The sequence below is a fragment of the Pteronotus mesoamericanus genome, unplaced genomic scaffold (genome assembly GCF_021234165.1).
Source record: "Pteronotus mesoamericanus isolate MK-2021 breed Mesoamerican mustached bat unplaced genomic scaffold, CSHL_Meso_final contig_74, whole genome shotgun sequence".
Lineage (NCBI taxonomy): Eukaryota > Metazoa > Chordata > Mammalia > Chiroptera > Mormoopidae > Pteronotus > Pteronotus mesoamericanus.
This window is the reverse complement of record NW_026555247.1, coordinates 28,047,964-28,120,052: the sequence shown is the minus strand read 5'-3', so window position 1 is coordinate 28,120,052 and position 72,089 is coordinate 28,047,964. Positions and strand designations below refer to the sequence as shown.

The window sequence follows — 72,089 nt, the reverse complement described above, 5'->3', positions numbered from 1 at the left end:
GGGGCCTCCGACCCTCCTGGGGACAAACCCAGCTCAGGCCACCAGCCAGCTAAATGCCCCGGACGCGCCCCATCTCTTTGACTCCAGTCTCCCTGCAGGACACCTGTCCCCTGGCTCCCTGTAGGTGTCCCAGTAAACACCAGTCTTTCCAGCCCCCTCGCACCGGCTCCTGTTGGCGGTTCTGCGGGAATTCAGAGCTGGTGCCGAAGATGAGCCTCCCCAGGGGACCGAGATATCCTCTGCCCCATGCTGTCACCTGGCAAAGGGTTTGCTTTCCCAGGGCCTGAAATCCAGTTGCCAGTGCCCCAGACATGCCGGAGATTGGGCGGGCAGGGGGCGGGGCGCGGGGAGGGGGAGACGTTCATGAATGAGGAAAGGAGGTCATCAGCGCCCAAATGAGGGCGAAAGACAGGCCCCTCCCCAGAGCACAATAATGGCCAGGCCCGTGCATTTCAAAGGGAAGGGACATCCTCTAAACATTGGTCTTCCGGTAAGAGTCCAATGATGATGATGATGGCAATGCTGGTGATAGTTAAGCTTTATTAACCCCTTCTGATACACGAGGCACATTACATTGTTAAGTGCTTCCATACATTTTTCTCAATTTATCCTTGCATGAAACCTAAGATGTGTGCCTTTTGGTGTTCTCCAGAGAAAGGAACTGAAGCTTAAAGGAGCTCTAGAAGTTGTCAAAGATGCAACAAACAAGAAACTTCAAGTCTGACAATGCCAAGACTCTGGAGCCCTGACCTGCAGGCCTCCAGGTGCTGCCAGCTTCTGACTCAGGTAACAGATTACCGCACAGATGACTCGTGTTTTCACCCTCGGTGGAAGATTTCAGGTTACCCGCTTCCTGTCTGAGGAGTCCCATTTGTTGCTCCTCAACGTACTGAGGAAGGGTGCGTCCTGGAGCCCAGGAGGCGACCGGCAAATCCTCCTGCCCCAGCTCTGCCTGTCCTGGGAGATTTCACACACTCACTCTCACCTCACCGTCTTTCCAGACTGAGGCTCCAGTTCTCAAAGGGCTGGCTGCTGCAAGAATACCAAGACCTGCCCAAATACCAGCTTCTTAGAGAACCCAGCCTGCCAGGGCCCGAAGCCACCCCCTCCCACCCCTCAAGTGCTGCCACCACCTCAGCCTGCGGAGGTGCCCCCCAACCTGCAAAGCTCAGCACAGTGCAAACACGTTTAAACAGTGAATGAAGGAACGAACAAATAAATGTGCTAATTTCCCAGAGCTGCCATAGTAAACCACAACAAACACCGTGCCTGAAAAGAGCAGAAACATCCTCTCCCACAGTTCTGGAGGCCAGAGGTCCAAAATCAAGGTGTCAGAGGGCCAAGCTCCCCCTGAAACCTGCAGGGGTGGACCTTCCCTTGCCCCTTCCCGTTTTTTTGCTGGTAGGTGGCCGTCGTGGCGTGCCTCGGCTTGTAGGAGCATCACTGCAGCCTCCGCCTCAGTCTTCATAGGACCCTCTCCCTGTGTGTCAACCTGTGTCTCCTCCACTCTTCTTATAAGGACACCGTCATATTGCATTAAGTCCACCCTAGTGACCTCATCTTAACTTGATTACATCTGCAGAGACCCTATTTCTGAGTAAGGTCACATTCACAGGTAGCAGGGGTTCGGATTTCGAGAGATCTTGTTTGGAAGACACATTTCAACCCGTAACAATTGTCAAGGGCAATTTTCTGGTGGTTTTATTTCCAGTTACAACTAAGGCTCTCAGGGCTTGGTTTGTCACTACAAGCAAAAGGTCGGCAGCGTTTAGGAGACGGAGTTGCCTTGCATGCCGCAAGGATGTACTGGCTTCACCCTTGATTCCTCTCCCTTTTAATTAGCCCATCAGGGCTGGTTTGTGGTCGTGGTAATGACTGTGTTTACTCCACAAGTAAGTGCCTGTGTTTCTCTCTCTCTCTCTTTCACCTTAGGTGTTAAAATGGAACATTGACTTGGAATATAGTCTCTCCCTTCTGGGCAATGACGAGAAATATTCTAACATCAAAGTAAGTCAAACTGACCTCACAGTGTTACTGAAGTCCAAAGTCCTCTGTGTGGTCCTGAAGCCTCATGACAGCCCAGCCCCAGCTCTCCTTTCCTGTTGCTGCCCCTTCATTCACATACTCTTGGGGTTCTGAGGCTACAGCTGCCTGCCTTTCCCAGAAATGCCCCACGGACATCCACATCCATGCCTTTGCTTTGTCATTCCTGGAACTCCCTTCCTGTAGTCGGCTCTTCCTGTTGAAATTCTCCCCAATCTTCAAGGCCAAGTCCAAAGGCCACCCCCTCCAGGAAGTCTTCCATCTTCCTCCTCAGAAGTCTAACGGCCCTGATTGGCCTTCACTTAAGGCCCTGACCACATGCTCCTTTGATCTGAAGTAAATTTATGCCTTTCCTTTACTTCTGCTAAGCAGTAATAGAGCAAAGTCTAAAGGCTATTTTCATGTAAGAAACAGTGGAGGTTGCTGGGGATGTTAACTTGGAAAAGAGAAGACTTCTGGAGAGTCATGTGTCCCATGTTTCTTTCAACTAGTAAGGTCCTACCAGACCACAAGCTTCTTGTGGAAACCATACCTGGGCTTCTCTGAGGTCCCTTATACACACCCCGGCCCCACCTGTGCCCAGCGCACAGCAGTGCTCAAATATACCATCCTATCCCATGTAAAAGGTCTCATTTTGCATCTCTTTCAGGTGGTGTGGTAATGGAATTCTAAAATGCCCTCAAGACTTCATGCATCCCGCATGTCATTGCCCTGCATATTCCCCGGGACTGTGAAGATGATGGTTTCCTTCCTGTGATTAGTTATGTGATGTGTTAGGACATAAATAACAAAAACAATAAATGAACATTTGATAAATTTAACTTAATCAAAAAATTTAAACTGCTCTTCGAAAGACACTATTAAAAACATGAGAAGGCAAGCCACAGATTGGGAGAAAATATTCGCACTATATATATCTGATACGGATCTTTGTATAGAATATAGGCAAATAATTCAATTGTTAAATGGCAAAAGACTTAGACTCACAAACAAAAGGTATATAAATGTCCAATAGGCATATGGAAAGATGCTCAAAACATTAGTCATCAAAAAATGAAAACTACATGAAACTAGCCTCTAGACTTTGCTCTATTACTGCTTAGCAGAAGTAGAGGAAAGACATAAATTTACTTCAGATCAAAGGAGCATGTGGTCAGGGCCTTAAGTGAAGGCCAACCAGGGCCGTTAGACTTCTGAGGAGGAAGGTGGAAGACTTCCAGGAGGGGGTGGCCTTTGGACTTGGCCTTGAAGATTGGGGAGAATTTCAACAGGAAGAGCCAACTACGGGAAGGGAGTTCCAGGAATGACAGAGCAAAGGCATGGATGTGGATGTGGATGTGGATGTAGAAGTCTGTGGGGCATTTCCGGGAAAGGCGGGCAGCTGTGGCCTCAGAACCCCAAGAGTATGTGAATGAAGGGGCAACTACAATGAGATACCACTACACACTCACTAGCATGGGTAAAATTAAAAAGACTCACACTACCAAGTGTTGGTTAGGATGCGGAGCAACTGAAATTTTCATTTTTCTGGTAGGAAAGTAAAATGATGCAACCACTTTGGAAAAGAGTTTGGTACTTTCTTAAAATGTACAACATACACTTAGCACACAAGCAATTTCTCTCTTAGATATTTACCCAAGAGAAATGAAAACAGACATCCATCCAAAGACTGTAGTAAATGTTCCTCGCAGCCTTATGGCATACTAGTGAACAACAACCTTGACATTTTACCAAAATATTTGGTTTCTGACATTCTTCAGTGCCTCCAGGTAGGGCGGTTCTATAAATAACAAATTAAGCCGAAAACCAAAAGTAGTGACAGATGCAGGCACCATCTATTATTTTGTGGATCATCCTGGGCAAGATTTTAGTTGAGTCAAGTCTCAGCACAGCCTGGGAAAAAAATCTATTAAGTCCATGTGACAACTCCCATGTGGGCAGACAGAAAACGCAAACTAACTCGCTCGGGTCCTGTCGGGAGTCTGAGCCTCCTGGAGTCCTGAGGAAACCCCGCCTCCCAAGGCAGGGCCCGCCCCCCCCCACGCCCCCCGACCCCGCCCTTCAGAAGCAGATCATGCCCGGTGCTTGCTTCCCCGGCCTCTCCTGCAGGCAGGGTCGTGGCCACATGACCTAGACTTGCCAATCATGTGCCTACTTGATACAGACTTTGTTTTGCAGGCCATTGAAAGAAGGCCTGGGGACAGTGAGGAATCCATCACAACAGTGCCGAATCCGTGGCGGGAATGGCTGTGGCCGGGGCGGTGACCTCCAGGTTCCAGAGGCAGCAGCACTGTCAGGGCCCAGTGTGGCCGGTGGCAACGCTCCCTGCTGGGCCAGGGCCCGGCAGACCAGGTCGGGAATGGGATCCAGGCAGAGCTTGGCTCTGTGGACTCCAAGCCCACAGCTCCAGCTCTAGCTGAGCTTCTAACTACTAAGTCGGGCTCCTTAATAAATCCCTTGGATGCGTGAAATCACCAGAATCGGCTTCTTTCCTTCCTAGATAAACCAGGTCCTTAAGGAATTCACACTCCAGAGCAGAGGCAAACAGAGTCCCTGAAACAGGAGGGAACAAATTAGTACCATTACACAAGTGTTGAACAGCGTGGAATAAACTAAAAGCTCAGAGGCAGGAGGGGTCACTCAGCCGCCTGGGGTTTTCAGAAGACAGGCTCAGCCCGAACAGCCAGCACCGGAGCAGGAGGGGAGTGGGGCCCGGCCCGGGGCCGCGTGCGGAGACTCTCCGCCGCCCTCGGGATGGTTCACGGTCCAGAAGAACAGGAGCCGGACCCCCTGGTAATCGCATCCCGCCGAGGAAAGCAGCCCTGAGAAGCACGTTCTTTCAGGGTCCGTGTCTTGGACAGAAATAGGAAAGCCACAGAGACTGGGAGGGAGGGACACGCCTCATGGCCAGTCCTCCAATCGACGCATGGGATGGAGCCCCTAAAACACACAACCATGGGCTAGAAGTCAGGGGTGGCACCCCGAGTGTGAGGAGCACGCCGTGGCCTCCGGGAACTCGGCGTGATGGGGGGAACCGGTCCCCCGACAGCAGTCCACTGTCGCACCCAGGCGGTGAGGACGGGCGTCCTCAGGGGCCCTGCAGGCCGCTGCACAGCGCCCGTGGGGTTTCTGGGACTCGGTCCTACGGGAACACCGGAGGGGACAGCGGTGGTCACCGGCACCCTAAGCGTGCCTTCGCGCGGGGGGGTCTGTGGGCTGAGCTGCCCTCCTTTCTGCCGAGCGCGGCAGGTGCGGCAGCCCTGCAGGCTCTTCTCCCTGAACGCGCTCCCCCAGACCCCGCAGCCCCGGGCACCCAGACCCACAGGAGATTCGAACCGAGTCGTGCCAGCAGCCAGGCCTGGCCGGATGGATCCTTTTCCTCCTCAAGCCCCCAAGTCCTGGTCCCATTGGCTGGCCGCGTGTGGAGAGGTGCGGCCACCCGACCTCGCTCAAATCCCCCTCTACCCCGCCTGCTAAGTTTCTCCTGGAGGAACGCCTTTGGCGCGGCCCACTTCTCCAGGGCGTCACCGGCAGCTCACTAAGGTGTCATATCCCCCGCCTCGCACCTTCACCTTCTGGCCCCAAGGAAGGCATCCGCCAGAAGCCCACCATCCCCGGCGCAGCGGCGGCCCCGGACGGCCCCCGCGCGGTGAGCCCGGTCCGCGTGGCCGGGGGAAGGCAGGGCCCGCCTCTGGAGAAGCGATTAGAGGGCCGAGCCGCCGGTTACCCGCCGCGGCGGGCCACGGGGAGGGGATTGCAGCGTTCTGTGGCCAGGTGCGGGGCCAAAAAGGGGGCCGCGTAGAAAAACAAGCAAATTAAAATAGTCAGGCAATGAACTTCAGGAAGAAAGCGAGGGACAAGACAAAAAGGCTAAAGAAAATGTGCACCGAGTGGCTCTGCGGTGAAGAGTGACATAATCAAAAGTTAGGACTTAATTCCACTGACGAATGAGAATTAACCGTGGTTGTGAGGATGTGAGGCAGCCAAGTCTTCATTTGTCAAAGTAGGAAGTCAATGACTGTCCAAATTTTTTTTTTTTTTGAATCAAAAAATACCAACGTGATTATGCTATTTAGAAAAACAGAAAACAGAGCTAAGAAACAGGAATGGGAGTGAGGGGGCGGGGAGGTAGGAGACACCATCTTTCATTAGGAGCCTTATAGTAATGACTTTTTAAAAGTGAAGCTTTTTGAGACTATAGAGTCACATGCAGTTAGAAGATACAGAGAAATCCCCAAGAGCAGCATCTTCCTAAGCAGCAGCGCAGTACTGCACCAGGCTATCCACATTCGTACCATCAAGATACACACGTCGCTCCGAGCAAGGGCCTTGGTTTCCCTTTTACATTCGCCCCCACTGACCTCCCACCCTGGCCCCTCCTCAGTCCCCAGCACACACGAATCTGTTCTCCGTTTTCTGTAATTTCATCATTTCAAGAATGTTCTATAATTGAAATAATGTGTCATCTTTCGGAGATGTCTATTTTCACTCAGCAGTGTACTCTGGAGATTTCTCAAGGTGGCTGCACATATAAGTAGTTTGTTCCTTTTTATTGCTGAGTAGTACTCCATGATGTGGATACATCACCATTCAACTGCTAAAAAAACAAAAACAAAAACAAAAAAAACCCCTGTGCTGTTTCCACTTTCTAGCTATTACAAATAAAGCTGCTTCAAATACATTCAAATACCGGTTTTTGTGTGAATGTTAAGTTTTCAGTTCTTTTGGGATAGATGCCCAGGAATGAAATTGGTGAGCTATGTGGTAGTTGCATGTTTTGTTTTGGTTTTTTTTTAAGAAACTGCCAAAGTGTTTTCCAGAGTATTTATACCATTTTCTATCTCTGAGACCCCACTAACAAATGATGTTGTTACTTTTTTATTTTGCCCATTCTAATAGGTGTATAGTGTTATCTCATTGTGGTATTGTGTGTATATGTGTGTGTGTATTTTGTTTTTTGGTTTTTGGAGAGAGGGGAAGGGAGGGAGAAAGACTGGGAAACATTGATATGAGAGAGAAACATTGATTGGCTACCTTCTGTAGACACCCCAGCTGAGGACCAAACCTCAACCCCGGCATGTGTCCTGACTCGGAATCGAACAGGCGACCTTTCGGTTTGTGGGACAATACCCAACCACCTGAGCCACACTGGAGGGGGAGCATTCTGGTTTTAATTTGCATTTTTCTAATGGCTGGTGATGTTGAACATCTTTTCATGTACTTATTTGCCATCTGTGTATCTTCTCCAGTGAAACGTCTCGTCTTCTGTTCTTTTCCTAATTGGATTGTGTTTTTATTATTGAGTTTTGAGAATTCTTTAACTAGTCTAGATACTATTCCTTATTAGCTACATGGCTTGCAAACCCTTTCTCCCACTATGTAACTCATTGTTTCATCCTCTTACCAGGGTCTTTCACAGAGCAAATGTTTTTAGTTTTTATGAAATCCAATTTATCAACTTTTCCATTTACGGATTATGGTGTTTTTGGAGTCACGTCTAAGAACTTCTTGCTTAATTTTGATCCCAAAGAGTTTTTTTCCCTAAAAGTCTTATATTTTAGGTTTTATATGTAAGTCTGTGATTCATTTTTAATTAATTCTTGTATAAGGTGTAAGACTTGGGTCAAGGTTCATTTTTTTGTCTATCGGTGTCCAGTTTCTCTATACTATTTGGTGAAAAAACTCTTTTCTCCTTTGAATTGCTTTTGCACTTTTGTCAAAAGTCAGTTGTACATTTTTCTGTGGGTCTACTTCTGGGTTATCTGTTCTGTGCCCTTGATCTGTGTGTCTATCCTTATAATACCACATTACTGTATTACTGTAGCTATATAGTATCTTGAATTTGGGGAGATTCTTCCTACTTTATTCTCCTTTATCAAAATTGTCTTTGCTATTCTAGCGTAACTTTCCACATAAATTTTAGAATAGTCTTATCTTTATCTACAAGAACATCTTCCTGAGGTTCTGATAGGAATTGCATTAAACTATGTATCCATCAGGAGAACTGACAGCTCTACTCTGTTGAATGTTCCAATCCATGAGCACATGGCATATTTCTCCATTTACTTAGATCTTTATTGCATCAGTATTTGTCGTTTTAAGCATACAAGTCCTATAGTTGTTTTGTTAGATTTACACTTGTCTCTTTTTTAAGTGATTGTAAATAGTACTGTACTTTAATTTCAGTGTCCACATGTTCATTGCTTATAATAAAACTATTGACTTTGTATGTAAATCTTGTATTCACTGATCTCACTGAGCTCACTTAATAGTTCTAGAAGTTTTTAAAAATACATTCTTTGGCACTTTCTATGTGCACAAACATGTCATCTACACATAGACACTCTTTATTTCTTCCTTTCCAATCTGCATGCCTTTTATTTCCTTTTCTTGCGTAGCTACATGGACTAGAATGCGCAGAGCTACTGTGTTGAGCAAGAATAGTGAGAGCAGGCCTGGCTGGTGTGGCTCAGTGGACTGAGTGCCAGCCTGCACACTGAAGGGGTCACCAGTTCAATTCCCAGTCGGGGTAAATGCCTGGGTTGCAGGCCAGGTTCTGAGTTGGCAGCATGTGAGAGGCAACCGACCGATGTCTCTCTCACACATCGATCACTCTCTCCCTCTCATTCTCGGTCCCTTTCCCTCTCTAAAAATAAAATCTTGAAAAAGAATAGTGAGAGCAGACATCCTTGACTTGTTCCCAATCTTAAGTGGAAAGCATTCACTTTCCCACCATTAAGTACAAGGCTAGCCATAGGGTTTTTTCCTATTTTTCTGTTTATCATGAATGGGAGTTGGATTTTGTCACATGCTTTGTCTGTGCCAGTTGTTACGATTAGACACTTCTGTAGTCCGCTAATAGTTAGATTGACTTTCAAATCTTGAACCAGCTTGGCATTCCTAGAATAAACCCTACTTGGTCATGGTGTATGTTTTTATATGTTGCTGAATTGTTTGGTAATATTTTAAGGAATTTTGTGTATATATATTTATGAGAGATACTGGTCTTTCTTCTTTTTTGGTATTGCCTTTGGTTTTGTAACAGGTTGAGTAGCTTTATAAAATAAATTGGGAAGTATTCTATTTTCTGGAGAAGATTGTGGTAGTTGGTATTAATTATTGCTTGATAGAATCTCTGGTGAAACCATCTGTGACTGAATATTTCTTTTGTGGAATTTTAAAATTAAATCAGTTTCCTTAATAGCTATAGTGTTATTCAAAAAACTTACTTCATATTGGACGAATTACGGTATTCTTTCAACAGCTAATCAGTTATCTAATTTGTCAAATTTACATGTGTAAACTTGGTTTGTAGCATTCCCTCATCCTTTTGATGGCTCATATGTAGTGATACCATTGCATTCTCCACACTGGTAATTTGTGTCCTCTTTTTGTTAGAATTTTGTCAATTTTACTCATCTTTCCAAAGAACCAGCTCTTCATTTCATTAATTTTTCTCCTGTTTCAATTTTATTGATTTCTGCTCTATGTCCTCTCCTCCTCTTGCTTTGAGTTTCTCTAGGTGTTTGAAGTGAAAGCTTATCGTATTCGTTTGAGATTTTTCTTTTATTCAAAAGTTTACAATTAATGCTATGAATTTCCTTTTCAACACTGCATTAGCTATGTCCCACATGCTGGTATATTTTACTTTCATTTCTCATTCATTTTAGTGTATCTTTTAAAATCTCCATTGAGACGTCTTCCTTGACTCATGAAATTATTTAGAAATATGTTTAGTTTGTGTTTGGAGATTTTACTGTTACACTACTGATTTCTGGTTTCATTCTATTGTGATTATTCTGTATGATGTCAATTCGTTTAAATTTATTGAGTTTTAGGTCAATTCAGGGTAATGTCTATCTTGAATGTAATGTCGTATTTGAACTTGAAAAGCGTATGTGTTTTGCTGTTGTTGGATGTCTTGTTCTATAAATGTCAGTTACATGTATTGGTTGATGAGAATGTTGAGTTTAAAAAGGTATGAAGTCTCCAACTACAACTGTGATCTCTCTGCTCAGTTCTATCATTTTTGTTCATATTTTGCTGTTGTTTGGTGTATACACATTTAGAATTATACTTTCTTGACACACTGAACTTTTTATCATTCTATTATATCCCTCTGTCTCTAGTAATTTTCTTTGATCTGAAATCTACTTTATCTGATAGTAACATATCCACTCCTGCTTTTACCTGATACATATTTTTCCATTCTTTTTCTTTCAGTTTGCCTATATTGCTTGAAGTGAGTTTCTTGACAATAATATACAGTTGTCATTTTTTAAAAATCCATTCTGCTAGTATCCGTCTTTTAATTGGTATATTCAGGCTATTTACATTTAATGTAATTACTGACATGTTAGAGCTTAAGTCTGCCATTTTATTTCTCTGTTGTTTTTTGCTTGGTTTTTCTCATGCTTATATGTTACTTAAATACTTTTTAGAATTCCATTTTGATTGATCTACAGTATTTGAACTTATTTCTCTGTGTATCTTTTTCCGTAGTTTTAAGTATTTCCTCTGTATATTTAGAATCACCTTAGGCAGTGTTACAGTTTTTGCTTCAACTCTCAAACACAATTTAGAAAACTGAAGATGGGAAGGAAAGTCTATACAGTACATACCCATATTTTGGCTTATGCTTTCAATTTCTTTTGATGGTTCAACTTCTCTTGTTCATTTCCTTTCTATTTAGAGGACTTCCTTTCACCTTTTTTAGCGCAGGTCTGAGGGTGTCAAGTTCTCTGGTTTCCCTGAACCCATCCCATCTGTCTGAAACCAAGTGGTGGCCCAACAATACTACATCCCAATACAGCAGTGGATGCCACCCCCAAAGTGGGGCCAGAACTAAGAAAAATCATTCTTTTACAATCCAGAGGCCTGAGGGTAAAGGGCACTGCAACCTATCACGGTGAGAAGACGGAGTGGGAAGAGTTTGAAGGGGAGCTGGGAAGGTCCAAACTCGAGTTGCCATTTGTGGGAGTTGTGATGAGGCAGGAGATGGGATAAAGAACAAAGAATCAAGGGCCAGAGCAGAGGGCAGAGAGAGGATACCCAGAAGAATACATACAACTGCCCTTTTTGCTGGATCATTCTGCAACGCAATGGCTTTTTCCCAATGGAATGCCAATCTACTACCCTCTTCAAGTTTCGGCCTGAAAATGCTGTTAAATTGAGGTGAGAGCAGGTCTCTCGGCCTCCTAAACTTCTCTGGAAGTCATGCAGGCAAGATCAGAAAGAAAGTATTAATTTGGCCATGTTTTTAGAAGCCATTGCCATAGGTAACCTTACCTGACACACGTCTCTCCACGCTGACCCCCACTTCCTACGGGAGGCAACTAGGGGGAAATAACTTTCCTTAATCCTTAGATGGGCAATGACAGGGTCTCCAATTTCCCATTTCCAGTTTTCATTTAAGCATCTTGGTTCTCATAATCCCCTGGCACACCCATCTCTTCCAGCTGCCATGATTTCACCCCTTCCCCTTCAAAATGAGAAAAGAATAGGGCTGTTCTTCCACGGCCACGTTTTGAAATGCCCCGTCTCCCATTTCAATTGGTCGCAGGGCAATGAAGGAAAATGTTCTTCAAGTCTGAGAATTCTCTAAGTGATTAGGAACTCTTTTCAGATCCCAAACATCCACAAGCTTAAGAAAAAGAATGAGCACATAATGATTTAATTGGCTTTCTCTTTTAATCAAAAACATACTTTGTTACAGAGTTCTCAGGAAAGATTCAATTATTTTTTAGCCACAGACTTCAACCAGGAAAAAGTATACAGAAAGCCACAAAGGAACTACCGGAACTTTAGCTGACCAGTTTCCCCAAAAGCAGAAGCTGAGTGTGGCTGTTCTCTGAGTTTTAGTGTAGCTGCACTCCTCTGAGTTCAGGGGAGCGCACGGAGTTGGGAAATACCACCAGCAAATCTGTCCCCACCCCCAGTTGCTCCCTCCAAATGGTGCTGCAGCCCACCAAATTTTCATCATCAACAAGCATTCACAAGTTTCCCATAAGTCACGTCCAAGGCATTGGCCAGAACCCAATACCTGGAGGAAATTTGCCAACTCCATGTTTAGCCTTTTAACCAATCCAAGCCCACGAGTCCTTCTATCAATGACAAGCAGCCATAGCAACAGCAGCTGGTTACATCCCTTCCTCTCCAGCTACCACAGAGCTGGCCTCTACCAGGACTCCCCAACCCCCCACCCTTGACCCAACCCCAGTGAAGGCTCTCAAGGTCCTTGTAAAAGCCAAGTTCATCCAAAGAGAGGCTGGAAGAGAAGTCTGAAAGAAATGTTCCAGCCAAAAGTCTTCTAATCAAGTGGACTAAAGAGAGCCAAGAACAAAGTGAATGACCATCCACTATATATTTTCTTGAGTTGTACAAACCATTTTCATTGATACAGCTCAAAGGATTTTCCCTGTGTTGAGCAAAGAAGAGTTAAGAAACCAAAGACCCAAAGTAATGACCTCTAATATCATCAGGCATTTACAATAAGTTTTCGGTCCATTTTAGTTGAACAAATAAAATTACCTGCACACGGCACTTAAGGGGAGGGTGTCACATACAGCCAACCCGAAAGTCAGAAGGTCATGACTCAAAAAGGCCTTCGTAAACCTTCACTAGAGATGGTAGGAAAATAAAATGAAGGCTTTTCCCCCTCTCATTTTTTTTAAAAGTATTTATTGCAGCCCCAAGGTGGTGCTAGGCCTTTGGTTGAATTTAAGTCTTAAGAACATATTATGTAACTTCTTGTCCATAGGAGAACAATAATAAAATCTCAAGCCTAGTCTCATTCGAATAATGTGGAAGTAAGTAAAAAAGCCCCCTTAAACAGCAGAGCAAAGATAAGGAAGAAATCAGGACCTGCTGCAAGGTAGGGCAAGGTCACTTAAATTTCAGAGCTGGAGAAACTCATCTAGTCCAACTCCCTCATTTTACAGATGAGGCAACTGAGGCCCAGAGAAGGTAGGCGTTTACAATGACTTGCCCAAGGTCATACATCCAATTAGTGGCAGAGCACAAACTAGAGAGTACAAATGTCTGGTCCCAGACCAAAGCCACTAGTTTCAGGCTGAACAAGAGCACTGGCTCTGAGACCTACTGAGAAAGCATCTTAATAAACTGAAAACTATCCACACATCAATAGAGAGAAATGATTGTCTTCACCAGAGTTTTCTCATCAATCCTTATAGTTAAGAAAAAAAAGAGGTTCATTCAGTCACGCAAGTCTGATGTGAAAATCCCTGAAAACATCAGCAAGTACTTTAGCTACTCCTTGGGGCAAGATAGCAAACCCTCGATTCTCATAAAGGCACCTATAGGTCAAAAATATCTGTAGAGGAGGAAGGCCAGAACATAGGGCTCAAAAGGGGACACCTAAAAGTGGTCCTCTTGCCCTGGCCGGTGGCTCAGTTGGTTAGAGCATCATCCCATACACCAAACATCTGCAGGTCTGATCCCTGGTCAGGGCATATACCTAGGTTGTGGGTTTGATCCCTAGTTGAGGCACATACATGAGGCAACCAAACGATGTTTTACCTCATGCTGATGTTTGTCTCTCCCCCTTCCGCTCTCTCTAAAATCAATACACACATCCTTAGGTGAGGATGAAAAAAAATGATCCTTTTATTTTCCAACGTTTGTTTTTGTTTTTTTGGTTGTTTTGTCTTTTTGCTGGTGTCCTCTAGACAAGGGTATTGCCTCTGGCTATTGATACCTAATTTAATCACCCTCATAACCCCAATTTTTAGGTGAACAGCATTCAAGTGGAAGCAGTAAAACCTTTCAAAATCTTGCAAAGGGGGAAAATATGAATATGAGTCACTTCTCTCTACCCCAACTACCTGAAAATGAGCAAGATTCAGGAAGTACTCTAAGCAGTCAAATGCCAAAGCACTGAAGTCTCTTTCACTACATTACAGGAAAGTTTCCTGGGTCCTGTCCCAGTTTGCCCTTGTATTCAAAGAAAGTATTAACAATTTGGTTATCTGGTTTCCTTGCCCAAGCAGCTGGAAAAAATGAATCAGAAAGGGAAGAAGAACCAACTAACGGGAGGTACACTAACACATAGGAAGTGGTCACTGTCAGAAAGGGAGAAGATGGGGGGCTGGAAGGGAAAAAAAACCTAAACATTCAAAACCGCAGCAGTCTGCAACTACTCAGTAAAGGCAAACAGTCCTACCTGCCCAAGTTGCCCCAAAGTCGAGGAAGGAAGCTAGGCACACACACAGAATAACGTATCAGGTATGTTCTCTAACGCACACATTAAATAACTCCATCAAAGCAATGGCTAAAATAAAAAAGTTTTACTGCTTAAATAAGGCAAGTCTGGATTAGGTGAAAAATCCCAATCCACAGTGATACAAGATAAACCGCCTAGTAGCACTGGAACAAGTGCTAGGGACAAGGCCGGGCCTGAGGATGCTATGAATAAGGCCACTAACTTTTTACACCCTTACTCTCTTTAGAGAACTTATCCAGCTGTCAGGGAAAACGGCGGGGGGCGGGGGGGGTGCGGGGGGGGGGTAGGAGAAAGGCTTGCACAAAAGATTCTCATAGTCTATTTTCTATAACCTTGCAAAGGAGGATTCAGGCGATTATTTACAGATAGCCATCTGCGAGAAGACGGGCTCTGCCTTTCGAAGAAAAAAGATGGACGAGACTTGACTTGGGGTGAACGCACAACACAGTGTACGGATGATGTGTTGTAAAATTGTGCACCTGAAACCTGTATAATTTTGTTAACCAGTTTCACCCCAATACATAAAAAGGGGGGGAGGGGAGAAAATATGCATTTTTTCATTCTATTACCTGCTAATCTTTGCCAAGCCCCATCTATAAGAGTTGTTAACTGACTTTACAGGGAATTGCTTTCCTTTATTTATTTGCCTCAGTGATCTGAATCTACCATTCTTCCAATTTGCTATCATTAAATAAAATGCCAGTGAATGACTTAATGATAAAAGGAGCAAACTATAAAAACTATGAACAAAAAGGATTCTGCCCTACTCAAAATAAAACAGCATCTTCCAAGACTCTCAAAAAGGATCTGAACTAGATTTTGCGTAATAGATAATGAGTAACAACAATTAACCAGTTCCCACCAAACCAGGAACAAATACATTTCACCATATGTTCTTTAACCTCCACAGATAGTGAAGGAGAACCTTGTAAAAATGGAAAACTTCCCTTTTCCAGATGAGCACAATCAAAAAGATAACTGCAATAAATTTTCAAAATATCTATCGTCTGGAAGAGAGGAATTATATTTTGCCTTCAAAATTTCTGTTACAAATACCTCCCTTTATACCACACCCTTCCCCACAAAAATGGATTTTTAACATTGCTAGTATGTGTTCAGTTTACCCAATGTTGCAAGTATGGTTTTCCTTAAGCCAGACCACCCAACCTGTAAACCTACAATGTTTATAGAAGGAATGGGACAGGTGACCTATTTAGTGGTTAAGTCAATACAAATGAGCCATGCTTCTGGAAAAACAAGGTTATATGGCAGTAATTTATTGTCATTATCTTTGTCTACCACATGTAGTATACTTTAAAAAATGAGACAGACTATATCCCACAAAAGAATCTACTTCCTGGAAAATAAAGGCAACACCATTAAGGATTCCCTTTGATTATGCACTGAAAGGCACTGAACAAACGTGGAAGAGGCCTCACATGGATTATAAAGGTACGTACTTGGTTCAACTCTTTCTCAGCTGTCACTGAAATTCAACATTTTGAGTCTCTGAGATATGAACTAGCTGGGAAAACTCACCCAGAACCATATCCTCATAATAATCAGATTCTGAGAACTGCAGAAACCTTTTTACCCTTAAAGTAGCTGTAAAATTTTAAACCTAGTGATTCTTTAGTCTTACTCATTAAAGATGACTACATTTAAGAAATGGAATTACCATTTAACAACTAAGCTCTCAGGAATAACTGATCATAACATACTAGATGTTTTCTCAAAAAGCATGTGACTGCACCTAGGTACAAATATAAAGCAATTAATAACTGGAAGCACTTCTATGTACTTTTATGGCTTTTAGCAGAAAGCAACCAAGACAGGTGGCTTGTCTTCAAAGACAGACTTCTTAGCAAATGTTTTCCACATATCTTCCCCAGATGATTATGCAGATTTCATGTTTCATTAAACACCAAAACCTTCCTTAAAGTAGAAAAGGAGGCAATAGATTATATCATAGCACGCTTATGGATATAATCAAATAATCTGGATTTTAAAAATCTGTAATTAAAAAAAAAAATCTGTAATTCTAAAACTCTCTCCTCTCACTCTTACTCTCCATTCACAGTAAAATGGACCTAAAGTCAGTAATTTCTACAGAATAAAGATATCTTTTTAAGAACCTGCCAATAAAACTTAAATCATCAAACTTACACAGATTGAAATGAGGTCTTTAAACACAAGTATTCGTAAGTACTTAAAAGTACAAGTAAGTTGGGAGAGAAGTTATTTTAAAAACAAAAACCATGTAGCTTGGATCAAGATCTACATTTAAATCACAGCAATAAGCAAACTTAGTGGTTTCTAGGGTGGTTGTAAGAAGACCTTCTGAGCAAGAAGTTGAAGACTTGTTCATCTAGGTCAATATAAGGATGACTATCATGCATAAGTGCTTCTCAAACTTGTAACACACCTTAGAATCTTACTATGGTTAGAAAGGCCCTCCAAGCAAAAAGTAAAAACATCTGAAAGATAATTCGATTTTATTTCACACTATTTATCCTGCAGACAACCTATTTATCTTATAGACAATCAGGCCTGTTTTTCCTACAGTAAAATAAAAGTTCAAAAATTAAGCAACTCTACACCTGCTACAGAACGTACACGGGGAAGTCCCGGTAGAGCGTGAGGGAAAAACCGAAGCTGCAGTCCTGACTGTTGCCTGTCATTTACTAGAAGGTGTCTCACCACGGGTTGGACTTAAAAGTGCAAAAGAAAAAACTTAAAAATCAAACCTAGAATTCAACTTGGTATGTTGAGATTCAGTTTTATTTACGCTACTAGCTAAGTAAAAAGCATACATATTGTGTCTGTGGTACAGTCATTACATTTGCAACTTCTCTACTTAAATTCTCTATACAAAGTCACTGCCAATTGATATGATCATTGATGGGCAAAGGGCTTAGAATAACCAAAAGATATAAAAAGTTTGCAGTCTTGCCCCAAGATACAAAAACTGAATTTTAAACAATATTATAACATACATGATTTAACAGTATATGGGAAAAAAAGTCACACATCAAATCAAGTACAAAAATATCCAAACTACCTATTATGAACTGTAATGTTTTCATTATTCTGCACAGTATTTAACAAAGAATTTAGCAGTTTCCAAAATACTCATCATTTAGTTTAAGTACTGCCACCTCTGCAGACAGTGAGATGTTAGGTGGAGTGATACTGCTTTTAGTGTTTTTAAAAATACAAAACCTCTCCCTATGAATTAATGAAGGGAAGAAATTCCTCTTCTAGGCTTCTTAGGAACCAACCCTGTGCCTAGAAATCTAGAATATATCTACTGTTTAACAGGGCAAAAGTTATACTACTCAATAAATAGTTATCCAACAGGGACAACAAGTATAATTTTAAATGATATTTCTTTGATAATTTTAAGGAATTCTCAGTATACACAGAGATTAGTGTTTTGCCTTCCTGAAAATAAAATTGAAGTCACAAGACAATCTGAATTGAAATCATCTTCACTAGTTTACCTTGCAAAAAATATTTTGGATAAAAGAGTATAATACATTACTATCTTATTTTTAAACACAGAGTAAAGTTGCTCTTGGTAAAATTAACTCACCCACATGGCACAATATTTTGGAGTAAAGGATGCTCAACAATAACAACTCACACACAAAATAACAGGTGAATTAACTTTGAGAACTTCTCTGCCTTTAAAATCAGCAATATCGAATTTATTCTGTAGAATAACACACATACCAATGTTCTGCATATAAAAGGGTCTAAGACATTTTAAAGTTAGGGATAAATTTTCCAGCATTGGAATGATTCCTTCATACATAACTGGTGAAGATATAATAAGAATGTATTTTTCCTGATCTCCAAGCTCTGAGCCATGCCTGAAAAGTTCTAAATAGAAAAAAGAAAAAAAAACTGTTTTAATCCAGTTTCTGTCTGCTAGGAGCAAGGCAGCAAACATATTTTTTTCAACCCTTTATGAAAAGATAAAGCAGAACAAAAGTGAAATATATCTTCAGATTATAAACAGGATTGTACGTTATAGTCCACCATCCTGATCATGAATGTTACAGGCCCCGACGTTAGAAGACCTCAGTCTAACGGTTGTGGGTCAGCAATAGGCATGGTGTGAAGCACTTCATCCAGGAGCTGGAGGGCCCGGTGTAAGTGAATCTCAATCCAGCAAGGCGTTTCTTTGATGCTCTGTCTTGGGTAATCCGGTCCCCAGCCTTTCACAAAACTCATCCTGAGTATGCATAAGCGACGAAGGTCATCAACACCGATTCCAGCGGCAGCTGACAAACCTAACAGAAAAGGTTTGAAAGACATCAGGAGGACAGGCTGATCTCTTCCCATTCTCCCTACACCCTACATCAATAATGTGAACAGCTTTCTTTACCTCACTCTCCCCAGAACAGAATTCTCTGTCAAAGTGCCAAGAAATAAGTATAGATCTAAACTTTATCAACAGGGACTGAAAACTTTTGGTTAAGACAATTTACATTTCACATGGGTTGTCTAGCTTCCACCAACTATAAAGTAAATTACTATACTCTACCAACACCCCACCAATTTTTCTCTTTAGAAGTGGAGGTGAAGGAGTAAGAAACTGTTTTTAAGAGGCAGTCTATGTCCACAGAATGGTTCTTAGCACCTTCCTGTCCATCTAAATAGCCTAGTTCAGAGTAAGACATGACTAACAGTAAGATAGTAACAGTCCTGGTTCCATAAAGACTGCTTGGATTACCCTGACAATGCCTCTCAATTACACAATGCAACAGATAATATGCAACTACTCAATAAGGGCAGGAGATGAGAATGAGAAATTTAGTATCTCTGGATTCTTTAGTAGAAACACATTTATAACATCACAACTAGCAAATTAATGGTTTAGATGCCCGAATTTTTTAAAAAATCAAATTCTCCAAATGAATATGCCTTATCTACCTCTAAAATGTAAACTCCTGAACATCAGTCACAATGGAGACTCTGCATCTAATTTTCCAGTGAAAACATACAGTCATAGCATCAATGTGCATTCATCAATATTACAACGAAACTAATGGGAGGAATTTGCATGTACTGTAGAGAAACCTGCAGGGCCACTGCAGTTTTCTTAGCCAGTGTGATTTGCTTACCACACTGAAGAGGTTAAGAACAGGGGTTGAATGAATCACTAGTTATGCCTTCAGACGTGGAAGATGGGTGCCACGTGTTTCCATCATAAAAGTCTATAGTCAGGAGTTTAACTCTGCAGTAAAAAATTCCCCATCAGTGTGAAACCTGGCATACAGTTCAATTTTACCCTAAAATTAAAAAAAAGTCTACAAGTTACCAAAATACCACCCTCACTTAGTTTCCTCTGCATACTTAGCATACTTAAAGAAACTGGAGGTACCTCATTCTGAAGTTGAGATACGCTTTCCTTGTAGAGGAAAGCCAAGCACATCAGCGATGACAGCCCGCCCAGGCTGGTGAGGCGGGGACTAAAAGCATCAACCAAGAAGGGGAAATGACCGATAACGGAACAATAACCCCTTGTCTTCTTTATCCCAGACTCCCTTTTTGACACAAAAAGAATGAAAACAGGGTCCTAGACAGACGGCAAATATTAACCAAGAATAGGTTTTTACAAATTCAAAAATGTTACCATCCCAGTAAAGAGAACTTTAATTTCTATTATGGCTTAAGGTAGCTAATCAAATGAGTGAATCCAGACAAAACGACAACAGAACCAAAAGCGTACTTACTGATCGCCGGAGCTATCCCACCCACTGATCCTGGGCCGGGGATGTTTCCTGCCACGGCTGCGGCCTGGGCCGCGGCTGCGGCTTGTGCAGTGGCCGCCTGCTGCTGCATCTGCCGATGGCACTGACGCAAATCAAAGACCTTAAAAAGAAGTGTAAGTTTAATGCTGTGAGCCCATCAGGAAAGATTCCATACATCATAATCAATGCACAATTTATTCATAACTTACAGCTTCATTTAGCTCTCGAAGGAAAAAAACTAAAAACCTTAAGTTTTTATGTATACTATAACTGACAGGTAGGAAACGGGGCCAAAAGGCACATTTCACCCTCAGGATGGCCGCAGTGGCCACAGGCTTGTATCCTTTATCTAATTTAGTGTGGGACTGTGTTACTGTCTCTGTGAAAAATGACCCATTTGTGAAAAACAACCAGTGAAGAAATCACTCCCACCCTTTCAAAACGAATCGCTTTGAGTTTTCTTCAGGCTGAATTGATGACCTTGGTCACAAGCCCAGCTTCTTTTCTTTGCCATGTGAGCTACGTGGAGGAGCGCAGTAAACGCCACTGTCACACTGTCACTATTCAAGAAACACCTGTGTTTTTAAGAGATCCGTACTTCACCACATAGGAGCAAAATAGTATGCAATATAGGACTTGATTTAAAATATGTAAGAAACAAAGAAAATGCATTTAAACTCAATTTTAAAAAGAAAAAAACACAAAGAAAAAAGTATACAGATCAAGCAAATGTAAAATCTTAAGTAATGAATCTCAGTGATGGGAAATAGGATTTCATTAAAATAGTTTCTCTTTAGTTTTCTGTATGTTTAAAAATTCTAATCATTGTCAGAAAAGCTTAGCTTTGAATATTATCACTGATATCTGATAATTATATGGGTTCTTTATTAACCTCTCTGGAACCTCAGTTTTCTTATCTATAAAATGGGAATGGGAAAACATACACGATTAGGGTTGTTGTAAGCTGGGCATAGTATGTAACAAATTGTCAATAAAAGTTACTTATTTTGTTTTCGGCCTCCCCTGTAGCCATTTACCTTTCCGGATGAGTTAAGGAGCTCATTAATAATTCCAGTGTTATTGGCCATGCCACGGGCTGGCACAGTAAGGAAGGGGTTGTCACTTATACCTTTAGCCTCACAAAAGTACTGGAACGGTCTTTCCATAAGCAACTGAAATCATGGATGATAAATCACATCATCCCTTTTCTAGGAAAAACCCAACCTCCTAAAATAATGTATTTGCTTATATTTGCATTAAACAAAAAGCACTGGGATATTACACAAGCAGAGTGGTCCTCCATGAGAGTTGTAGGAATGAATGGTAAGGACGGAGTAGAAGGAAGTCTGCTCAAGGAAAACTTTTTATGTCATTTTAATTTCTGAGCCATGTGACCACATTCCTTATTCAAATAGTAAATTAAATTTTTTTAAAAAACCCCTCTACTTAGGATGCAAAAAACCCCAATATGAGCAAGCATACTTACCCTTAACAACAAAGAAATTAAAGAATGAACACTTTACCAGATAAACAACAGGTCTGACATCCAAACCATCGGTTTTCAGATGCCTGAAAAACTTCTGCTTATCTTTAAATATGATATTCACACAAACCATAAGAGCATGCAACAATGAAGAAACCTTCTCCAATTAGCAAATCACATTCCTACTTATTTCTCTACTCAATGTTTATCTTCTAGCATCAATGAAGGACAACATTTAGACTATCACATTCTCTTTAAGATAGAAATATGCCAAATATGTATGCATGTATTACCTGGCCAAATTATTATGCCTAAAAGACTTCAGGACAGAAAACATGACAAAGACAGATCTGGAAACCAGGAATTCCACAATTCCAAAAAGGAAGTAATTCCACAATGTCCAGAACAGAAATCACTATTTTTTCAAGATTCCCCAAGAGTCCATTAAATTCTGAACCTTTCCATCAGGCTACAGCCTCCTGGAAGGCATTATCTGGCGTTAACACAAAGGGAAAGCCGAATAGCTCTACAACCACTTTTTTAAATAAGAAAATTAATAAACTTTACCTTTTTAGAGCAGTTTTAGGTTCACAGTAAAATTGAGCACAAAGTAGAGAACAATCTCCCTACTCAATTACAACAGCCCCCACTACTGATAACCCACACCATGATGGTACATTTGTCACAGTCAAGGAACCTACCCTGACATGTCATTATCATCTGAAATCATAATGGATGTTAGGGTCCGCTCTTGGTTTTGCACATTCTATGAGTCTGGGCAAATGCATGATGACATGCATCCAACCCTGAAGTACCACACAGAGGAGTCTCACTGCCCTGGATTTCCTCTGTGCTCCGCCTACGCACCCTTTCCTCCCCTTATCCCTGGAAATCACTGATCTTTTTATACTATCTCCATAGTTCTGCCTTTTCCAAAATGTTCCAGAGTTGGAATCAGACACTTTGTAATACGAGATAAGGTTCCTCCATGTCTTTCTAGGGCTTCATCGCTCATTTCTTTTTAGCACTGTTAATATTCCATCGTGTCAATATACTATAGTTTTCATTCATTCACCTACTGAAGTATATCTTGGTTGCTTCCAAATGTTAGTAATTATAAATAAAGCTCTATAAACATTCATGTGCAGCAGTGTGTATAGACTTAAGTTTTCAATTCACTTGGGTAAATACCAAGGAGCATGATGGACGGATTATATGGTAAGAGTATGTTTAGCTATGTAAGAAACTACCAAACTGTCCCTCCCAGCTGGCTGTACCATTTTGCCTTCCCAGCAGCAATTACGGGAGTTTCTGTTGCTCCAGATCCTTATCAACATTTAGTTTTGTCAGTGTTCTGGATTTTGGCCATTTTACTAGGTATGTAGTGGTATCTCATTGTTGTTTCAATTTGCAATTCTCTAATGACATATAATGTTGAACATCTTTTCCTATGCTTACTTGCTATCTGTGTATCTTTTCAGTGAAATATCTGCTCAGGATTTTTGCCCATTTTTTAGTCAGTTGTTTTCTTATTGCTGTTTTAAGAGTCTTCTCTATTTCAGATAACAGTCCTTTATCAGATGTCTTTTGTAAATATTTTCTCCCGGTCTGTGCCTTATTTTCCTTCTCTTGACACTATCTTTCATAGAGCAAAGTTTTATATTTTAAGAAAAGATTTTATTTATTCATCTTCAGAGAGAAGGGAAAGGAAGGAGAAAGAGGAGAGAAACATTGATGTGAAAGGGAAACATCAATCAATTGCCTCTTACATGAGTCCCATCCGGGGACTTAACCTGCGACCCAGGCATGCGCCCTGACTGGAGATTGAACTAATGACCCCTTGCCTCACAGGATGACACCCAACCAAGCCACATCGGCCAGGGCAGAAGTTTCACATTTTTAACGAAGTCCTTTCATGGACCATGCCTTTGGTGTTTTACCTAAAAAGTCATCACCATACCCAAGGTAATCTACCCTTTTTCCTACATCATCTTTTAGGATTTGAAGACATACATTCACACAAAAATTGGTGTATTAATGTTCATAGCAGTACTTTTCACAATAAAAAAAGTAGAAATCCGTATGTTCATTACCTGATGAGTAGATAAAATGTGGTATGTGAAATATTACTGAGCCATAAAAAGGAATGAAATACACATATCTGCTACATGGATGAAGCTTGAATACATGCCTAGCAAAAGAAGTCACAGAAGGCCACATTATGATTTTATTTACTGAAATATTCTGAATAGACAAATCTATAGAGAGAGAAAGTATATCAGGGTTGTCCAGGACTGGGGGACGTGGTGGGGGGAGGGGGTGACAGTTAAAGGGTACAGGGTTTCTTTCGGGAGTGATGAAAATGTTCTAAAAGTGATTGTGGTAATGAGTGCACAACTCTGTTTATCATACTGAAAATCACTGAACTGTACACTTTAAGTACGTGAATAATATGGTATATAAGTTTTATCTCAATAAAGCTGTAAAAAACCCCCGAGTGCCCTGTACTAACCAACACTAAACAAAATAGGTCTTATGTACTTTTGAAAGCAAAAGAGCAAGGCCATTAAAAGGGAATTCATATATTTGCTTCATTTAAAGCTTGTAAAATGCCGTTTCATTAAATCAGATTTTCATAAATGACTACTCTGTCATAAGAGAAGCAGGAAAAAAAAAATCAACATCTTAGAAGAAAAAAAACCCCACAATGTAGTTCTAGCTTCTAGGTTTATGAAATGAGAATCCCTTTCCAAACCTATGTTTTCCTCAGTTTAATTAAAAAGAGAAGCCCTGGCTGGTGTGGCTCAGTGGACGGAGGGCTGGCATGCGAACCAAAAGGTCGCTGGGGCGATTCCCAGTCGGGGCACATGCCTGGGTTGCAGGCCGGGTCCCCAGTTGGGGGTGCGTGAGAGGCAACCACACATAGATGTTTCTCTCCCTCTCTTTCTCCCTCCCTTCCCCCTGTCTAAAAATAAATAAATAAAATCTTTAAAAAAAATTAAAAAGGGAAAAATGTATTTGTGTATATGTTAGGGGTTGGGGGGTGTATTTCTAATGTTGTGGGCGTTCCTCCCAGGGGCTCATACTATTTGCATGCAATTCACCTCAGTAATGTCATCTCTGATGAGAAAGTATCTGACAACCTAAACAGACTGTTTAGATACTGCTGCCCCAGGAATCAGCAAATGAAGAAAATTCCAGGGTTAGATTTAGCACATACCTGCATCTCTTTTTTTGTGGCTAATAAGAGTCTTCGGAAGAACAAGAGTATATTTGGCAAACAAATTTTTTTTTTTATTTTAGACAGTTACTATGACAAAAATGAGATTTTTTTTTTTATTCCACTAAAATGTCCCACAAAAGACTTCTTTATTGTTCCTAGCAAAGGCCTAAGATTACCATAAAAATCTATCCATAACGGTAGTTTACCAATAACATGTCTCATACCTTGGGGACTTTTCAAGGGTCATTTGTACCAAAGTAGAGATGTTACACTTAATTTGACAATCCTAGAAATTACTTTAATTATACAGGCTTCCACATTTTTAAAGCTCAAATGTTTTAAATACTGCCCCATATCTGGTAAATTCATAACTGCTTTCTGGCACTCGGTATATATTTAATACTATAGTGCTCTGTTTATTCACTTCAAATTGCACAAGTAAGCCAGAGACTACCACTCAAGATCAATGAGTAGATATGCACAACTACCTTCTCTCTCTGCTTCAAACACATGCAAAAGACAGAAAAACTATTAAAAATGGACAGCCTCCAAGCCAATCACTTAATTCATAGGGAAATACAAGGGGGTGGCAACAGCCAAAACAATCCTGAAAAACAACAAAGCTGGAGAACTCATATTTCCCATCAAAGCTTACCACACAAAGCTACAGTAATAAAGGCATAGTAATACTGCCATAAGGATAGATATACAGATCAATGAAACACAATTCACAGCCCAGAAATAAACCTGTACATTTAAGGTCAACTGAATTTCAACAAGGATGTGAGGATAATTTGATAAAGGAAAGAAGAGTCTTTTCAATGAATGGTTGCTGGAACAACTGAATAGTCTCATGCAAACTGGATCAATCATCTTAAACTATACACATAAATTACTGAGAAAGGTATCATAAATATAAGAACTAAAACTATAAAACCCTTAGGAAAAAACACAGGAGTAGCTCTTCATGACCTTGGATGAGGCAATGGCTTTAGATATGACATCAAAAGTACAAGCATTCAAAGAACAGATAAACTGGACATCAAAATTAACAATTTTTGTACTGCAAATCATATCAAGAAAGTGAAAGACAAGCCAAGGAACATATGAAACTATCTGCAAGTTATGTGTGTGACAAGGCTGATACCCAGAATATATAAAGAACTCTTACAACTCAACAACAAAAAGACAACCCAATTACCCTGGCTGGTGTGGTTCAGTTGGTGGAGCATTGTCTCATGAACTGAAAAATCGTGGGTTTGATTCCCAGTCAGGGCACATGCCTAGGTTGTGCGTTCGGCCCTGGTTGGGTTGTGCACTCAACGTAACTGAACAATGTTTCTCTCCCTCTCTTTCTCCCTCCCTTCCCCTCTAAAAATAAAATAAAATCTTTTAATAAGATCCCTATATCCTTTAACTGACCTGTAGTGACTGAAAATGAAGTATTGTTGTGAAGCAATCAAGTAATTTTTAGTAGACACTGGCTACATTATCTGTATGCTAAGCAATTTCCTGGGAATAAATGATGATGAAATAGTTAATTCCACTAATTTAAAATAGCCAATAATAAAGATGCTTAGGAAGACTGTGAAACCTCTGAAATTAAAAATGTTTAGGCTATCTAATTACAACTACATTTCTCTTTCAAACAGTGTTTGTCATAAAATTGAGTCGAATATGTAATAATTAATACAAAATACCTTGGAATTAATCTGAAAAATGATACAGAAATAGAACTTATTTAATACACAAAATAACTAACCTTAAAAAAACCTTGTGTTGGATTTTTTCATTTCTCGGTTCTTAATTCAAAAAGCTAATTTTAGAACTCCCTTTCATAAAATCCTAAAGATTGACTAAGATGGAATTCCAAAATTTTACATATTTTAATAACAAAGGAATGTTTAGTGGTTTTACTACTTTCTAAAACCTATGCACTACTCTAAAACAGTTAGCAAGTTTGCTAATAAAATAACTGAACATGAATGCAACCACCAAACTAAGTAACTAGTCATGTCAACAAATGCCCCAAGGAAATGTTTTATAAACAATTTCTGAGATTTAATACATAAAAAGACGTTTTACTACTCCACCCACAACCATCTCAATTCTTTAAACAACAAATAGTTTTCCAAGTCTAAAACACTTAGGTAATAAAACTTCCACTGACCTTTATATATGCACTTGGGTAGATCTTATGAACAGCATCTCCAGGTGCACGCCCAGCTTCTCTGTCTAAGTAGTAACTCTGAACAAAGACTGCGTGGTCACTAAGGCACCTGACCCAAACATCACCTTCACCTTTACATTCCAACTGCACACCTTTGCCTATGTGCAACCTTAGGGAAAAAAGGGAAATTACATTTTATTTTGATAATTATTTTTTAAAAAGTATTAGTTCAGGCCACAGGAGGGGAGGACCCCCCAAAACTGGAATTTATTAAAAATTGTTTATTTATTCTTACATGTTTAAACTTCAGTCACCTTCAAAGTAAACTCTCTGTTTCATGTAATACACCTATTGAGATGCTTTTTCCACTGCTCAAAACAGATTTTGAACTTGTCGATTTGGATGCGCTTTTGTGCTTCTGCCGGTTTTTGTTTCCTTTTCCGCATCAGCAAAACGTTTCCCTTTGAGGAATTTTTTTTCCATCAGGGGAAACAAACAAAAAAAAAAGTTTCTTGGGGAGAGATTTGTTGAATAAGGAGGGTGGGACATGGGGGTCATGCCGTTTTCAGTCAAAAACTGCTGAACACTCAGAGTGGTGTGGGCAGGTGCACTTGTAAATCACCCATGATCAAGTGGACAAACGCATTAGAGTCCTCAAAAAAATTTTCACTGAAGCTGAACACAGCCTCTTATAACACCAGCTGGTACACTGACACGGATGGGCTCCTCGAACACTCACCCAGCGGGGGAAGCCTGTACTACAAGAGGCTCACCCTCTAGAAGATAATTCCGGGTTTTATTGGGTCCCCCTCCCCTGCTTACTATGTGTCAGGAACGTTTAACATAAATTCGTCCTCACAATTCAATGAGCTAAATATCACTATTTCCATCCTATAAATAACAAAACTAAGGCTTATAGGTATACTGTCCAAATTGACAGCCACTAGGTAAAAGTGGTTACTTAAATTAATTTAAAATAATTTTAAAATTCAGTTAATCACATGACTATATTTTAAGTGCTCAATGGCTATATGTGGCTAGTAGCTACTGTACTGGACAACACAGATATAAACCATTTCCTTCATTACAGAAAATTCTATCAGCACTGGTTTAGAGAGATAATTTGCCAAAGACACAGCTCTGATAGACCCAAAATGATGTATTTACACACACATTTTCTTAAAGAGTTGAGATTACACAGTACCTAAAATTGAGTGTTTCCCCATAATATTTCATCTTAAGCATTTACATGTGATTATATAAACCTAACATTTTAATGACTACAAAAAAGAAAGTTTATCAAAATTTATTTAACCATTCTCTTATTGTTATCCAGCATTTTAAATAACATTTGAAGAAACACGCCTTCAGTTATTTATTTCCTTTAAATATGTGTAGAAATAATATATGATCAGAGGAAATAAAAATTAGTTTTTAAATTGGATTCCAAAAGGTCTTGTTACCATTCAAACACAGAAACTTCATTTACACACACACATACACACACACAAAATCTTAAAGATGTGGCATATATACACAATGGAATATTAATAAAAAAGAATAAAATCTTGCCATTTGCGACAACATGAGTATTATGCCAAGTGAAATAAGTCAAGCAGAGAAAGACAAATACCATATGGTTTCACCTATATGTGGAACCAAAAAACAAAACAAAACAAAAACAGACTCATAGAAACAGAGACCAAAATGATGGTTATCAGAAGGGAGGGGGAAGGTTGAAAGGGGAAGGGGAATTGAGTTACTAACACTGTGATAAGTATACACAGTGACAGAGGACTGATTACTAGAATTAGGGTGATCACATTGTACAATATAAAAATGTCAAATCACTATATTGTACACCTGAAACTATAGTTGGGATACAATATAAGATTATATGCCAACTATATGTAAATGAAAAAATTTTAAAAATCACCTTTTATCATATTTGAAATGGCAAACATCTACAATTCAAGTGGAATGCTTACTGATTCTGAATTTTCAAGATGACCTTTGTTTTTTTTCTATTCGAACACTTACATAATCTACATTGAGAAATATAACTTTGAATAAAAGACAGTGTACTGTGTTCAACTTTTAAAATAACTATACAATCAATACCTTGCTCTCTCAATGGCTTCTGTCCTGTGGACATTGGAGAGCTGACCCAAGCAGAAGCGGTCTCCTCCAGAAGGGTCCACATATCCATCAACGGTAACAATAGGGCAGCTTGAAGGAACCTTAAATGTCTCTCCTACTTGAACATCCATTTCAAAGTAAGCGATGGAACACCAATACTCAGGAGCTACAGGAAATAAGTGAGAGCGAACATCACTCCATAAGACAAAACTTTTCCTACAAGGAAGGGTGAAGGGACAGGAGAGGCATCTGAAAAGCACCCAAAAGAATATGATTAAAATGACAACACATTTAAAAAGTAGGGATTTTCATGTCTTCTCTTTTTTAGCTCAGTCCCTAGCATTCTGGAAACTGTAGAGTCACTTATAAAATCTAGAACTTGATTTTTATCTCAAAGGATCCAATCAACTGAGAATTTAAGGAACAGAAGTAATCAGAACCTAAAATAATTATTTTACCATAATATTTCATTTGACTGCACATATGTTCTATGTAGTCTAACCTTTTATTTTAAAAACATACTGACTCAAGACATATTCCAGGGAAGTACTCTTGAAAACATCAATCCATGTTGTATTTTTCTAGTTCCCTACCTGAGAGTAAGGGCGTAAGTTACTCTGCCATTCATTCAGACCAGAGTCAAGGTTAATTACACTCCAACTATATAGCTGCCCTTAGTAGGAATTCTCAATCGTCTCTTGAGCGAAAAGGTCATTTGTTCTATCACTTAATGAAGTCAACTCATGTTAACTACTACAATTCTATCTTTGAGGATATATTTAGTATATTCATTTGAACATGAATGGTTTAAAATAATTTTAAATGATTGGGAAAAAAGGAGACACTACTTGGTTTGGTTTGTAAAGTTTTCTGCTGATAAACAAATTATTTATCTGCACCTCAATGTGTCCTTATGAACCCTGACTGGAGTAGAATTTGAAGCAATAAATCCTTCAACAATCTGAATGGATAGTTAGAATAACCAAAAAAAAAAGATCTTTTAAAAAACCCCCAGCAATCTTAAAATGCAGTATAATTGATGCTTAACATAAATTTTTAAAAACCCTGTATCCTGTAAACTCTTTGTATCTAATTGATTTTCAAAATGTTGTCAGGCAGAAAGTACCTTCCAATGAAGAATAAAACAGACCACGAAGATTTGGTGATGCAAAAACTTAAAATTTCAAATGTTTTATCACAGAGATCAAATCACCTAATCATGAATACAAACATTACTTTAAATATATTTAAATTATCAGTAATCATAAAAACTAGTGCTATACTAAAGTGGCTTATGAAAAAGACAGTCCGGAATATTTATGAAGTTATTCCTTATAATAAAATTCTTTATTAAAGACATCACATTATACTATGGACAAGAAGCTTCAGCAAAGAACGGGCAGGTATGTTGTTTGAAGCTAAAACTAAAGAGATGGACTAAGACAAGATACTAATTATCCAATGTTTTGGAAGCAAAAACAGTAATAGCACTTAAAAGAGGTCTTTACACAATCAGTCCAAAAAATAAATTTTGTTACAAACAATGCCCCTAAAGTCATGAATGTTTACAATGCTGAATTAAAAAATGAGGTGGGAGTATATGCATTTCCTAGTTCACACTGAAGAACACTAACCAGAAGTAAAGTTTGATGGTGAGCAACCTTTTTTCCATGAGTCAATTGGGGGGTGGAGGGGAGGAGGAGTTGTATAATCTTGTTTAAACAAAAATATATACTTTTATCATCGTGAACTACAACATCCACACCTGCACTTAAACCTTATTTTATTATTTTCCAGTCACCAAGGGATTTTTTTTGTTTGTTTCTGTAATATGTCAGACCCCATGCAACAATGATGGTTACATAAAGCTCCATCTCTGAATAGGTTTAGAATGAGCTGACCTGCTGGCACTAGGAACAAGAGTTTTAAGAGACTTGAGGATTTAAAAAGCTGGTATCAGAGTTGTGCCACAAACCAGGAATGAAAAATGACCAACTATCAAGAGGTTATTAATCCTAGGAAGGTAGGCAGAAGGGGGTTACTATCTGCGAGGACAGAGGGCCAGAGGTAACATAAATGGTTTTCAGAGAACTTGGCACTGCTGGGATACAAATACCATGTGAAAAAATTTTCTATTCCAATGTAAATTAGCTAACCAGACAAGAGGAAACATTATTTTTAAAACAGGAGCAGGAAATATGGATTCGTTAAGTTCATAAAGCCTTTCTGGATCTCTCTTTGCTTTTTTGCTCCAAGAACCAAATACCATTTAACTGACAAGCCTGCAGCTTCTCAAAACTAACAGCAACCGGATGAAGTTGCTCAGTTGAGAAAGAGTTTTCTAAATGCCCCAATTCATTTTAAAGGAAGTGGGATTGTTAATGTGCTTGCTCACAGTTGATATTTTTAGTTTCTTGTCCCTAAATTAGTGAAGTTGAACTGGTCTCATGAAGCCTATACTGGGTGCTCATCACTGGCCAGAGAATAGGTTTAAAAGACTGAGTTTAAGGTTTAAACTCAGTTTGAAAGGTTTAAAAGACATGATTTTTTTTTCCTTTATAATATAAGGGCATAGCTAAATATGTTTTGTAATGGCGACCATATTATAAAGCACAGCTTTATCAGACAAATGTTGTTTAATTATAAAGGAAAATGAAAGTCTCCAAGGCATTATCTTTAATTCCTGACATAAAAGTTATTGAAGAAAAAAATTTTTACTTTACTTTGCATAATTTTTTAAAAATTAAAAATTTGGATAAAGAACCTAAGAGACTCACTATAAATTATCCTATTATTTAGATTTCAATGAGAGGCACCGTGAGAATCTTTTTATGAACACATAAAGGAACTCTTTTAAATGATGAATACCTCCAGTGTACTAGAGCACAACCTGAATTTGGAAATGTATGTATTTTGAATCCATTTTTGAACTGCCAAAACAATCTCAAAGACAGAGGAAACTCTTCACTTTAATTTGAAATCAACATTTAATTTGATGACTGTATCTCAGCTTTAAGAAGCAAAAACAATTTGGATGCTTTTTATTTCTTTTTGTCTATCTGCTGTGGCTAGGACTTCCAGTGTTATGTTGAATGAGAGTGGTGAAAGCAGACATCCCTGTATTGTTCCCAATCTTACAAGAAACACTTGTAGCTTTTGCCCATTGAGTATGAGGCAGGCAGTGAGTGTGTCATGTATGGCCTTTATTATGTTTAGGTACGTTCCCTCTATTCCCACTTTGCTGAGAGTTTTGATCATAAATGGGTGCTGGATTTTATCAAATGCTTTTCCTGCATCTATTGATATGATCATGTGGTTTTTATCCTTCACTGTTTATGGGGTTGGATCATAGTCAGTGATTTGTGCATGTTGTACCAAATTTGCATTCCTGGAATAAATCCCACTTGAACATGGTGTATGATCTTTTTAATGCACTGCTGTATTCAGTTTGCTAATATTTTGCTGAGGTAATATCAATGTCCATCAGGAATACTGGCCTATAATTTTCTTCCTTTGTAGTCTTTATCTGGTTTTGGAATTAGAATAATGTTGGCCTTGTAAAATGAGTTTGGGGGCCTTCCCTCCTCTTGAATTTTATGAAATAGTGTGAGAAGGAAAGGTGGTCGTTCTTCTCCAAATGTGGGGTAAAATTCACCTGTGAATCTGGTCCAGGGCTTTTGTTTGTTGGGAGTTTTTTGATTACTGCTTCAATTTCACTAGGTGTAATCTGTCTATTCAGATTCTCTTAATTCTTCCTGATGTATTTTTGGAAGGTTGTATGTTTCTAGGAATTTATCCATTTTGTCCAGTTTTGTTGGTATAAAATGTATTTTGCCGTGTATAATGTGCTCCCATGTATAATGCACACACATGTTTTTGGCCCAAACTTTCAGGGAAAATAGCTTTTGTTTCAAATTTTTCATTCAATTTTTTAATTTATTTATATTTAGATACTTCTTTTTATTATAAAGGAATTTTCGCATTTGTTTTTGGACATATTATGGTATAAGAAATTTTATGTAACAAATAATTACAAAACATAAAAACAGATATAAGGTATTTCAGGTATGATCCATATATAATGCATGCACATCCTTATTTTTCTCTCTAAAATTTGGGCAAAAAAGTACACATACATGACAAAAAACAGGTAGCGGTTCATAATATTTTCTCACAAAGCTTTGTATTCTTTGGTGTCAGTTGTTATTTCTCCTCTTCCATTTCCGATTTTATTTATTTGGATCCTCTATTTTTCTTGATTAGTCTGGTTAAAGGTTTGTCAATCTTGTTTATCTTTTCAAAGAACCAGCTCTTAGATTCACTGATCTTTTTTAGTTGTTTTAGATTCCATTTAATTTCTTTCTGCTCTGCTCTTTATTTCCTTCCTTGTACTCACTTTGGGCTTTGTTTGTTGTTCTTTTTCAAGCTCCTTTAAGTGCAAAATTAGATTATTTGAGCTTTTTCTTATTTTTTGATACGCCTGTAATGCTATGAATTTCCCTCTTAGATTGCTTTTCCAGTATCCTGCAGATTTTGAATTGTTGTGCTTTCATTTTAATTTGCATCAAGGTATCTTTTGATTTCTTCCTTGATCTCACTGCTGACCCATTCACTGTTTAATAACATGTTATTTAGCTTCCATGTCTTTGCCTGTTTTTCAGTGTTATTCTTGAGATTGATTGATTTCTAGTTTCATAGCACTGCTGTCAGAGAAGATGCTTGGTATGATTTTAATCTTAAATTTGCTGAGATTTGTTTTGTGTCCTAATATGGGGTCTATCCTTGAAAATGTTCCATGTGCACTTGAAAAGTATGTGTATTCTGCTGCCTTGGTATGAAAGGCTCTGAAGATATCAATTAAACCCATTTGATCTAATGTGTCATTTAAGGCTGCTGTCACCTTGTTGATTTTCTGTCTGGAAGACCTATCCATTGAAGTCAACGGGGTGTTAATATCCCCAACTATAATTGTATTTCTCTCTTTCTCTCCCTTTATGTTCATCAAGATTTGTTTCACATATTTAGGTGCTTCTCTACAGGGTGCATATATGTTTACTAGGGTTAATCCTCTTGTTGGATTGTTCCCGTTATTGTTATGTATTGTCCTTCTCTTGTCTCTTACTATAGCCTTGGTTTTATAGCCTATTTTGTTGGATATAAGTTCTGCTACCCCAGCTTTTTTTCCCCTTTTCATTTGCATCAAGTACCTTTTTCCATCCCTTTGCTATTAGACTGTGTGTATCTTTCAATCTGAGGTGGGCCTCTTGGAGGCAGCATAAATATAGGTCTGGTTTCCTTAACAATTCAACTATCCTATGTCTTTTGGTTGGAGCATTAAAGCCACTTACAGGCATCCAAGTTGGAAAGGCATCCAAATCGGAAAGGAAGAAGTAAAACTGTCATTATTTGCAGATGGCATGATACCATACATAGAGAACCCCAAAGATTCTACCAAGACCTACTAGAACTGATTTAGTAGCAGGATACAAAATTATCCAGAAATCAGTTGTGTTTTTATATTTCAATAAATAACAAACTAACAGAAAGGGAGATTAGGAAAACAACCCCATTCACAATTACTAAAAAAAGAATCAACTACCTAGAAATAAACCTAACTAAGGATATAAAAGACCTGTACTCAGAAAATTATAAGACACTGGAGAAAGAAACAGAGGAAGATACAAATAAGTGGAAGCACATACCATGCTCATAGATAGGAAGAATTAACATCATTAAAGTGTCCATACTACCCTAAGCAATCTGTAGATTCATCATAATTCCCATCAAGATTCCAATGATGAATTTCACAGAACTAGAACAAATATTTCAAAAATTTATATGGAAACACAAAAGGCCCCACACAGCAACAGTGATCTTGAGAAAGAAGAACAAAGTTGGAGGAATCACGCTGCCTAATATCAAACTATCCTATAAGGCCATCGTAATCAAAACAGCATGGTGCTGGCATAAAAATAGACATATACATCCATGGAACAGAATAGAGAGCCCAGAGATAAACCCACACCTTTACAGTCAACTAATATTCAACAGAGGAAACAAGCATATACAATGGGCTAAAGATAAGTTATTCGATAAATGGTGTTGAGAAAATTGGACAGATATGTGCAGGAAAACAGAACTAGACCACCTTATTATAACACACACAAGAATAAATTCAAAATGGATCAAAGACTTAAATCTTAGACTCAAAACCATAAAAATCATAGAAGAAAACATAGGCAACAAAATCTTGGACCTTGCTCATAAGCAGTATTTTACTGGATTTTTATCCCCAGGCAAGGGAAACAAAAGAAAAAAGTAAACAAATGGGACTACATCAAACTAGAAAGATTTTGCACAGCAAAATAAATCATGAACAAAATTTTTAAAACCACAGAATGGGAGAACATGTTCACCAATACATCTGTTAAGGGGCTAATATCCAAAATTCATAAAGAACAAAATTCAACACCAAAGAAACAGCCCAATTAAAAAATGGGCAAAGGACCTGAACTGACATTTCTTCAAAGAGGACATACAGATGGCCAATACACGTATGAAAAGATGCTCAACATCACTAATCATCAGAGAAATGTAAATTAAAACTACAATGAGATACCACCACACACCTGTCAGAATGGCTGTCATCAATAAGTCAACAAACAAATGCTGGTAAGGATGTGGAGAAAGGGGAACTCATTTGCGCTGATGGTGGGAATGCAGACTGGTGCAGCCACTGTGGAAAACAGTATGGAGGTACCTCAAAAAATAAAAAATGGATCTGCCTTTTGACCCAGTGATCCCAATTACAGGAATATATCTGAAGCAACCCCAAACACTAATTTGAAAGAACATAGCACCCCTATGTTCACTGCAGTGTCCATCAGATGAGTGGGTAAAAGAGATATGAGACATTCACATAATGGAATACTACTTGGCCATAAAAAAAAAGAAGAAAATATTACCCTTTGCGACAGTGTGGATGGACCCAGAGAACATTATGCTACGTGAAATAAGCCAGTCAGAGAAAGATAAACACCATAGGATTTCACTTATATAGGGAATCTAATGAACAAACTGAACAAACATGGAAAATGAGGACAGATTCATAGGTGGAGAGCAGGATGACAGCTGTGGGTGGCGGGGAGAGTGAGGGGATGGAGGGATTGAGCAAAAAGGAAAGAGGACTCGTGGACATGGACAACAGTGCGGTGATTGCTGGGGGGAGAGAGGTATAAGGGGACTAAATGGTAATGGAAAAGACATAAATAAGACTGAAGTTCCTAAAAAAGCAAAAACAGAATCCATAAAAAAGAAATGAAATGGCAAACTTTTCTAAAGGTATTTTTTCAACTTAGTTATCAAAGTCGAAGCACAGAAATCACCAAGTATATGGCCTGTCTGAAACCTTTAACACCAAGGTAGCAACCAATACTAATTATTTTCACATTCTACAATTTATATTACCTATTTTTCCTAAAACATTTATGCAACGATTTTCAAAAATAATTTCCCAAAATAGATTCACTACATATTATTGATGATTATTAATTATTTAAAATATTTTACACCTTGAGAGGTATATGCATATTTCCTGTCTGAATGGTCCTCAGTCTGCATTTTAGCCCTTTTTTTTTTTAAAGCATTTCTTAATTAGACCTTAAGGGGCTGCATTAACCATATACCTAATAAAAACATTTCACTTTGGTTTCTTTTCTGTTTATTCATGAAACGCAATAGCAGCTATGTAAACTAACAGCTGTAATTAGTAGGGTTAGACAGTGCTAGAGAGCAGGGGACACGCAGGATCAGGAAAGGCTTCCCAACAGTGCTTCACTGAAGCTGGGTCTTAAGTGTTTGCCATGTTCAGTAGGTCAGGGAAGCACAATACAGGCATCAAGATGGTCCCAGTGATTCTCATTTCTCGCTACTCAAATCCTTGTGGAGTCCCCTCCCTACAACACAGAATTTGATGAAAATGATGTAACTTTTGACGCTAAGTCTTAGAAGACACCAAGGCTCTGTATCATTTTCTCTTGATCACTCACTCTGGCAGAAGCTGGCTGTCGTGTGAAGACACTCAAGTAGCTCTACAGAGAGGTCTACACAGAGAGAAACTTCATTTTCCTGCCAACCATAACAGTAATTTGCCAGGTATGTTGGTAAACCACCCTGAGGGTGAATTCTCCAGCCTCAGAAAAGCCTTCAGATGATGGCAGTCCAAGCCAACAACTTGACTGCAACTTCAGAAGACTCTGCGCCAGAGCAAACCAGCTAAGCCGCTCCCAGATCCCTGACCCACAGAAATAAAGATAAACTGTCACTGCTGTTCCACTCTGTTCAGTTTGGGGAGTAATTTGTTGGAGAATAACATATTTAACTTTATGAATATGTAGAGCACAAGACACATAAGAGGAAAACAGCATGTGCCAAAAAAAAGCACCGAGGGACAATACAGCCAAGCAAGCCTGGGTGCGGCGCTCAGGATGGTTAAAGCACAAAGAGGTGAGGCTAGCGGCTCCTGTTTGAGACCAGGTCAGAGACTCTTTCTTTCTTTCTTTTCCTTTTTTGCCTAAGTAAGGAATTTGGACTTTATCCTATGGCCAAGCAATAAGCAGGAAAATCGATGCACGATCTTTAGCAGAGAATTAACAACTAGATCCTAATTTGAAAAGAAATACTGAGTACAGTAGAGATTAAATGGTGGAGAGGAGGGCAATATGACTGGGAAGTTCTCTTGATAGGGAGATCAGTGAAAATATTCTTTTAACAATGCAAGAGGAAAAATGAATGGCAGTGAGGTAAAACTGCTCTTGGGCCCATTAGTACTCACAGCCAGAGTTCACAGACATCTGGGTTCCAAGTAGCTGACTCTTTTTAAGGTGTACGTGCAGAACGGATCCCCTCCCACAACCACCTGGACAGAGACCTTTCAAGATCATCCTCCCCATTAAGTCACTTCCTGTTCTGCTCAAAGACAGGCTTTAATTCCCATGTGGGGTGCTACAGATGCATATTGCCATAGCTAGTTTATGCTATTCCCTAACTACCAGAAGCTGTCAGGCCTTAACATTAGTTCTATCCTAAGAAGAATGAAGTAAATCTATCATAAAGCCAAAAGCAATTGCAGAATTTAAAATGGAGTCCAAATAACTAGCTAAATGCCACCACTCCCAACACCACTCCACATTCCATCCAGGGTAGGTCTTTCTTTGGAGCCCTGATTACCCTCATTTCTGCAGATCACCTTCCAGTAGGCCTTACAAAGATGAGAACTATCCACTGCCCCGCCAGGTTGCCTGGGGCTGCTGCTGACTCTCAATGATGCTGCCTTGAAGTCACCAAAAAGTCTCATTCTTAAGATTCTAGATTTTCCTCTTATCCAAATATATTTATTCTCAAACGAAATTAAGATTCTATCTAATACAATGATTTCAATTATATAATTTCAAATACAAGTAAAACCAAGCTATAAAACTAGATTAAGGATGCAGTCATCATTTTCGAAGAACAGAAAAATAATATCCATAAAAACCAGGATAGTGGTTATCTTGGGAAAGGAAAGGAAGTTTTTGACTGAGACAAAATGCATGAGATATGAAGGTTTCTGGGGGTTCTCCAATGATTTAGTGTTCAGTCTGGGTAGTTTTCGATACAGGTGTTGGCTTTAATGTTATTCATTAGACTGTACCTATACGTGTTTTATGTACTTTTCTCTAAGTTACATTTCTCAATAAAAATGTTTAAAAAAGGCAAGCCCCTTTGACCCACAAGAATGTTTAAAACAACAAATATGCAAATAACATGATAGGATAATTTAACTAGTAAATGCATATGTTAAAAAATGTTTCTGTCCCATCGGAATTTTTCTCCTGGTCAAAACAAGTATTACTTGCCTCCTAAATCATCACAAAGTTTATTAAACTATCACCATGCATTGCTGGTAAGCACAGTAAAAGTGGTTTTTATACTCTAATGTGACCGTCATTAAGCAACTGGGCCTTCTGATCCAGAAATTCTTTCAATCTCTTAAACTGAAGTATGAGAGTTATAAGCATAAAGATGTCACCTTCAAAGTTATAATAGCCAGAAGAAAATGGAACCAACATAAATAATAAATAACAAAACACTGTTTAAGAAAATTATGCAGATCTATTTGAAGAACTATAAGGTATCCTTTAAGTTTATCATATGATCACTATATATATTTTTTTAAATCTTTATTGGAAACATATACTAAACTATTTACATTTAAAATGAATATATAGGATTTCCTTCAAAATAATAGGTGATGGTATAAATGAAAAGCAGGTGAGGGGCCCTGGCAGGTATGGCTCAGTGGTTGGAGCCTTGTCCCTTAACTGAAAGGTTACAGGTTCAACCCCCAGTCAGGGCATGTACTCTCCCCGGCCCAGGCACATACAAGAGGCAACCAATTGATGCTCTCTCTTGCATCAATGTTTCTCTCTAAAAGTAATACAAAACTTTCATCAGGTGAGGATTTCAAAAAAAACACACAAAAACCTTATGGACCCTTGTCATAGAGAACATTTAAGGAAAAAAAAGGAAAAGCAGGTAGGGGTATAAATGAAAAAAGATTGGCCATTAGCTGTTAAGAGCTACAACTGAGAGATGAGTACAATGAGGGAAGGAACTCCCGTACTAATCTGGCATTCGGTAAATGTTTAAAATTCTTTAAAATAAAACATGTTTTGAATTATGGTGAAAAGATGATGAGTTGAAATTATGTATTTGTATCTTTTTATGATAATAAAAACATAAGAAGGGATAGAGGAAAGGAAAACAAATCAAAACCCTAATTTATGTTAAGAAGCCTTTGGTACTTTATTTCTAAACCTTCTGTTTTATTACTTCTTTAGTTTAAGAAGTTATATTCAAACTATGAATTGAGAAAATCTACTTAGCTATTTACTCTTTTGCACATAATTTAATCAGTCTCTAAATTACAATTAGCCAGAGACTTCTGAATCTATCATCTAAGACAGTTACAGTGAATTATTTTTCTTCAGATCCTTTACTAGCTTTTTAAGCTACAATTTTAAGTCAGTTCTATTTTGAAACCTAGTTTCCTTTTGCTGCATATTTATGTACTCATTGCAAAAACCATGATTTTGGTACTTAATATTTTAACTGAACAGAGTTCTTGTCTTTTCTTTCAGAGGCAGTTAAAAAGAATCAAATATAAACAGTTTATGTGTGACCACACTGGTTACTAATTAATGCCATAATACGAATTGTAGTTATCCAAACATTAAGTTATGCTGTAGTTATATTAAAGCCTGTGTATGTGTTTCTATTACCATAAAGCAAATCTAAATAGGAAATCAATTTGGAAATACACTTACCAGGATGATTGGAAATGGGAGGCTGGAATGCAAGTTCATTGTGAACTGGCCCTAAAGAAAAGACAATAAAAATCCCAATTTTATTTATTAAAAGTTCACCAATGCTAAATTTTTTAATGAACCTTACTCAAATGTAACTACCATACCGTAGGAGCTGTTTGGATCAAGCTTATGCAATGTTTAAGAACTTAAAAGCTTAGTTTAGATTATAATTATAATAAGCAAATACTCTTGAATTACCTTTGTAGATATTTAATAGCTAACATTTTAGCATGATATGCCAAGTGCCATTAAGCAATTTGTAATAGTTATACATGCAAAATTTAATGTAAATAAAATAAATTATTCACATAACATGTAATACAGTATAATTTATAATGTGATATACAATAATAATTCAAATCATTAGGTCCATTCTAAAATCAAGTGTTTATGGTTTATTAAATTAAGGATATTTCCATAATGGAACAACAGCTAACATAATTGAGAGATTATTATGTGTTAAGACACTATGCTAAACATCTCACATGAATTATTACATTTACTTCTTACAACATTGAGGTGGATACTATTATTACCCTTAAGGCTTAGAGAGATTAAATAACTTGCCAATGGTCACACAGCCAGTTAAGGGTTCAAATTCAGCACCCTTAACCACTTTGCTGGGCCAGGCAGACATTAAAAATTATATTCTCTTAAGACATGGAAAAATAGTAACACAACTGAAGGAAGAAAACAGGATTAACAATATATACAGTATGATCTCCTCCTCCTCTCAAATTTATATATACCCATTTCTATGACTGGAAGAAAAACATGCCAAAGTATTAGAAGTAGATCTCTCTGGGTTGTAGAATACTGGGTGATTTTTATCTTTTTATGTATACTTTTCTATATTTTCCAAGTTTCTTTGGTACTATTAAACTTATATTAGAGAAAAAAAGACTTACTATGTAGGAAAGATTTATACTCTTGATTTTACTATGCCAAATGAACAATGTTCCTATTGTGCCTGAAACTACAAGCTATGGTTAATCGGTAGGGTATCCCTCCCAATCAAGCCTGCACAGAGTAATGATGGATTCAACAGCTGAGTGCCTATGGTATGCTAAATAATACAGTGAGGGAAACCTTGAGGTCTTGATACTCAAAGGGTTTCCATCAACTTAGGGTGGATATAGATATACACATGAGATCTAAGAACATATACAAAGCAAACAAACAAATGAATGGAAATCAATGTGGTGTTAATGAAACATTAGCAAGAGAAAAGTAAATGTATTTAGTAAATATCACTTCTCTAAAACAAAAGTATGACAACACAATTATAAAAAATAAATAATACTGTTTATAAAAATAGTGAAAAAGTTACTCATTTAATAAAACTAAATTGTAAGATGAAAAGAAGATGTAAAAACATTTTTTTAATTAAAAAAAACAAACAAACCAAAGTCCTCAAAAGAAAAAGCCCTTACAACAAAAACAAGAGCTTACAGTAATGTCCGGGATGGGGCGGCATAGGCGGGTGGTGCTGAAGATGGCCGTTTTGGTGGTGAGGCAAATTAGGTGTGTATGGTGCGGTCCTACTTCCAGTCCAGGTGGTAGTGCTGTCTAAAAATTAAGGCCCACATGGATTAATTTGCTTTTATAAAGTCTGCCTATTTTTTTTCTCAACTAGTTAAAAGATTTTAAAAAGCATGTACATACTATGATGGTAAGTAGCTGGCTGCCCAGTAAATCCATTCTGCTGCTGTCCTGGCTGAGGCCCTGAAGCTATCTGCAACAATCCTTCACTATGGCTGCCTGCCAGGATACTGGCAGGCTGACCTAGAGGAACAAGAAGACATTAATATGGTACATTTATAGATGCAATCCTATGGTTTTAAATAGTAAATGAAGGACTAAGTTATATCTGATTGTCACTATAAAAATGGGCAAAAAGTGGAACTCATTCATGGCCTATCAAATAAAAAATCCTCAAGTCCACTATAAAGGCAAACCTTACCTTGGAGAAGTTCAAAACTATTCTATCTTAAGTAATGTCTAGCTAATTTTAGTGGCCTATTTCTTCACAATATTCTTCAAATGCCAGCAAAATCCCTATCATAATAACTTCTTCAGAAGCACATCAGCTCACCCCAGGCCACTCCATCTAGCTCTGGGCCTTTCTGATTAGGACTCCAGAAGTCCAGGTGTAAGAAAATGGTGAAAACTGGAAAGTTCATTATCATGAGCTCTAATAACTGGTAATAACAGAATGCTAGGGTTTGATAAAAGAAAAGAAAAGCAGGCAAATATTTTAAGTGGAATGTGATGGGTAAGGTGAGTAAATTAAAAAAAAAAAATTCAAGGTCTGCTTTCCAATCATATAGCATTTCCTAGCAAAAACAAACCAACAAACCACTATCAAACTATCAGTCTACTGTCAAATTTTTTTCATGTACTTTTACAAATCAAGAATCTTACCAAGAAGTGATTCCTGGATTTACAGGAAATTAGTTGCCCTCTCTATATGTAATATAGAGATTAAGCTTCCTCTAGCCTCTGTTCAATTCAAAACCATTCTATGATATTGCTTATTGGCCTACACTTTTAAGGCCTCTCTCTCTCTCTCTCTTTTTTTTTTGTGAAGAAAAACTTGATGTTTTCAAGTATGCATTAAGTCAATTGTTTATCTCATTTGGAAAGCACTAACATTTCATAATTGTTGTTTGTCACCAGCATCACCTCGATTTTTTCTCATCTAAACGAGAGTACAATCAGAGAGATGGGAGTAAATAACCACTGCTCAAAGTATCAAGGAAAAGGAACATTTTCCTCTTTTCTACAAATCACATTTCCCTGAGGCTAAAAACTATAGAGAATATTTTGCTCTGGCTGGTGTGGCTCAGTGGATTGAGTGCCAGCCTGCAAATCAAAAGGTTGCTGGTTCAATTCCCAGTCAGGGCACTTGCCTGGGTTACAGGCCAGGTCCCCAGTTGGGGACGTACAAAAGGCAACCACACATTGATGTTTCTTTCTCTTTCTCCTTCTTTTCCCCTCTCTTTAAAAATAAATAAATAAAATATTTTAAAAAATAAACTATAGAGAATACTTAAATACTCCCCAAATTATTTATTTTTAAAGACAATGTTTTTAGTGATCTCCTTTCCTACTCATCCCCCTCCCAATTTTTGCAAGATATCTTATGACTAAATTTATAGATGTTTAGAAAGAAACTGAAGACACACAGGTGCCCACTGAATACAGACTGTAACGTAGCCAATTGCAGTTACCTGTATCGAATATTTCCATTACCCAATTCCAAGTATGTAAAATGAAATTAAACCATATAATTAAATCAGCTCATGTAAATAGTCTTCCAATTCCTCTGTTTTAATCCAATTTTCTTTTAATTCTATCAATACACTTTTTGTGATGTAATACAAAAAAAATTGCAACAAATTCTAAAACCTAAAGTAATTATTACTCAACTGTGAAAATATGTCCAAAAGATATCAAGACAAAAGTATCTGCATTTCATTCATATTACTTTTTCTAGTCTTCATAGGACTCAGCCCCAGGGAACAGTACAGTTAAACTGAAGTCAATTTTGCAGACATCAACAAAGGCATGCAAATTCAAACTCAAGACAATAAAAACAGAGGTTGGGTGACTGCGCTCTAGCACTAATAATCTATGCTGTAAAGTCTCCATCATTACCCACTCTCCTTGTCAATGATATTATCCAAACTGGTAAATAAAGAATAGGCAGATAACAGAAGCACCACATGGTTAAGGGTCCAGGTTCTAAAATATGTGCTTAACCGGTATGACCCTCTTACAGTATGTGAGACTGTTCTCCCATATTTTCACACAGACTGTATGAGTCTATTTGATGAGACTGTCATCTCATGTAGCAAATTCAAAAGATAATAGTTTCGAAGAGGTGAAATGAATTAAAGACGGGGAAAGTTGGCATGCTTCACTGAAAAACTCAATTATATAAATCAGTCCTCCATTTACTCCAAAGATCAAATTTCTATACTGAATCTGATCTGATATTAAAGTAAACAGAATAATGTTCCCTTTGTTAGCAGCCAACAAAGTATCAATCCAGATCTATCAACATCTAGTGCTGATGTGAGCTTAGATACAATCTCCTTAGCAACCAGGTACAAATAACACCATACACATGCCAAGACCCTGCTCTGTGATTAATTTAAAAGAGCTACTCCAAGCAGCAAATTGTCCAACCTCTGGTGACTGTGAAAATAAAAGTACTAACAGAACCAAGTCATTAATACCTTGATCAGGCCCCAAGAAAAGCTGAACCTAATAGCCCTGTGGCAGGGAAAATGGCACCTACCTCTATTATGGGAGAAACCTTTTTGAAATTAGATAGACTTATTTGAAAAAAACTAAGAGTTAGATACACAGAATTAACTTTATTTTGAAGTTGACTAAATGCTTAATGTTTACCTTGAGGGATATTAAGTTATAAACAAGTTTGTCAAAATCCCCTTTTCTAAGTTTGCACAACGAGAGAATGAGATGACTATTATAAAGTAATATTCTGCCAGATAAATTTTAAAAAAAGATTAAAGAAAAGCTCACAATTCCATCAGCACAGATTTTTGTAAACATGTTGGTTTAAAACTACCTGTTAACTACTTAATTATTTCTCTAAAACGTATCTGAAAGCTCAAGAGGCTTCTCACTTCTGCATTAACAGTAGATAAAAGTACAAATTAGACCATTAATTTAAATCAATATTATAATCAAAGTCATAAGTTAAATTCCAAATGACTACACATCAACATAATAATGTTTAAGTAAACTACAAACCATTTTTTCCAGGACTAACCCAAAAACCTATTTAATACTTGTTTACCAATGAAAAATACCATAATACTTTTAATTTTTACTTACTAGGAGTTTTCCTCCAAGTGACTACACATAAATATTTAATGGTTAGGGAAATTCAACTTGCTGACTACATCTGATTCTACAACTCACTTGTGGAAGCCACAGGAATGTTGGGAAAGTTGGTGGTGCTGGTAGCGTTAGACTCAGATGGAGCTAACAGAGCTGGGGTGCTGTACGTCTCCGTCGATGCACGATTACTTGGTGGATGCTGAATGGTTTGAATAGAATGCCCTTCAGTGGATAACGATGGCTGTCCCTCAAAGTCATGAACATATTCATCCTTCACCAACATACTTGGTGGAGCTATACAGAAAATTAAACATATTTTAAAATCTTATAAGCTTCTATTCCCAGAAAAAAATCTTGTAAGCAATATAACACCTAAAAACTATAGTGTATATAACAGAAATTTTTTTCATAATAGTTTTAAAGCATACTACTTTATCAGGAAAAGCTATTCATTTACAGGTAGTGGCATCAGACATATTTTATCATCAATTTGAACAACTTATTGAAATTTGAAGCTAGACTATATTCCAACTTCCAGCAATGGTTTTGAAGAGGTATTCCTTAGTTTCTTGATTAACCTAGAAATAATAATTACCTTAAATATATAACATGAGGTAGACAAAAACCAAATGGCTGGGAAAAATACACATCCAGATGAGAAGACCAAACTGAGTCTGAGTACTTAGCTCTATCTTTTTGCTAATTTCACACACTGTATGTAGAAATATGGGTGGGATCTGATAACTGCCCAATTCCAAGATCTAGAATTAAGTAACACAGTCCTTGAAAGTGAAGTATAGTAAGTGTCCCTAAACGGTTAAGAACCAGACAGAAAAATCCTAAATGTTAGGTCAAACTGAAATTTCCTTTGGGAAAACCATCCCAAAAAATGATGTTTGATAAATATATGACATGAAAAAACTTAATAATGATCATCTTTCACCTATGTGGCTACACGTGAATAAGCAAAGCCAGATTGTAGCTGATATAACACCTTTCCCTGAACAAACCAGGGAACAGGGTTTGCTGGGACGAAAAAAGAAAACTGAAACCGTATTTATAATGTTAATTGCTCTCTACCCTGAATCTCCATACCTATTTGTTTTGGGCCTACTGTTTTGGGGTTTGCTTTTTATTTTTAGCAAAAAACCATCTTCTGCTTCTGAACTAACACTACCCCAGAATTTTACAATCTGTTGAACTCTAACACTACGTTCTTTTTTTAGAGCAGTTAATTAATAGTCCACAAAGATACTATCTTTTCCATTGAGAACCAGCATAGTGAGCTCCTTATGTATCCCTACGTCAATCTTTGAAAAAACCCTACATATAATACCAATTTTTTGAGTGGCTATTTTTTCATTAAACTGAGAATATTTCAATACAGCAAGAATAATCCATTGTTCAAATTTCTATGTACAATCTTTTAAAGGCTCTTTATGAATCAAAAGTCAGGAAGACATTAATATTTTTAAGACACATAAATTTCACTCCAAAGATTTCTCTTTAGAAAATTCTACAAAAATAGGAAGATAACCAAAAGGATGCTTAACACATCATTATACATCAGTAAAACAAAACAAAACTGAACCCAACCACTCATCACTAATGTTGGCCAAATTATAATACAAAGAAAAAATCATTTGGGGCATAAAGTGGGTATAGCTGTTATTTATTCAATCTATTTTTTAAGTTACATTCTTCCACAAAGTTCTGTGACTTTCTTCATACAGATCCTGATGTCTCCATTTAATTCGTGGACATTTTAGGATTTTTTGCTGTTACAGTGACTAGGATCTTTTTACCAAGATATTGATATAACTAACACATAAGGAAAAAGCTACTGATTTGAGGATATAGCTGGTGAAATTCATACTCACTGCTTCTGCTTTTCTGTTGATTCTCCAGCTTAATGTGCAATCATAACAACTGAACTCTGCTTTTAAAAAAGTATGCCTCATAACTTTTTCTTGCCTAGTATGTTTCCCAAATATAAGTTTGAGACTTTTACCATTCTGCATGTCTCTAAATCAAGTAACTTAAAACATATGTTTCTTAGGTAAAATTGTAGGCATCGACAAGATAGATGTCTGCTATATATTTTTGCCAAGAGGAAAAAAGTAGACTGGAAAATACTATTGTACACTATGATCATATGCATGTTTAAAAAATCATATACTGTAAATAAAAAGGGTCCAGAAAAGTGCATAATGTGCTTTTTGTGTAATAAAGGAGGGAAACAGTACATGTATTTTTGCATAAAGAAACGCTGGAAGGAAACACCAGAAACTAATAAAAGTGATTACCTGAGGTAGGGGGGAATGGGGGCAGGGGTGGGAGCACTTCTTTTCACTGTATACCTTTTTATAGTATTTTGATTTATGGACCATGTATTGCCTATTCAAAAAAATAAAATTAAAAAAACATATAGTATATATTTTTAAAGTCTAGAAAAACAGACACCAAACTGTTAAGTATTTCTCTTTATGGACGAGCATTCAACAAATTCATTTGCTAAAAAAATATTTATTGAGCACCTATGTTCCAGGTACTGTTCTAGCACTTGGGATACATCAATAAACAAAAGAAAGATCTCTACGCTCGTGGAGCTTACAGTATTCTATAGTATTCTCTACTGTTTAAATATCTAACAGTGAGCAAGCATTACTCCAGCTCCTGCTAGCTGTCTAACCTTGGGCAAGTTCCTTGACCTCTCCAAGCACCAGTCTTCATCGTTTATAAAGTGTGGATACTGCCACCTACCATTAGGGGTATTATGAGAATGATGACACGATACTTGTAAATCATTTAGCTCAGTACCTGATACAAAATGAGCACTCAGTGTTAGTCATATGATTTATGATTTAGCCGTATTTTTAGAGCAGTCATACATGTATACAGCTATTGTAGAATGTTCAATGAGGAGTAAGGAATGTCCAGGAAACAGAAAAGCTGAAGTCACTGGGTTTTTCCTAGGTCTACACCCTTTATCACTACCAGCAGATAGGCCACGTGCTTGTCTGATGGCAACGTCGCTGTCTTATTTACCTTTTCTACCCTCCATTAGACTCTGAGCTCCCTAAGTGAAGAAAACATGCCTGATTTATCCTATTGTCCCTAGAATCTAACACAGTACCAGGCAATACATGCTCATTAAATATTTGTTAAAGTGAATACACAGGTGGACGTGGTCATGGAAGGTTTCAAAGAAGAGATGGGACAGGCTGAAAATGATTACCACCATGATCCTAATTCAAAATTAAAGGAATCAACTCATTTTATTAAATTTTAGTTACCTGTTCTTATATTATTTCTTTGACCAAATCTAGACATAGCTATGAAAACACCTGTTGTTTTCTGAGGAAATAAGCCTTTGAAGCCAGCCTTTATATACATAAGTGGGTTCTACAGGGCTGAAGACAGCTCTAGAGCCACAAAAAAGAAGCTATTAACCCACACAATCCCATCAATAAAGCAGTATTTAGGATAGGGAAGGAGTGTAATGACCCTTCAGAATTGGATCCCCTCAAACCACCGCGTAGGGAGATTCTGATATAATTACCACTACAGTCTCCCAACCCCTAACAACCCCTGAGCTAAACGCTTCAATCCTCCAAAACCAGGGATGGAGAATGGTGAAGATGGGAAGAGACACAGGATCAGTATCTGTGGTGACAGAGCTCTAACCAATCTCAGAGCTGTCCTTCCGGGACGACCACACAGCTTCCATTGCCAACGCTTGTTGTCAGAGACCTACTAACCATTAACAAGTTCCAGAAGGCACTAGAGTCTTCTTCTATTACTAGTTACATGAAACAAAAGTGGAGAATAAACACAAGTAGACTTTCATGGTCTTCCTAAACTTTTGGATATTCTGACCCACCTCTTAGGATTCTGCAACATTCCCCTCCAGAATAATAGCATACCTTTTTCTAAAATGATAGTGGCTCTTTATCCGTTTCTCTCAAGCTAATTAGTTCTTACAGAATTTTGAGTTTATTAACATGTTCTACGTAATACAGCTTAAGTTTTTAACAGACCTCTGTTCTTAAATATTATGCTAAAAAACAAAACAAAAACCATACACACCCATTTGTGGCATTTCCTCACCTCCAAACACTTTCTCCTTTTTAAAATAGGATTAGATTCTCTGTGATCAGCATATACTTTAAACACCTTTGTTTTATTTACTCAAAATGTAACAAGACTGAAAAAATATTAATATATGCAGTTTTAGAGCATTCTTAAAATTACCTATAATTTATAAAAATAAGTTAGACTGAAATGAAGAAAAATCAGAATACTGGTATTTTTAAAAGATGCTATATATGATTCCAAATTACCAAACATTACAGGCATTTAATTCATTTAAACTAGCTCTAAGAGATTTTTCTTCCAAAATACTCCATTTTAACCAATTTTTAAAATATTGTTCCTTTGTATGTTTTATGATCTCCTGTCCTATTTTTAAACTACTTTAGCTCATAAATAGCAGTTCAAATCCAAAGAGCCAACAGCTTATTTAAATTGTTTTAAATGCTCATGCATACTTGCACACACTGCAAAATCTACATTTCCAAAGTGGTTAAGTTTTTTCTTGTACATGTTTCCAGTATCCACACAATTTCTAAGTTAAAAAAAAAAAAAGAGGGGAAATAATAAAAGAAAACAGAGAAAGTTACAAGAAACAGATTACTTACCATTACTCTGCAGTGTTAATCCTGAGAGATCTTAATTTTTTAAAGAGGAAAAGAAAACGAAACATTAATCATTATCATGAAAATATTTTCCACTATACTTAAAACTATAGAATGTAAACATAAGCTACAGTCAAAACTTCATGAGCCATTTTAATTCAGGAATAGTATAAATGTTATCTAACAATACATGAACTATTTAATTTTATCATGTTTTCCATCTTAATTTTCAAAAATATTCTAAATGGGCAAAATACCAACTATTTGGTTTTAGCAGTCAAAATATAAGTTTGTTCCAAAGTTGAAATTTAAATATTTTTATTTCATTAAAAATGTTTGATTATTTAACGTTAGTTGCAGTCCTGGGCCTCTTCCAAATTTGTAATTTAACTTAGGAAAATTAAAACACTATTCAGATCTTTTCCTTTTGTGCTTCTAAGGATAAAGGCAAAGTCTACTTACCAATTCCAGGTGATACAACTCGTTCATAGTGATATGGATTCACACAGACACTATCACATTTTAAGTCAAACGCATACTGACAATATTTAACATGTTTTAGTTCATTTTTGTGAAGATCAGGCCACCTCCAGAGACGAGCATAGATCACATGAGGAAATCCTTTCCGACCTGCCACCTAGGAAAAATAAAGGACCGCTTATTGAGCATCAGTTATATATCACACATTAACAAGGTATTTTATGCACATTCTCACTTAATCCTCACAGTCCTACAAAGTCAGTGTCACAATCATCATTCATAAATGAGAAAACTAAAGCTCAGAATAACTTACTTGGCCATGGTCACAATGCAGTGAGCTTAAGGTATGATTTCAAGGCCTGTGCTCAGGTTTTAAAAATGCGAAAAAAAGTATGAGTTTGTTGTAGAAATTATGCCTAAAACTTAGAAATAAAAGTTTTTAATCTAAAGACTTAAGATTTCTTTAAAAAGATTAAGCACAGGAAATACGTAGTTCCACATGAAAAATGAGACTAGTTAAAATGAAAGGTAAAGAACATTTGCAAAATACAAGCTTCTTAACTCAAGTTTTAAAGATAAGCTTGAATTCTAGATTGTTTTTTATACAAAAGTACCAAAAATACTATAGCAGAATTCTAAACTATACAAGAACCAAGTATAGCTTAGGGTTTTAAAAATGTGTATATAATACCAAAAAGAAAAAAAAAAAAGCTACAAGGATGAATACCAAAGTGCTAAAGATGTGGATTTTCTTCTTTTATTCTTATGTTCCAAATTTTCTAAATTTGACTTTTAGGTCAGAACATTAAACAATTTTTAAAAATACCTTTATTATATGGAATACATAGTCTTCCATATATTCCTATAATGAGTACTGGTACAGGATGTACAATATCTAAAGAGATGAAGCAAGGATCAAATTATCCCAAAGAAACTTAAGAAGAAATAAGATTTTTTTTTTTTTAAAAGTCTGCCACTACAAAAGACGTAAGAAAACTCTAGTACAAAACTAACCTGAAGCCTTCCATCCAAAGTTCTCTGTATGGTAACACATTTGCTAGGATGAGCTCCATTTGTAGTAATGGCTGTTATTAAAGAATCCAATTCATCTTTTTTCTCCTTCAGCTTCTTTACCAAACTTTCAATTGCTCTTTTCGCAAATGTTTCACTCTCTCCACCTTGTCTATGGCACATCAAACTATGTACAATGCTCAGACAGGCATCATTACTTGTTGGTGTATTCGTAATAGACATATTGTCCATTTGCTAAAGTTATTTCTTTTAAATCAAATATGTCTCCAACTTCCAGGGCACTTTTGATTTTTTGGAGGCAGTGAAAAATACTGGCTAATGTTGCAAGGAAAACTGTTAGACATGTGGTATTCAGGATAATCTAAAAAAAAAAACAAAAAAACAAAAAAACATATTAGAACATATTTTACAACGCAGATTCAATTACTTGGGAAAAGATGAAACTGCTCCAGTTAAGTCAAAGACTGAATGTTCATAATTAAAATTTGGTTCTTAGATTTTTAAGTGACTTAAAATGTTGCTGTTTTTGACATTCCAAAAATATTAATGTTAGGCCTTCTTGTTATTATAGAGGCATGCTCAATCAAGTCTTGTTGATTGTATTTTTCGCCTGTGAACCTTAAGGTCGCCAGTTCGATTCCCAGTCAGGGCACATGCCTGGGTTGCAGGCCAGGTCCCCACTTGGGGGTGTGCAAGAGGCAACTGATCGCTATATCTCCTGCACATCGATGTTTCTCTCCTTTTCCTTCCCCCTCTCTTCCTCTCTAAAAATGAAAAAATAAAAATCTTTAAAAAAAGAGAGATTAAGCAAAAAAAACCTTATACACATATATAGACAACAGCATGGTAATTACCAAGGGAAAGTAAGGTGAGAGGAAGTAAAAGAGGGCAAAGGGGTGATAAATGGTGATAGAAGGAGACTTGACTTTGGGTGGCAAACAATACAATATACAAATGATGAAGTACAGAACTGTACACTTGAAACCTATATAATTTTATTAACCAATGTCACCCCAATTTTTAGAAAAATTTAAAAAGGATATGTAATAACTATCGGCAAGGGAGTGAAGAAAATAAAACCCCTCCTACACTGCTAGTGGGATTGCAAAATGGGGCAGCCACTTTTGAAGAGTTGTCTGACAATTCTTCAAAATATTAAACATACAATTACCATATGACCCAGCAATTCCACCCAAGATTAATGAAAACCTATGTCCACAGAAAAACCTGTACCTAAATGTTCGTAGCAGCATCATTCGTAATAGCCAAAAAGTAAAGCCAACCCAAAAGTCTATCAACTAAAGAATATATAAATGAGTATATCCATACAATGTAACATTATTCAGCCATAAAAAGGAATTAAGTACTGATACATGCTACAACATGGAACCTGGGAAGCATGCTAAGTGACAGAAGCCAGTTACAAAAGGTCGCATACTGTATAATCCCATTTAAATGACACATCCAGAACAGGCAAACCCATACAAACGAGGAGGAGATTAGTGGTTGCTGGAGGCTAAGGAGAAGAGGAATGCGGAGTGACTGCTAATGGGTTTGGGGTTTCTTTTGAGGGTAATGAAAATGTTCTGAAATTGATTGTAGTGATATTTGCACTACACTTTAAAAGGGTGAATTTTATTGTATGTGAATTATATCGCAATAAGGTTATTATTTTTTAAAAAAGGCCACTGAGTTCCTCCAAAGATGTTACATGTAAAAACAACAGGGTAAATTATTTTCAAAACAAATTAAAATATAGAAAATGAATATTAATGAAGAATCTATTCAATATTTACAAAACTAAAGAAACTTTACTGACCTGAAGATTTCACATGGAATAAGAAAAGATCATCAGTTTAAGAATTAGTGACATAAAGCAGGAGTGGAGATTGCAGTTTGCATGCTGGACTGTTTTTGTTTGTTGATGTTGTTAGATTCCAAGCTCATTTTGCCTTTATTTTCTTTTGCTACTTACTTGAATTTTTAAAAATCTGCCCGCCACCACCAAAGAAATAAAACTAACTTATCGGTCTATACCACAACCTGTTCCTCTTCTGTTGACCTTTCTTTCTAAAGCATCAATTCCATTCAATTACTCAACACCAGAAAGCCTGATAAATCATCTTTGACCTACCTCTCTCTTTCACTACCCCCACATTTTCTCACAAAGTTACACGATTCTTTACCTTAGTCATTCCTATCAGTCTCCCCCTTTCTAGTCTCCCTAACACTGCTGCAATTCGGGGCATGTTAGAATTTGTGTCAATCACCTGGTAGTTACCACGTGTTCCCCATTACTGTTACCTGTTTTACATAGGTAAATACCTGTCTCCTCAATATAAGGCCCATGCAGAAAAGAAACATGTTTTCTTAAATCTTTGAATACTTAGCATGTGCATACATTCAGGAAATACATGTATTAAGGTATAGTTTTCAGGTATCCATAAATTATCTACAAGGGAAGGGGGGTTGGAGTCAGAATCTAGATTGAAATCCTAGCCCTCACACTACGTAGTTGGACAAATTAAGTTACCTAAACTCTCTGAATCTGGATTAAAAGTATATAGCACTCAAATGAGAAAATCTATAGTATAAAGTGCCTAGCACATATGGTTCAGTAAAAAGCAGCTATTATCTGAATACTAAAGTGTTTAATTGTTTTTAAAAAGAGAGTGTCCTAAAACACATTATGATTTTTCTGCACTGTCTCCTACAAAACTCGTCAAAGAAAATTTAGGAGGGCAGGGGCTGAAGTAAACCACTCATCCAAGGACTCACAACTCCAAGGCATATAGGAAAATGAATAAAATGTGCTAGCTGTACAAAAAAGCACAGGGGGCGTACAAGTGCGTGCTCATCTAAATGAGTAGCCATCATGCACCTCTGGGGGAAGTGACATTTCAGAATGTTAGCCTGCTGTCAGATTTTCAATGCTCATTTGTATGTGAAATCTCATTTTTAAGTATTGGCAATTTATTTGTGGGGAAAAAGGAAGTAAAGGACAGGGAGAGACAGAAACCATTGTGTATACCAAACAAAACACACCTTCAACTCAAATCTGGCCCAAGAGTACCACCAGTTTTAAATCTCTGAATGTCAACTCATAACAATTTTAATTTCTATACTAAAAGCTCTAGGGGACAGCAATTGTACTTGTATTATTCATCATTATACACCCAATTCCTAGGACATGTAAGAGCTCCTTATGATCAAATGAATGCATTTCTGTATGTGCTTTCAAATTCTTTCTCATGCAATTTCTTTTGTGTAAAGCGTTAAGTCCCATATTATCCACTTGGTAAGTCGTAGCCATCCTTCGAGTGCCATGTAAATGTCTCCTTTTTTCCAAGACCATTCCTTAACATACTATCTCCTCTCCCCCGAGTTCTGGTGGAGAATTACTTCCCTGGTCTGTTTATTCTATGTTACTTGATTCCTCCCTCAAATTTAAAATACACCCCAATTAAAACAACATATTATTTATTATTTGATTATGTATTTGTCTGACACTCTGTTGCCACAAATCTTTAGGTTCAAGAAAAGAGGAACACTTTCTCATCTTAAAAATTCCCAGGCAAAAGTCTGTGGGTTGACTATAGCTTTTTATTCTATGGAATTTCCTCGCAACAAGTTTGAAGAGTGCAAATATTTTGTTGTTGAACTCATTTTTTGATATTAAATTCCAAAAGATTTGTACCAATTTATAATGTAAAGTGTGAATATAACTATTTCACCATAATCTCACCATCAGATGTTATTGTTTCTAAAATTTAAGCTATCTCTGTGCCCAATGGTATCTCAAAAACTGTTTTAACTGCACATGTCTTTGAAAACTAATGAAAATATCCTTGCTTTCTTAAACAGGGCTTTGTCATGTATGTTTATCTTTGCTGTATTCCTATGTCCACAAGTGCCTAAAACATTATTTAAAAGCTCCTTGTATAAAAAATAATTATCAACAGGGGTGTACAGATGTTTTCCTACATTAAATAGCTCCACATTATAATTTTTTAAAAGAGTGGCATGTAACGATAGTAAACAATGGCATTAGACTGGTATAAATAAAATATGTTCTAATTAAAGCTCTAGCAACATAACCAAAGCAAGTTAACATCTCTTTTAATCCTTTCATCTATAAAATGGGAACAATACATGTCTTGCCAACTTTACAGACTTGCTATGGTAATCAAATGCAACAGTGTACATAAAAGCAATCTGAAACCACAAATTGACCAATCCAACACACACTGTATCTACTATGTGCAAATCACTTCAGACACAAAACAAGTAGCATGTAATTTGAAAGTGGTTCTCAACTCTATCAAACATCCCATTTTGTAACAATTTATCACCGAGTTAGCTACCCTGAAACTAAAACCTATTTACACATATTTTTAAAAGTTTAACATCGCCCTTATTATTATACAAAGGAGGAAAAGATTTATAAAATATGTATTTTAATAAAAATGCCACAGCATATTAACAAATTTAGAAAATATAATACAAATGATAGATGCCTACACTTACATATAGAATCATATATATGGCAGCTACAAAGTCAAACCTTCCAATACAGGTGTGTTGTTTGGCAACTCAAATAGCACAATGGCACTGCATTTGGTGACGCAGATTTTCCAAAACAATGAATTCCTGATAAGGTTCCAAACAGAACAACTTCAATTACGAACCCAAATTATTTCTGAAAAAAGTGAGTACATATTAAATGGAGCTGGGTTCTAGGCTAATTATATATTTCCTCCTACATGAATTTCTGGGGAATTTAAAAGTGTTATGGGATGCCAAGGTAATTCTTCAAAGTTATCTCTACCAAAGCTCCTCCCACTAATTTTCACAACAACATCCCTTAAGAAGCAGTACTTACTCCCCTGAGAAGCACTGATCTAGAAGACCCAAATATATTAAACTAAGAAATAAATGCTAAAAGAGGTAGATGTTAAAGTGATTTGGGAATATAAACAAGCAAGCATGGAAAATTCACAGGTAAACTAAACCTTAGCATGATGCAGTAGTGATGACCAACCCCAGAGTATCAGTAGTTTAAATCACAGGTGAATTTTCTATATAAACTGGGAACGCTGCACACTGTTACCTCTCAGGGATTATTAGTCTTAACAAAGACTCCATCTCTATATCTATCCTTAAGTAGCAGGGGAAGAGATAAGATAACTTATACACAGCATTTTAAAGGCCAACCATCCCTTCTGCTCACATTTGATTGGCCAAAGTCATATGGCCATGTCAGTGGTTCTCAACCAGAGCAACTTTGTCCCTCAGGGGCCATCTGGCAATGCTAAAGACATTTTTGATGTTCACAACTGGAATGGGGAAGTAGGAGGCAGAGCACTACTGGCATCTAGTGGGTAAAGGCCGGGGCTGCTGCCAAACATCCAACCACGCACAGGACAGCTCCCCACAACAAAAATTTATCCAGCCCAAAATGTCAACAGTGCGAAGTCTGAGAAATCCTGGACCATGCCTATTTTCAAGGTGGGGGAGGGAGACAGAGAAGTGCAATATCACTATGTGCCAGAAGAGAGCCATCAGATTATTGGTGCAACAGTACCAATAACTACCACATGTGAGTAAGAATTTGCCAGGTTAAAGGAAAATCACAAGGAAAAGCGGAGGGATAAGAGTGCAGATGTTCTGCCTAGAGTAGGTTTATGATAGGAAAGAGGGAGAGACACAACAGCGTTAGATAGCCACTAGAAAAACTATAGTGAGACAATAAAGAATGGCTTTTAAAAGGAAAACAGAAAACTAGATAGGAGACCACAATCAGAGGAGTAATAGGGCCTCGGTTGGAGGCATGGGCAATGAAAACAAAGGGGGAACCAATGAAATATTTCTAGGTAGAACATATTAGATTTTAATCAACTAAGTATAAGATGAAAAGAAGGGACAATAAAAAGATGACCCATTTCCTAGATAAATCTTATTCTGTCATCATTGAATTAACTTAAGAGGTTAAGTATGCTGTTTTAAAGAGCTCAGTAGAGAAGCCTATCTGAAAGTCTCTAACATACAGGTATTAGATAAACTTACTGTGACAGAACAATCAATCCCATGGTGAGAGGGGCAATGGGAGTAGAAAGTCTATAGGACAAAGTTTTCTTTTTTATCCATCCATCCATCCATCAATCACCTATTGTGTTTGTCTCTAATCTTGTTTTATTCCTACTGCCACCTGATGTTGACCACAAGTCTAACAGCAACTCCATGGACTACAAAGCCAGGTAACCAAGCTAATTAAGTTACTCTCTAATACTAAAAAGGCTGAGTGCTGGCCTGAAAGGTTCTGATGGAATTCATAAAGTTTAGTTAATGAATGTTTGTGTTTTTACTTCTCAGATATCTGTTCACTTTTGAATTATTGGCTGTATCATATATGAAACAAACATTGAGTATATTTTCTAGAAGTTATAGGTATTCTGATTAATGATCAAATAAACGATTAATATAGGAATATTTGAGGAAAGTGCTTAAGTTAAATTTTAAAAGCCTGACCTGGTGAAGTATCACTAGGCAGAAATTCTAATCACAGGTTTACAAGCTGCAGAAAAAGGGTGTGCAGGGTTAGCCCAACAGTGTGCAGCACAGCTTGCAGCCTAGATTCTAAGCAGAGGAACATCCAAGAGTTGAGTTTTGTCACACTGAGGACAACTGTGCTTTTATAATCCAAAAGCACAAAGGATTATACACACAGGTTTTAATAATTATAAAAATCTGAGATGGAAATAATACAATCAGAATGCTTTTGTAATAATTTTTAAGATGAACTACAAGGAACAAATTTAGAGGTGTGCTTGTTTACCCATAGGTCTTAGATTTAAATGTCATATTACAACGGTATGGTGACTGCCAAAGTGAAAGGGATTAGGGGGATGTAGAAGAAAGTGAAGGAGCAATAAGTGGTGACGCATAATAAGTGGGGACAGCTTTGTGTGGTAAACACACAATACAATATACAGATGATGTATTATAGAACTGTATACCTGAAACCTATAATTTTATTAACCAATGTCACCCCAGTGAATTCAATAAAAATGAAAATAAAATAAATAAATGTCATACTGGTACACCAGCTTCACCTTAAATAATCTTATTTAAAAATTACCATGTTCTTGATAAGTTAGAGATTGTTAACAGAAGAATCAACAAACTCCTCTAGTTGATATCTGTTTTTCATCTGCCAGCATGTGTTTCCCCTTCAGTAACAATAATCTGATTTTCTAAGGAAAATCTCCCCATCTGGACAGGTGGAACAATCCCCAGCCTGACTAACCAAAGCTACTGCCTTGCCACATTAGTTGTTTCAAAGATAGGACAGGACCCAAGTTAGGCCAATGACACAGCTCCAGGGCTTCTGACGGAATTGCAGAAGGGGGAGGAAATAAAAGGCTCTTTCTCTGCTGGACCTGAAGCTTGAAGGAGTGACCCTGGAGCCTCACTAAGACTTAAACAAAAAGAAATGAAATAAAAGCCAAGAGATGGAGTCCTGATGGTCCTGGCTGGTTGTGGCCCTGATCCAGCAGTCTGAGGCCAGCCCTATTTGCAGACTAAGCCAACAAAATTTTCTTTTACATTTGACTTCTGCATGTTTCCCAGTATGTGAACAAAAATTAGTAACATTCTCAGAAAGAGCAGTGCTATAATACAAACCACATAAACAATAGAACCAAGCAGTAATCGAGTCAATAATACAAATAACTATGTAACTAGTTACTTTTGTTAAAATTGATTTAGAGAAACATTGATTTGTTGTTCCAGTTATTTGTACATTCACTGGTTGCTTCTTGTATGTGCCCTGACCAGAGATCAAACCCACAACCTTGGTGTATGAGGACAATGCTCCAACCAACTGAGCTACCCAGCTAAGCAATAATTAGTTACTTTAAAACAGCAGTTGTCAAACTGCTCTCAGGTCCCCTTATTTACATTCCTAATTATAGAGAATTCCAAACAGCCTTTGTTTAGGTGAATTACATCTATTGACAACTACCATATTACAAATTAAAACTAAAAAATGTTTACTTATTAAATTTAAAATAGTAAACCCATTATGTGCTAATGTATATCTTAAGAAAAATAACTATTTTCCAAAACACAGAAAGAAATCAGTATTCAGAGAGAATTTTTTCTTCCTTTTTTGAAAATTTCTTCAATGTCTAGCTTAAGAGAAGATAATGTGGACTGCCATCTGCTTCTGCATTCAATCTGTTGTCAGATGTTTTGGTTAAATGTTGTAAAGAAAATGTGTCCCTGATCAGTGTGGCTCAGTTGGTCGGAGTGTCATCCCACAAGTTGAAAGGTCATGGGTTCTATTCCCTGTCAGGGCTCATGCCTGGGTTGCAGGTTCAGTCCCCGCTTAGGGCACATATGAGAGGTAACTGATTGCAGGGGGCGGGGGGGGGGGTGGTTGTTGTTGTTGTGTGTGTGTGTGTTTCTCTCTCTCTCTCTCTCGGTCTCTCTCTCTCTCTCATACCGATGAGAGGAAACTGATTGCTGTGTGTGTGTGTGTGTCTCTCTCTCTCTCTCTCTCTCTCATACCGATGCTTCTCTCCGTCCCTTTCCCTCTCTCTAAAATCAATAAGCATGTCCTTAGGTAACGATTAAAAAAAAAAAAGCCTATTACTAAATGAAAAACTGAAAGTAAAAAATATATATATAAAAAAGAAAGAAAATGTGCTTCACACAAATAACTAAATGGAGTATTTTAATGGTCTTCTAAGATAATAGATATTCAACACCAAATGCAACAAATGGCAATTCTTAAAAGTTAGTTGCAATGTGAAATCTGAATCTCTATCAATGAACTTTTTGGATGTGTTATATAAAAATCCATTGGTCTATACTGTATTTTGAATGGATCTCCTACCTGTGCATGATTTTGTAACATCATGCATTGGTCATTTGGGAAAATATTAGTTTAATGAGTTATACAGACCTTCCAAATGTTGAAACATTTTCTCATTATACATACATATATATATCTAAATCACATAACTTAGTATCATCACTAATTTCTTCACTTATTTTTAAGGACATACCTGGCAAATATCCATATCTGCATAACTACCGTTTATCTATCAGTCACTCTTTTTTGTAAAAAATAATAGTGTCCCATTTACAAAGTAGCTAGTTTAGCACTGGCTGAGTGGCTCGGTTGGAGCATGGTACCGTATACTGAAATCGACCTCAGTTGGAGTGCCAATGGGAGGTAACCAAATAATGTTTCTCTCACGAGACAGAGAGAGAGAGAGAGAGAGAGAGAGAGAGACCCGTCTATGTGTGTGTGTGTCCCCCGTCTATCTGTCTCTCTCTCTCCTGGTTGATCTTACCTCATTAAATACTATTTCTGATCATCCTTCCACCATATAATTCAATTACAATGACTGCCATTACTGATACCAAATGCTGTAGAATTCACTAGTGAAAACCACTGATAAACATCCTTAATTTAGTTTTACATTTACAAATATATTTTGACTTGAAAAAGACATGAATTGCACAGTCATCCACATTAAGATACAGAAGTCATTATCTTTCTACAAAGATAAATATTCAGTAGCAGTCTTTTTATTCAAATCATAAATAAGATTTGCATTCTAAATATGCAAATCTGGGTTTGATGAATTTTAAGTAAATTACTCTAGTGCACCAATGATTGTAAAATAAAGCCTGTCCTGTATTAAAACAAGTAAAACAATAGCATGAGCATACTAAAATAGCCAAAGCCTTTAAAATAAAGAGCTCCTTTTTTTATAATACAGATTCCCATGCTCCCTCTGCTCCATTCCCAATTCTGAATCTGTGTGTGTTGGGATGGGGCATGGGGAGGAAAAAAAGAATATTTTATTGTTTTTTTCTTTTTTAAATAGCTCTCCCAGAGACAGAGATGCAACTGTTCTCAAACTGGCACTTCAGGAAATATAGATGGAGAACTTAAACTACGAGCGTAAGTGCTCTCTAAAAGAACTACCAACTAGCTGGGCTTGTTGAGCAACTTTCTCACAGTATTTAAATGAAACTCTGACAGCAAAAGCTAAATCAATGGAGCCATGACTGCTATGGCTCAATCAGTTAGGCATCATCAGGCAAACGAAGGGGTCACAAGTTCAATTCCCAGTCAGAACACATGCCTGGGTTTCGTGCCAGGTCCCCAATTGGGGGCATGCAAGAAGCGACCGATGGATATTTCTCACATTGACGTTTCCCTTTCTTTCCCCTGCTTTCCTCTCTCTCTAAAACTGAGTAAATAACTTTTTTAAAAAAGCTAAATCAATGCAACTTGCATCTCAGAAACCAATGAAGTGAGTTAATTGGTGCCTAGAATATTTTATCATTGCCAAACAGACTACCTCCTATGAAAACCAAGTTCCTTTGGGAGTTTACATGCAAATTTTAGCACCTAAACAGTCTCTAAAAGGAGCCCAAGTAAGCATTTTAGAAAGTACTTTAAGACAAGACATCAATGTTCTAGTTAGGATAGTGATGATACTAGTATACCAACAGCCTCCTAAAACTTGCTATCAGACAGTTCAAACAAACTGAAAAATAAAAAGGAGGGAATAAAAGAGAGAAGGAGAGATGAAGGGATAGACTTGGAAGCAAAGCAGACATGGCAATGTCTTCAAGGGACCTATGAAGTTAGATGTGAGATGATTATATTGTGTATATGTATATCACTGTATTAAATACTGTAAACCTGACACAAGTGAAAGTTTAAAAAAAGTTAGAGGACCCTAATAGCCACCTCAGAACTGTGATGCGGCTATACCCCAAGCCAAATGAATCGCTATTTCTGTGGGTGGGATCCAGCCATCAGGGTTTTGTAAAGCTCCTCAACAAATTTCAAAGTGCAGCCAAGATTGAGAACCACCGCCCTAAACCACTGGAATAAAAAATAAAAAGAAATAAAAAATAAAAAACCATTAAAAAGATGAACCCAACACAATGATAAATTCTCCAGATTGAAAACAATTTTTTCATTTAAAATGTGAATAAAGTATAGTTTTTGACTTTAAAGGAGTTTACAATTACCACCAAGTTGAAATTAAGATGTAATAATAGGCCCTGGCTAGGCAGCTAAGTTGGTTAGAGCATCATCCTGCTAAGCGAAGGATGCAGGTTTGACCTCTGGTCAAGGTGCACACGCAAAAACACCAATGATTGCATAAATAAGTGGAACAATAAACTGATGTCTGTCTCTGCCTCTATCTGTATTTCTCTCTTTGAAATCAATCAATAAAAAAAATGTTTAAAGATGCAATAATAGATACTAGCTATAATCAGCCTCTGGTAGCCTTCCGTCTTACCTATGACAGAATTCACAAGAGCAAAGAATCAAGACTTATAATGTAAGTCTTGTAATGTAAGATATAATATAAGAGTCTGACCACCTATTATCCTAGTTTTACATAGGTAAGCACTACCCTCATTTTTATCCGCTCATGGTTAAAATAAATTTTCCTGGATGCCAATCACACCATGTAATAATGTGAAAGCGACACAGCCAAAAATACTTGTTCCTGAGAAAGAGATATTCAGCCACATTTCCCATCACCAGAATTACACATTTTAGAAAAAATCTAAAAATTCTAAATCTGACCCATTATCAAGTATGTTTTGGCATATTATAATGCAAACAGTGTCATACTGAAAGCCATTCAAATGAATATCTAGACATATCTGTCAACTGTTTGAAAATCTCTTAAAACAACTGAATCTTTATTAACTGTCGAGCAAAAAGTCCAAAATTTGATAATTTAACAAAAAATTAAACTGTGTATGCTAACCTACTTTAACTTTCATTTAGTATAGAAATAATTAAATCACTAAAACTGATTAGTTTTATATAGGATTAAACATAATCTGAGAGTCACCTTTAATCATCACTTAAGGAAAAAAACACTCTATCTCACTACACAATCTTTTAAGAGGGGGAAAAAAACGATATCCAAACACGTACAATGAGTACTGAAATGGCTAATATATTTTTAAAAAAACATTCATTCTAAAATCACTGAATGAAAATGAAAAAAGTAATGAGCTGGAGAGAATGAATAGAACTGAAATAAGAAGAAAAATAATGTATGTTCTCACCAAGAGGCAGAAGTTTAGACAAGACTAAATACACATTTTAAATATAAGGAACGAAGCAGATCTGTAGGGTTAACTGCCCAAGCAGAAGCCTCACCAATTCACAGCTCAATTAGAACAGAGTCTAATGATGTTACTATAACACCAGCTCACTAAGGAAAAAACAGCTTTCAAGCCTGAGAGCTGGAGTGTGATTGGGCAGCATAAATTAGCTTTATACTTGTTCTTTAATTTGGGGGCGGGAGGGAGGGGGGAATTTGAAGGGAAATGCCAAAAAAAAAAGAAAAGAGAGAGAGAGCTCACACACTAATAAATAGCTCAAATAAAGAAATAGCTTAAATAGTTTAAGAAAGTGAAGCACAGGTTTTTACAAACATTTGCTGCTCCCTAGTATAAGCAGAATAGCTTCAAGTGGCACAGCCATCAGAACAGATCAATGATGCACATAAAACCTATCATGAAAAATTTCAAAGTGACTTTCTCAGCACAAATTTTCATTAAACCTGAAAACGATCTGAAGGTTTTTTTCTAAGCTCAAGTTTTAAAATGAAGGCACTTTGCTGAACAGAAGTTTCTACTTAGGCACTGCCATTTCAAAGATAAAACAAAATACAATACCGCTTTAAAGCAACCTTCCCAAAAACCTGAAAAGCAAAGAAAAGGCCACTTCTATTAATAGACTCACAAAATGGCATATCAATTTTGTCTAGAAAGCTTTTAGTTTTAACGTCAATAACTTAAACCTACATGATTTATCACCACTTTTAGACCTAGATAGATACTCCAAATATTAAATGCTTGGCTCGCTTGCATTATATTTGTTCTGTAATAAACCCAAATAACAAAAAAAAATCATGATGATATAAAAAAATTAACAAGAAATCATACTTTAAAATGTTAATTATAGCAATCATTTACAACCTGATATGTCATGTACTAACTTCCCAAAAGAGTAAATCTTCAGCAGAAAAGGTACTCGCTAGAACTTTGTATGTTTCAACTGAAATATATTTAGTTTTTGTGCAACGCGGCAAAGGCGCTTTGTAAAATCCACAAAAATTGTTCAAATGCAATGTTCCAAATCATATTATTTTATGAACATATTTCTGAAAGTATGTATTTTCTATTAAGTACTTAACCTATTTTTTTTAAATACCCAAACGATTAAACTGCTGAGACTAAAAGGATGCTAATTCTGTCAAAAAACAAAGGTTATTGAACAAAAATTAGTCAAGACTACATGCCTTTAGAAAGTCAACTTAGAATAATTAAGTTGCTTACACATTACCTTATATTTATTAAACCTGAATGTTACCAGCGGTTTCACCTTAAACTATGGTGCAAAAACTAAAGGGATTAAGAAATTAAATTCAAAATAAATTAATAACAAATATATTCGCTTTAAAAATTTACTGGGGTTTTCCGGGGAAAAATAACTATCAACCTTCAATAGCATTTTTAAAACCTCTCTACACCCACAAAGAAACCTTCATGTTAACTAAACACACCCATTTCTTTGAAAATCTAGCTTGGGGAAGGGGTGGAGCCACCGCCCGCCCTCCTTCACCAATTCCACATCTAGTATTTGGAGTCCTAAGCAATAAGGTACACTCTGTCTTTCATTTTTTATTAGGGGCTGGGGGAGGTATGGTCAGGTGCTAAGATTGCTTCCTGCATGCCGCCATCACCCAGAATACTCAAAAAGCAAGTAAACAAATCAAAACCAGAACATAAACGAGAATGACACAACTAAGAAAAGAAAATAGGGACAAAGAGAAAACAAAAAAATTTGCTTGAGAAAATAAATGTACACAAGCCACTTACAACTTGCATTTAGACACCTAAAGCAATCAATGCAGCCGAACCAGGCGCCCGGCCCTAGCGGACAGTGAAACTACTCAACAACAACAAAGAGGAGCGGCGGCCCCGGCCTGAGTCCCTCTTCGAGTTTAACTCCATTCTGCGACAAACTGTGACGGGAGCTCGGGACCGGAGGACCTACCCCGCAGCCGAGGGACGCGAAACACCGCGGCCCGGCCCGCCTAAGGGCAGCTAGCCCGGCCCGGCCCAGCAAGCGACCACGCTCGCTTTCCGCGCGGACCGCCGGCCTCCCGCGCGCTCCCTACCACTACCACCGCCGCCGCCGCTGCCGGGAGCCCGCTCCGGGGCGGGGAAGCCGCAGGAGGGGTGCGCGGGCCCAGCCATCGGAAGGGGAGGGGACATGGCTCGTTACCTGGGCTCGGGCGATGGCGAGGGGAGTTCGCTCTCCCGCCGGGGCTGGTCCGCGAGGACACCGGGCCCGGAGCGCTCCTCGGCCCCCGCCCCGAAGCGTCCGGGCCAGGCCGCCCTTCTTCGGCGCCGCGCCGCTGCCCGCGCGGGCCGGGCCGCCTCGAGCTCCCGGACCGCCCCGCCGCGGGGGCGTCTCTCTCGCGGGGCGCCCGGGTTCCGTCACCCGCTCCAGTCCCCTGGGCGGCCACGGAGCCGAGGTGAGGGCGGGAAGGGCCTCCAGAGGAGAGCGAGAGGGTGCGAACGCGGGCTCTGCCACCCGAGCCGCTCCGTTACCGCAGCGGCGACGACGACCAGGGCCGAGGTGCTGCTGCCAACTTGTCGAGAGGACACTGAGCATGCGCGCGTGGAGACCACATCCGGGTAATTTCAGGGTTTGGCCCTTTTTCCCCCCGCAGTTTTCCTTTCTCCTGGCTGCCCCCGCCTCCTGCCCGGGAGTGACGGGAGGGTCGCTCTGCGCAGGCGTCCGCTGAGAAGCACCAGTGGGCGCGCAGTTCGGAGTCCCTGCCTGGAGTCCCGCGCTGCCCCACAAGGGGAAATGGTCGCAAGGGAAATTGGGATCCCTTTGCAAAAAAGAAGTACCCAAGCACCGCAGGAGAGCTCGGCGTATAATGGACCAGTAAGAGTTTATAAATAGCGATAAGTCGGGCCTTGTTTTTGAGGACCTCTGTAGGCACAAAAATTAGACTTTAACAGCTAGCGGTTTACTCTGAGAAGAAACTGGCGAGGACTGCTCCTTCCTTCCCTTTCCATCAGCCCTGGATCACTAGATTCAAAGATGTTTAAATTCGCGAGACTCCCCCTTAGGTTAAAGAGATGCACAGGATAGTCAATCACACTTTTGAGAGCCTGACTAGGTGTTTGTTAGTGGTTCTTGTCGGAAGAGATTTAGGCAGAATGTCAGAGTTGGGAAGGGGCATTTGAAGATCTACACCACACCTGTTAACTAGGTACCTGTTGGGTAGGGAAAGGTGTAAACTCTGCTATTGCCTTTATACTTCTTTTATTTGAAATTTTTACAAGAAGCATGCATTTCTATATTTAAAAAGTTTCAGAAAATACAGAAATTTTTTTTTGCACACACCAGAAAATAGGCTGTTCTAAAGTCATTTCTTTTCCATCTGGAGCATATAACTTCTGTTACCAGGTTTCTGACCTTTCAAGGGGCCAAAGCTACCCTGCCCAGGCTCTTCCCTGCTGCTCAATTCCTTGGAGCCGAAACTTTATTTCCTTTCCACCACTCATTAACAGTCCTTAAAGCTTTTAATGAGAGTCTCAAGAGGTCGTCTCGCTTGGTATTTAGGACTTTCCATCCCATTTCCAGTCTTCTTAAAAGTTGTCAAAAGCAAGTAAGAGAAATTTTATGTTTTCTCTACATTAACTAGTAATTCAAACTATGTGTATGGTCTTTATGTGTTGAGTCTTCGTGTGTGATCTTTACATGATATGTGTTTGTGTATTACATGTGGTGCGTTTTCTGCCCCCAGATGGCATAATTAGTGTGTAATATTTTACTGACCTAAAGATATTAAGTACTTATATAAATTAAGCAGGATCCTATGTTCTAGACAAAATATTTGCTATTAAAACTGTTTTTTAAGTTAGATTAATGCGTTTCAGGGTTATTACCTAAAAAAGTACTTACAAAAAATTTATGTGATAATGTTTTGCTTAAGTATATTTGACAACCCTCCCAAAATTTAAATTTTAAAAACTTAGAAATTGCTTTGAGTTATTCCAATGGGCCCCTGGAATGCCTCAAGGATTTGTTCTCTCTCCTTAAAAAAGAGAAGTTTTTTTTTTTAGTTAGGCCTATAATGGACTTGAAATTACACGGGAAGCTTTGCCAAACAAAATAATAATAACTTTTATTTGTATACATATATTTTTATCAAAGTAGTTTTTCTAGAAATTTCAATCTACCCAGGGAGGAATTTGCAAAGATTCAGACTCAAGTTCAAACAGGAAGCTCTCAGGGATAACAGGTGCCCTGTCAATGACACTGAACAAGTCGAGAGTGATGGTTCCCTCTGGGGATCAGGCAGTGGTACTCTCGGTATTTGTAACCCACACATTGAGAATTTATGAATTATTTCGAATGTTCAAGGCACACTTCAGATAAGTCCTGTACAGCTGTTTAAAACCTTCATGCTATTTGTTCTTTACATGTATATTAATACTGTGTGTTGTATCTAAAAACATGGGCTTTTTGTTGTCCTTGTATGTTATTTCATAGTAATTATCAAGAAATTGTTATCTTGAAATATATCTTACAAAAAAGTAAATTTCTTTATCAATTGCATTTTAATCAAATCTATAACCATGTTATTTTAAACTTGGTCATTTATAAATAGTCACTATTTTACTCTAATGCATTTGCAAATGTATCTTTGGATAGGTTCATGAAAAGGACTCTGACTTACTCTAAGTTACAGGTATCTAAGCAGATCATATCTTTAAAGTAAAGATTTATAAAATCCTAAGTAATAACTGGATTCTTGAAAATACTGGCAAATAATTGAGAAAAACAAAATTGGTTGTATGGGACTAAATGAACTAAAGATAATTGTTATTCTTATGACTTTGTTCAAAATATTGCTAATTTTAAATATTTTTGTTTTCCAGATATAAGGAAATTTGTTTTTTCCCTAGAATAATTTGTAAATTTTACCCTCATAAACAATATTGAAACATTTATTTTTTTCTCCCTACCTAATTCCTTCAGAATTCAGCAACTTTTAATGAGTATTATTTTCATAGTAATATGTTTGTTTGCACAAACCCAATATGAATCTGTACTCTTTATAAGAGCACCAGTTTCCAAATGTGGTTTTATTAACCAAGTCTTTGTCTGGGTTGTCACGATCAAAAGAGTCATGCCTGGATTCTGGATTTCACCAAAAAGCTGTAAAGAGTTAAGATTGACTTTTCAAGCCAATAAGAGCCCCTTGGAGAAATAGCCTGATACCTTGCTTCATCACATGGTTCATGGCAGTCTTTGCAGGTAAGGAATGAAGGTTGCTTTCCTGAAAGATGGCAAAAAAAGAATCTAAAGGCATTTGGGGGACCTCAAGAACCTGACGAATCCACTCATACCTATAGGTATTGCAGGCAAAGCCATATGGTAACTACGTGGCTTGGCTTCTGTGCTCTGAAGGACAGATTAAAGCTCATTTTGAAGGTTCCTTGTGAAACTTCCAGCAAACCAGATTTAAAAGAGCTTATATGATCAGTTAATATTCTTGTTGTGTCTATGCAAATAATCAGGCCAAATTAAAACTGGACTTGATGTAGTCTCTGATAAAATGAGGGTGATTTTAGCGAGAAAAATTGTATTTCAATGGAAATCACAATGTGCAGTTGTCACCCACAGACTGATTGAATCCTAATTTTTCTAGTTTTCTTTCAAGCTAATGTTTCATTGTTTTCTTTCATCCTTTGACTTGAAATTATTGAGAACTGCTCATGCAGTGTCACCCATACAGAATTTACGTACTACTCTGCCTCTCCCTTTTTTGGATTTTCAGGCCTATATCTGGTCCTTGTTTTCATGCCTAACTCCCTTCCTAGGACAATGTGTCCTAGGCTAAAGAAAAGGCTAAAGAAAAGCCTTTTTCTTTATTCATGTTTTTAGGCCACGTCTCCTCAAATATGTCATATCCTTCATTCAATGGAGCATCCAGGCTCTGGGAGAGTCCCTCTACAAATGGTATCCAGCCACAGCTCTCACTTTCTGGGCTGTCTAATTCCGCCATCTTCCCTTTATTGACCTATATCTGGACCAGCAGGCAGGGACAGCTCTACATCCCTAGACCACCTGACGTAGTTACAGAAGAAGAGACCTTCGTGTTTACTCCCCAAAACCAAAACTGGGCCAGGTCATTAAGAATAAATCCATTTTAAAACCAGAGGGGAGAATGAAAGGATAAAGCCAGTGCCATTTGCTATTGTGGTACCATTTGCAGAGCAGGCCGGCCTATGACCTTGTTAAACATGACTGCCATTTTACACTTCTGAGCTTATATCCCCAAGACTGGAAATTACTGGAAAGCAAGAACAGAACGTGACTAACTGTCCCCCACAGGTGTAGGCAAAAGATAACATTGGAGCAAATTGCAGCTTATACAAAACCACCCAAAAACTCCTGTGATGCAACAGCCCAGGGGACCACACAACAGCAACCCCTCCCCACTCTTCTATAATCCAGTTATAATCCAATAAAAGCTCAAAGCCCCCACTCCTCAGTGCTGATGTATCTCTCTGTACCTTACCTCTCTCCTTTCTTGAAGAGTGAATGAAAACTCTACTCTCTAAAGAAAAAGAAAAAGTCATTTCTTTTTTTAATACTTTATTGTTTATGCTATTAGTTGTTGCAATTTTTCTCCCTTTGCCCCCTCCACTCAGCACCCCCGACTCCCTCAAGCAATCCCCACGCCATTATTCATGTCCATCGGTCATGTATTCATGCTCTTTTGCTACTCTGTTCCCTATGCTGTACTCTACATCCCCATGACTATTCTGTCACTACCAATTTTTACATATTAAACTCTTCACCTTTTTGGCCTGTCCCCCCTGATTCCCCCATCTGACAACCATCAAAATGTTCTCTATATCTATGATTCTGTTTCTGTCCTGCTTGTGCGTTTATTTTGTTTTTTAGATTCAATTGTTCATAGCTTAGTTAAAGCTATTCCTTAAGCTCTGCGGCCCAGAAACTCTCTAGTCCCCTCCTTTCACATATTGCCCCACCCCTTGCCTCATGCTGTCCTTGCCATCATAGGCTGGGCTCATCCCTCTTCTACCAGGAATCTTCTAAAACTCTCATCTTCACTGGTATTCCCTTACCCCTGGGGTTCAGGAAGACTTTCCAAGACTAGTTTTAAGGGACTCCATTTCCAAATCTTCCACTGCTATCTGTACTATTTTCTAAAATTTCTCAGCTTCAGAAAGCACAGAAGACAGCATCCCCTTTCAATACTGTCTTTCTGCCACCTTAGAAAAAAGTAAAAATTCTCACCCATTGTTAAGGTGCATGGACCCAGCATTTAAAGACCTCTAAGACAATTCAAAGGGACAATTCAGAAGTTGGTGTCTGCACTGAGAAAGTAAACTACCTGAATTAAAGGGCTGTAAATTCTTTTGTAAGTCAGGTGATTTCCAGTTCTTTGCTATCAACAAATTTGAAGGAAGTTCTAACTAGGTGATTTGATAATAGATCAATATGATTCTTATACACCTCAGTTGGGGTTAAAAATATTGAATAACATTGCTACAACTAAACTTCTTCATTCCCATCTATATTAGCCAATCTATTAATGTTTAGCAATATTACCACAGCATCTCAAAACAACATCAATTTATTGAACCATAGTTTCTATGGATCAGGAGTCCACATATGGTTTAGCTGGGTCCCCTGCAAGATCACCAAGTGACACTTGACTGGGAAAGGGTCCACCTTCGAGCTCACATTGTTGTTGGCAGCATTCAGTTCCCTGCAGGCTGCGGGAGTCAAGGGCTGTTGGCTCCTTCAGTTCTGTGACATGTGACCCTCTCCATAGGGAAGCTTACAATATAGCAGCTGGCTTCTTCAAAGCCAGTGAGGGGAAGAGTCTCAGTATAAGACACTGGTTACAGCCTTATGTGACATAATTACGTAGACATAATCACATACATCCTGTCGCCTTTGCGTACTCCATTGGCCAGAAGCAAATCACAAGTCCCACCCCTATTCAAGGAAAACTACATAAGGGCATGAAGAGGAGGCAGGGATAAAAAGGAGCCACATTAGAGTCTATCCACCAGAGCCATTTATTTATTCTAATGACAATCCCTATGAGTTTAACCTTGGAATTTTGCTTCAGGTTCCCTTCACCTTCTTGCTAAAGGAAACCTGACTTACACCAGGAACCCTGCTTCCCCGTCTCCCTCTCAAGTAGTGGCAACTTGTATTTTCAACCATAAGCCCCTTAGACTGTGCCTGGAGGTGGTAGGTGTCCTCCTTGCTCCTCAACATTACTTCCAGATCATGCCTCTCTCTCCTCCCTATTAACCTGAAGCTTTAAATCTTGTGATCCAGTGCTCTTATTCTCATTCCCCTTCATTTTTCTACCATTTGTTCCTTCTAGTC

The 72,089-nt window shown here is 38.0% G+C and overlaps 1 protein-coding gene across 2 annotated transcripts; it reads right to left on the bottom strand.

Annotated features, from left to right (window-relative positions):
• Positions 1-14,569: 14,569 nt before the first annotated feature.
• SMAD4 (SMAD family member 4) lies at positions 14,570-66,290 on the bottom strand. 2 transcript variants are annotated; one of them, XR_008529997.1, is made up of 13 exons: positions 65,910-66,290; positions 51,536-51,914; positions 50,504-50,678; positions 50,045-50,074; positions 45,426-45,638; positions 42,135-42,254; positions 41,922-42,038; positions 40,428-40,478; positions 29,044-29,227; positions 26,923-27,091; positions 20,029-20,167; positions 19,417-19,529; positions 18,470-18,582 (listed from the first exon to the last, which is right to left on the bottom strand). XR_008529997.1 is itself a non-coding variant. In XM_054583672.1 (12 exons), exons 2-12 carry the CDS (start codon positions 51,782-51,784, stop codon positions 18,371-18,373), a joined length of 1,659 nt encoding a protein of 552 aa, XP_054439647.1. In that variant the 5' UTR covers positions 51,785-51,914; positions 65,910-66,290; the 3' UTR covers positions 14,570-18,370. The 2 variants fall into 2 exon arrangements, 1 of the variants encoding a protein (XP_054439647.1); XM_054583672.1 differs by lacking the exon at positions 19,417-19,529 and having other exon boundaries at positions 14,570-18,582.
• Positions 66,291-72,089: the final 5,799 nt, after the last annotated feature.

Coding starts and splice junctions, on each gene's coding strand:
- SMAD4 (XM_054583672.1), bottom strand. CDS start 51,784: ATGGACAATATGTCTATTACGAATACACCAACAAGTAATGATGCCTGT. Junction 40,479..41,921: donor GCCCCATCCCGGACATTACT/GTAAGCTCTTGT, acceptor TCTTTTCTTTAG/GGCCAGTTCACAATGAACTT. Junction 27,092..29,043: donor GAAGCCATTGAGAGAGCAAG/GTATTGATTGTA, acceptor TTTTTCCCTAAG/GTTGCACATAGGCAAAGGTG.